Genomic DNA, 71,339 nt, shown 5'->3' on the forward strand with positions numbered 1-71,339 from the left:
ACCTACATGTTTATTGATCACTAATAAAAAGTCACGTGGAGAAGAGAGTAAAAAAAAATATAAAATAGATGATTTATTGGGCATAATAAACATTTTCCTTTTAAATTTCTGTCCATTTAATTGTTAGAAATGAACAAAAAAAAATCGAACAATTCATACCGAAAAAAATAAAAATAAAGATCCAGTATCCGGGTGTTTCCAAATTTTTCTATGCAGATACTGACCTGAATTTTTTCCAGACAGGAACTCAGATAGGACCGGGTCAGGAAGAAACCTAGCCCGGATGAAGAGGCCTTCGTGCTCGATAGACGGGGCCTACATCCCTCAACTACATTCCTACCCGTACCTACAATCTGCATAGAGAATTGCAGGAGACCGGATCTGATCCATTGATCACTGATTCACTACATGTGGCAATGCAACAAACATGTAATCTATATTTTGTTTTCTAAAATTATTTCTCATTTAATATATTATTATAAAATGTATTGTGAAAAATATTGTGTATAATATTTTCCTATTTCATGTCCCTTTGAGGAAGAGAGTTTATCCTGAATCACCGCAAATAATTTCTTAAAAATCACTGTTCCCCCGAACATGTTTCTGTTGGCATGGTTATCGGCTGCCGAGAAATTTTTTCTTTTGAAAGGAAAGGCATCGCTGTCGGCTTGCACAAGTTGTCCAGTTTGAAGGAAGCCTGTCGGATATAAGAGGTGGCATGTTCCGGATATTCACGTCAAGAGGCAGCATGCGGTATTCAATGTCGACCTCCCTGAACACTTTGACCATCTCTTCAATCAGAAGGGCTCTCCTACTCCATCTCTCCCTCATTTCCTGGAAGTTCATCTGGTGTGTAGCCCACACCGTCATCATCAGTTTGTTCATATCTATAACCTCCCTCACTATCACCATTGGAGCTGGGTGCCAGTGCTCATTCTTGCTCTCAATATACCTGCAATTTTCAGCACCCACAATGCCCATTCAACAACATACTCGGAAAATGTTTCCCTTTTTAAAACAAACGATTCAACAACACAACATATCTATGGCAGTGTATGTAATAAGCCGGTTTGGGGAAAGAAACTTGTTGAAATTCACAAAATTTTCTTCAAAAAGAAAAAAGCAGCATCTCTGTGTTCAGCCATTCTCACCGCAAGAGCAGAGTGGAGGACTGGCTGACTCAAGAGTGGTTATGTTTCCACCGATTATAACATAAATGAGTTCATTCCGTATATTTTTAATATTCTAAATCTCTGGAATTAAGGTGTACTACAGAAGAATGCAAATCAATACTATAAGAAAAAAAAAAAAGAATATTGATGCAGCTACACACCTTGTTATTCTTTCTTTCATGGTGGAAACTTTTTCCAATGGGGTGGAGATATGGATACAGAAATCAATAGTGTCTACCATGTGGGGACTGCGTTGGTAGTTACCAATGGGCTTGGTAGCTAGAATACTGTTCGGGTATACGATCTTTTGGTGATCCTTTCTCAGAAAAACTGTTGTTAGTATGTTCATTTCATCAACTATCATCTGAGACCCAAAAGAAACATATATAGTTGAGAATTTAATGAAAGATGAATGCTTATCTGCGTATAACAAAATGTTATTAATATTCACTTCTTACCTGGATCCCATCCACTTCACAACGATCTCCAACATCGAATGGGTGCATTATAAATAAGAAGACTATTGCTTCAAATACTGTTTTGCAGGTGTTCCCAAAAATAAACACCACCAAAAGAAGCTGTGAGCTCATGAAGACGAGGAAGTGAGTAATTGGCACTCCGAGTATTATAAACCATATTATCAGTATGATGATAGCTACAAGAACATTCAACATATTACGGAGTTCGTCCACAGCTGTTTTTGTATCATCGAGAGACAATGCAAGTGCTCTTCTTTCTCTAAATGCAATTACCTAATACAAAAATGAAGTATTCTTTACTTCAAGGTTGTTCATGAAACAATAATAAATCAGCACACGAGTTGGTTTCTTTCCTCACTAGGAGATGAGGTAGCTTATAGTTGAGAATCCATAGCCAGAGGCCAAGATATGTAAGGGGAAAATAGTCATACCATCCAGCTTTTAAGGGATGACTTGCTGATTCCTTTTTTCCCAGCAGCTACTCCAAACAAACGCATTGTTTCCAAAGCTTTATCTTGGCTCATGAAGCGCATCAAGTCGTCGAGGTAAATGTACCTTTGGAGAAGTTTACATTACATAATAATATAATAATATATTAGGGATATGTGTGGAATATGATGACTGCTTCCAACCTCATTCAAAGAAAGAAAGGGAAGGTTAATTTCCCTCTTGCTACCTGGCACCTCCCATATTCTAGAACCTATTATTGTTATTCAATCAAAGGAAAAGAAAGGATAAGAGAGAGAGAAAATAAGAACTTACTGAGATCCTGGCTTTACCACATTCTGAAATATCCTCTTGGCTGCCTCTTTTGCCTTACATTCACTTGTAATCTGCAACAATGCTTCATCCTCAATATTTGAACTCTGTATTTGCTCATCAAGAGTTGATAGAGCCCCATGCCTAATAATATTAATCATTTTCCCCATATTCCAAGCTGAGATGGTCTTCTGATTCAGCTTGTGCAGGTGGTCAACTGCAATCTCCTCATCTCGCCTTTTAGAACTAAAGCTTGAAAATGGATACTTCTTCCCAACTGTGGGACCATTTTGCAGTTCACCACTTCTTACACTCCTGTGAAGCAAAGTTGCCCAAAGCTCACCAGGCATGGTAACCCTATCTTTCTTCAACTCTTGAACCTCAGCCATAGCTTCCTCTAGTGTGTTATGTCCCCTAAATGATGGGGGAGCAGAAAGCGTTTCGATCACAAACTGCTTGAACAAAGCCTCACGTATTCGTTCAAAGAATGTGTTTACATGAAAGGTTGAAGCCAGGACCTTGACTAGCAGAGTTTTCAGAAGCCATACAAGGGTACCAACAAGAAAACAAACAAGAACATTATCTACTTGAGGGAGAATCTTGCTCTTGGTCTCCTCCTGAACTTTGTCATCGAAAATACTGTGCCATACTAGCAAAACCATACTCAACCAGAGGCTATTCTGAACAGATCCCCTTAGCCCATAAACAAAGTACAAAACCCGTTTTCGCAAAAGAAAACTGTTTTCTATAAGAAACACAACCACCCGAATTCCCCAACCCGAAACTAAACGCCCGGATATTAATGCTAAAACTAGTATTTCCCACTTCCATAATGGAAGATCCCACAATTTTAGCCTCTTCAGAAAAGGAATCCAAAGGCTACATGCCAAGGCAGCAATGATTAAAATAAGACTCACCAATTGAAGCAATGTCAGTGAGCTGAATTTCAGACTCTTATATTCTTGTGGGATGTCTTCAATATCATCATCCTCATAATCCTCATCTTTTCCGGGCACTCGGTCAGAGTTGACACCTCTTTCTGAATCCTGGCATGGGTCCTCTGGCAGGTCTATCAGCCTAGACTTCCTGCTTAGCACGTACCTCCACGGATCTCGCCGAAATGCAGCATTTGAACTACACCTCAGAACTTCTTCCTCAACCGACAAATCTTTATTTCTTCCTCGTACCGATTCACTTCTTGGAGATACAAGCGTCTCCGGGGAACCTTGAGAGTTTTTGCTTAGACTTCCCCTACCATTCTTGCTTACATCAATGGGTTCATTGCTACAACCAATACCATCATCAAACGTGACTACTACTTCTTCTCTTTGGGCCATTCGACAGTGGTTTTGGTAATGATGCAACAGAGGTTGCCGTTCCTCCCGGTAGTAGTGCTGCATGCAGCTGTTCTTTAGTAGATGAAGAGCTCGGTTTCAAGCACCCTCTGAGAAGCCCCATGTAGAGAATTCGATGCAGTTCTCAAAAGCATTAAGAGCAACTTCACGCGGGGTATTATTCCCGTATAAAGTAAAGTTAAAAAAAGAAGAAGAAGAAGAATATATGCTCGCTAAGACGCACTTATAGCGTAGAATCTCAACCGTGGAAGGGCTGCATGCATGTGTACAGAGACGAGATGCTGATAACGGGGGCCACTACATGCCTACTAGTGATAGTACCAGTAATCCTCTGCAGTAATCCACTTTAATTTGCTGCCATCAGGTGCTTTGTATTTAGTAAGTAAATTATAAACGTTGTGGTTTAATTGTATTTTCTAGAAATTCTTCCAGAAACTGTTGTCAAACACACGTCATGAATAACCAAGTATGGATTTCCCAGATATTTGAGCTGTTCTAGTATTTACATTTTCTGTTTCTTGGAAGAGAACGTCTGAGAAACATTTCCCTCATGGCTTATCACTAAATTTATCTAATTGATCACAGGTTATCTATTGATTAATCAGATTTACAGAACAAGAGTACAAAAGAAAACAAGTACAAAATGAAAAAATCCCCGCGAAACGAGATCATTAATGTCTTTCAAACGGCCTTCTCACTTGCCACTTTGATGGCTACTCTTCCCATAATCAGATACTCTTCTAGATGATTTCCCCTTCTGCCAGTGCACTCTCGTCCTTGCTCACCTGTTCCAATACCATAAAAGTTTGAAAAAAACTAGAGTTGAAGGAGGACAAAAGAAGGTTTCATACCCTCTTGGCCATTTGCTGCAAAATTTCTACAATTTCTGAGAATTCTGGTCTTAAGAATGGATCTTGCTGCCAGCATCTCTCAAGCAATTCCACAAGCTTTGGGTTAGTTTGACTCGGAATTGTAGGCCTCAGACCCTGAATTTCATGTCACCAAATCTCTATTAATATTAGTCATTCCATGCTTAGAGCTTAAATTGTTCATAATAATTACAATTATTTAGCAATGCCCAGCTACCTTCATTTGTCACTTGCACAGTTAGTCAAGTAATACACTAATTTATACAGACAATTTACACCAACAGGTTAAGCCTTGGTCCAAATGATTTTCCAGGCGCACACATTCTTGAGAATGAAATATGAACCGGAAACCTTCTTTTCAGCCATGGAGATTAGGTAATTGTGTACCCTTATAATGGTCAAAGGCCTAGGGGCTAGTAGCTATATTATTTGTGGTCAGTGAAAAGGGGGTAAACTAAAATTTTCTCAAGAGCAGAAAAGCAAACAAACAAACAAACAAAAGCTGCGATGAGCAAACAAAGAAGATTCACAAAGTTTTATATACAATGTCGACGTTTACTAAAGCAATACCTTCTGGACTACACCAAGTGCTGCTTGTACGGGGGTTAGGTGCTCATATGGAAGCTGGCATTTCAGTCAGAAAACATAAATGCATAGAAGTAAAGATATAGTGAACAATTATCATATGAAAGCTATTGTTACTTTGCCCCCTCAAAAAGGAAGCTGATTACCTTTCCTGTAAGCAGCTCCCATAGTAAAACTCCAAAGCTGAATACATCAACTTTGTGATCATATGGTTTGTGTTCAATAAGCTTCCATGTATCAACACCAAAAACACATGTCAGACAGCTGGAGGAGCAGCCAAAGGAACATAATCATTGACTAAGCCGTGCAAAATAAAAACGAAAGCACTGAACAAATTCATGTATTGGCTTTCAGGAGTCAAAAAAGCTATCACTGATCTAACACTGAACGAAACTACATCCCATTTTATATTCTATTCTATCAATCCGTCTCTTGTTAACAGGCTCTCATCTCTCATATGTTCACGTTTTTACATAATTGATAGGACTGATACTTATACTAGTCTGGTCTATACCTTAAATGCACCAAACAGAAAGTTGGCCAAAACCATCAACCCAAAAGTCCACCTCTTCAACTCGGTGGACTGTAAATTTATTGTCTATGCTTTGTTGTTTTCTTATATAGGTTATCAAATTTTAGTAAAAAATTGTTTATTCCTTTCAAATATTTCTTCCTAAACTTTTTCAAGAAGTACAAATTAATTTTTTAGTGAATTATTAGCTAAGTTACTTCGGAGGTCACACTCCAATGCCAGTCTTATTAACCTTGAACCTCTCACTTCTCAGGTTTTCCCAATGGTCCAGTTTCTAAAACCATGCCCATGCCCACCTTGGCGCATCCTTATTTCTATGCCATTTTCACACACTATATTTTCTTTCTTTTCTTTTTTCTGTTTCACAATCTTTGCACATTTTTATGAACTCAAAAGGTGATATTATCCAGCATACCAGATCCTTACTTGTATTACTGAAATTGCACAGGGAAGAAAGGGTGATTTATGTATTGAAAATTTGAAAGTCAATTCCACGGTATAAGAACTAGAAGTTTATGTTAGGATAGAAATTTAAATTTAATAATCTTTTCTCAACTTGCTATGAAGTAAAAAGGTTAAACAGCCATCAAAACATATCTACAGAAACTTCCCAAAATGGTCTTAGTACATTGTTTGGAACATTTTCACAGACTATATCCTGCATACCATGTTCCTACTTGTCTTACAAAAACTGCAGAAGGAGAAGAGTAATTTACGCGTTGAAACTCAATTCTAGGGTACAAAAGCTAGACATTTATGCCAGGTTAGAAATATCGTATGCTTTTCAAAACTTGCAATCAGGTAAAAAGGTTAAAAAGCCATTAGTACATATCTACAGAAACAGACCTCTGGAGCCATCCAACGATATGTTCCAGTTTCTGCAGTCATGACACCAGATTGAGCTTGCATTCTGGCTACACCAAAATCAGAAACCTTGACAACCTGATAGTGATAGAGGAGTTTTTGAAAATTTAGTAGATGGAAATTTGGACCAGTCTTAGAGCTACGTACACAGCCATAAAATAAATGTGGGCTGTAAAAAAGTTTTATGGTAATCAGTATTTCTTTCTATTTATCAGTTTTTTATTGAGACCTAATAACTTTCATACTTGTAAAACATCGTTCAAAAACTGTAAGCAGAACTCTGCCTTATTAAAGTCACGCATAAAAATGAAAATAATTCTATGGACATCCAAATGTTATACCTGCAATTAAGTGCCACAATAGGGGCCACTAATCAAGATTTTTAGACAAGGAGCAATAATTCCCAATCACAGGTAACTAGCCATCAATCAACAAGCAACTCATAATTAAATCTGTAGCTTTCAGTTCAAAAGTGGATATAGTTGTCACTTATAGAAAACAAAAAAGTGGATGTAGTTGTCTTTTAATTTAACAAAAAAGTCAATCATTCTTAGAGCATCCATTTTACACAATTTTTAACTACGACATCACCAACCCATCATCAGCTATGATGGTTATGAAGCAGAAGGCCACTATTCAACAATGTCTCGAGACCAAAACAGTGATCAAGAAGTAAGCCATGGTCATATAGAACTCTGGGGAAGACAAGGGTACCCCTAAATATGCAATAGCCACACACAAAAAGCCTATAGATTTAAAAAGCTAATAACACAAAAAATATAAGTCTCTTACTCCATTTCCATCCATCAAAAGATTGGCAGCTTTCAAGTCCCGATGTATTATATTATTTTGATGCAAGAATTTCATTCCCTCGGAAGCACCAATTGCTACATCGAATAAGTATTGAAGTGTCAAAACACCCTTTTGTTTATGCAGAAAGTCATGCATGCTTCCACCAGACATGTACTCTGAGAAAGAAAGAAAGAAATAACGAAGGAAAATTCCAATAAAAAAAATTACCAATCATATACTCATAATCAAATAGCTAATGAATGTAAATTAGAGTATATCCCACAAAAAAAAATTACCCATGACAAGACAGGGGTTTGGGGTTCTCAGGCATGCCCCGATGAATTGAATAACATTATTGTGCCTAATATTCCTGCAAGTTTCAAAAGAAGAGTCGGAAGAGAAAAAGAAAAGTACATAGGTTAGGGATAACGGCCTTTTATATTATAGAGATCCACCAAAATGCAGATTCATAAAATATAGAGGCATACCATAATCACCTGGTCAGTTTTCTAACAAGTTGGAATTATATTACCTATGAACAAAACTAAATACTAAAAATTACTGAGAAATTCAGTCTCATCATACATTTCTTTTTTTTCCCCTTGGTAAACATGTGTCTCATCATGCAGTTCTAGCAACACTAAATGATGATAAGGAGAAGATTTTGAATAACATCAATTGATGCATTACTGGCTAATGAACATATGAACCTCTCTCTCTCTCTCTCTGTGAAATGGGTTCATTTTTTTATAATTAAAATAAAATTTTATTGAAACAAGAAATGGGTTCATTATAGTAGCAAATGAATCCAATCCAAGAATTGCCTTGCTGATGTAAAGACAAAATATAAATTTTATGTGTTGTGTGTGTGTGTGTGTGTCTCTGAGAGAGAGAGAGAGAGAGAGAGAGAGAGAGAGAGAGAGAGAGAGAGAGGAAAAGAACAAATGGAAGATGATAGTGAAAGCAGTTTGCATGGAAGTTACGTGTTTTGACATGACAAACCTCATAATATGGACTTCTTGAGTGAATTCCCTCATGATATTAATATCTTTGTGCTCAGCCCTTAGAACTTTAATTGCTACATCTTGATTACAAAAAGTACCTTTATACCTGCATGTAACCAATCTTACTTACCAACAAACACTCATAAACAAACAGATCGTGGCTATAAAGGATGAAAATACTCACAAATCGCAAAATGATACAGATGCAATTTTCTTTTCATATTTCAACTGCCTTGTATCTATTTCCCAACCGTTAATTCCATCAGTGGACATATTCACATAATTAGGGATAAACTTGATTCCAGTTTGCTCTTGCTCCTCAGCAGCGGGAACACAGTGAAATTTCAACAAAGGGTGCTTCTGAGTGACTCCAAGATATCAGATCTAATTAGATGCGGTATGCGGAAAAGGCATGCAAGTTCATAACTTCTAGCATCACTTAGTTTGCATAAATTAGTAATTTAGTATAATATAAAAAGATAATAAAAGATTGGGACATATAAGGAATCCCCATATAATGAAGGCTTCTACTTTTAAGACATCACCAAAGAGAAGTTGAGTATGACAACAGAAAAACAGGACAGTACAGATTGGGAGCTTATAATCCTGCCAGATTTAAAACAAAGTGTTATTGTTTACCCTTTCACAATACAAATTGCTTTATTTTGTGGTCCTACCATAGATGAGTTTAATTAATAATTACTCAATACTAGTTTTAACCATTAATTGAAAAGAACATGTGAAATGCATAGAGGACTGTGCCCAGAAACCCTTCTTCAAGGATTCTACTGGCACATAGTAAAACCAAGCCCTATTGGATTGCATAGAATAACCAAATTATTATTTATCACTTTCACATGATTCATGGTTTATCAACCCTTCTCAGAAAATTTTCATTTATTTCATTGATTAGCCACTAACAATTGCTCCCACTCAATCTTTTACATCGCTCCATCTTCTCACTTGTAAATTTTATAACTTTTTCTGAAATATGGATCTATAAAATTTGTATTATTCTACTGATAAAAAACTAAATAACATTTGTATTATTTTGTATCGAAATATTAAGACCTCACAACTAAATATGCGTTTACCATTTTCAAATTTCCAAGAAAACTCAAGGTCCCATTGTCACCTATCCCAAACATCACTTAAGGACTGGCATCAGAACAACATAAACTATTTGCAGAAGCAGAATACTTAGAGATCGAAGCAGAATACTTAAGAGATCAAGAAGTTTACTCTATCATCATAGATCATAAATGTCACAGTTATTTAATTCGACAGAAAAAATGCTAGTTTTAAATTAATTGATTTTTTTGGCCTATGGTGTCATAACATGTAAAAGTTCATCCCGAATTAATAAAAGAACTTATTAAGGCAACTATAACCAGGTATCAGGAATTTCCCTCTTTGGATCATTGATCAAACTTAAGTTGATAGCAGCAATGCTGATACAAGCTTTTTATGAATAGCAGTGGTGGCCATGAGGGAGACTAATTTCATACCAGTTCTGTTTATTGTCGTTAAAGGACTCAACTTCTTCAGAAATTGAAATTCAGGCCTCAAGTAACCGAAAGTAATGAAACTAAGTGTTTAGGAAATGCAATTCTTTCCAGCTTTAATGTAAGGATCTCACAATCATCTGACAAAACATGAGAAAGGCTAAAAAAGGTCGGTACGTGGACAATTGATAATTTGGGACACCTACAAATTTGCAATGCATGCAGGATGATTTACCAATAAAAAAATCATTCCCTATAAACACTTCAATTAGAATACAGACAAAGTGATCACCTTCTGGCAAAATAATCTTATCCATGATTTTGTTTTAACAAATAAAACTGAATCAGACTCAAGTAAATTTGCTTTTAATTTGTTCAAAAATAACATAAATTGGTGGGAGGGGCAAGGGGAGGTAGAGGGACACATCCATATTGAACATAAATATGACCTCTAGCCAATAATATAGTCAATAATATAGATTGACCAAAAAGTAGTCGGAAGAGGGGATACCTCAATTCTTGGTATTTTCTTGACAAGTGTATTTCTAAGCTGCTCGGTCTCCTATAAATTATAGAATATGCACATCAGTTGATCCATTCACAAAAACGTACAGAAGAGGCAAAGTAATACACAACGCAAATATAGTTTATTCAATAATTTAAGAAAGCCAAGATGTGACTTGAAAGCTCAATAAAAATACATTGAGACTGAAAAATGACAATACATGATGTTTATGTTCAATCAAAAGAAATGAATATCCAAATTGATTGCACGATAATCATAATCCATTAAGACTGGCCAATGACAGCCATTGAAATTTAGCAGTATAAAGCAATGAATATTAGCATTGATTGCATCATTATCACAATCCAACAAGACTGAAAAATGACAGTAAATGAAACATACATTTAATCAACTGTATAAAGCAATGAATATTTAAATTGATCGAATGATAAAATAAATATTCTTCCTAGGGACTAGTAATCAATTGATGAATCATATACTATTTTGAAAAAATAGAGAAAAAATACAAAGATACCTCGAGTGCCCAACCATCAACAAGAAAATAGTCCAATGAGTATCCATCCACAGTGGAAAAAGCATGTGCTTCTTGAATGTTCAGCCCAATCTCAGACAGTAAAGAAGTCAACTGAATGCAGCATTAAAAGTTCAAATAGCAACTAAAAACACGTTTGCTTAATACAGATAATATAGTCACAGATAGAATATCTTACTAGTAAGTAACTTTTGGAAGTTCCATACATAGTATCAAATCAACTATTTTATCCACCATCACATCTTGAGCCTGATCTGTTGCAGTCTATCTTTAGGCATGTGAAGTACAAAGAACTTGCTTTGGTGGTGACAAAGATATGTATAAAATAAGGGAAAGGTAACAGAGAAGTAGACATATCTCATATCTGTTACTTATGAATAACAGATTAAAGTGAGATCCCTATAATATGTATAACTTGACTTTAAAAGTTCAATTGTTGCAAATAGAATCAGGACTAATGCCATATACAGACAGAAGTCCAACAATAATAGGAGTGGCTAGTGGTAACTAATCCCCAGAATTGTTGACTGGAGACTAAAGAGAAAATGAAGGATCGTGAAACAAGAACACGATAGATGAAGCACAGAGATGCCTCTATAGTGTTCTGAATTTTGATAGAGAGCTAGAAAGAACTATCCAATCAGACCTTGGAAGGAGGAGTGAATGGTTGAGAGAACAGAGTAATCACAAAATGAAAGAAACACAGACAGTCAACTGCAGTGACATTGATGAAACCCATTGCTTCTCTTTCTTTTCAAGTAGCGACTAGCTCTTTTATTCCTTGGTCATTAACCTTAATGTTTCCAGAGCACCCATGATGAATGGGCAAACTGGTGTCCCCTCATGGATGGGAAGATGATAGCCAAGTTCCCTCACAGTTCTAGGAGGCACCAGCATGTGATTCAGATCAGGTCCAGCAAGGGATATGGATCTAATGTTTCATTATTATTAATGGTTGTAGGACTCGGGCCCTTAAAAAATAATGTTCATTAGCAGCATCAATATAATTCTCTTTCCATAATTTTATCTCCTTGCCTGAAAATTTAAGTCGAGTCAGATGCCTTGTAAATGTCAAGAGTATTCATCCACCGCATATTATGAAAACACATATAACCAAAGGATGCAAAAAATAAAGAATCATAACAATCCTGGAAATGATTCCAAGAATGGTTTGGGCCATGTGAAATCAACATGCTCACTATTAGAGAGGGGATCAGCTACCTGACTGAAAAGTTTGGGCTTGTCGTTTGTTGAAATTGTAATCTCAAGCCTCGCCCTACAATATATTGGAAAGCATTACAATATTTATTGACTAAGAACCTATAATGCTTCCAGAAATCAAATAAAAATATAAAAATATTTGGAAACTCTCATAATCCACAAGAAAGCAACATGAAACTGACTACAGAATGGAGTAAAATTGTAGAATATATTTATATAAATATAATCAAAAGGAAACATATGGTCCAAGGATATATAACAGTTAAAAGCAAAGTCACAAATCAGTACAAGATTATGCATAATTTTTACAGACTAGGATAGAATAAATATTCTGATGAAGCCACGGCTCAACTTGATTGTGACAGTTGCAGGGATGCATCAAGTTTGATAGGATCTTCTTAGGTTTTATAATAGGAGATATTTCAAGAAACAAAATAATTTCTAATCAGATGCAATACACTTGAAGTCTCTTCTGGAAAAAAGTAAAAGAGAAGAGCTGGGAAAATTCCCAATCATACCATTGAAATTTACAGGATTTTGATGGTAACATCCAAGGAGGAATAAAGTACGCACGTCAATCGAATTTCAACAACTGGCCATAAAATATAATGCCAAGGAAAAGCAGCGACAAATCTCACAACCAGGATTAAACCTATTAGAATTATTTGCTGCGAACTAAGAGGATTATCATTCGCATAGTCATGCCTATCTTGATCACACAAGTAGTTGACTTTTAGATTCCGTTTGGATGCTTAGAATATCTCAATATATCTGTAAATAATAATGAAATGATTTGAGCTCGAGAATTATTAGGGATTTCTCTATATGCAAATGCAAAATCACATGTTGTGGATATTGTCTTTGCCATAAAAACTCTCACATTAGATTATGCATTTTTGAGTCAATATAATAATAAAATATTATTTATTATTATTATTATTATTATTATTAATTTTTTATATATATTTTGCAATTAGCACCCACTACATATATTTGGCATTAATAATACAAATATAATAATAAAAAAGATAATTTTTTTAATATATTATATTAAAAATATAATAAAATGATAAAAAAAAATAATATTTTTTATAATAAAATGAAGGTGAAGGTGAAGGTTCTGTTGTGCTTTTGAGGGAGGGAGAAGAGGAATGGGTTGTGAGAGAGTAGGAGGAGAGAGAAAAAATTAATAAAATAGCATTTGAGGAATGAATGGTGCATTTCCAAATATGTATTGACACTGTTTATAACTATGGAAATATTTCCATATGTATAACCCAATGTAGTCAATTTAATGGTCTAATTATTCGAATATGTGTTTGCATTTGCATATATATAAACCAATGCTAATGCTCTTAAGATTTTTTATTGGGTTTTGAGAAATGAGAGAGAAAAAGTTGAATAAAATATTATAAAATTAAAAAATTGTTTGAATATTATTTTTATTTTGAAATTTGAAAAAGTTGTATAGGATTTTTGTATTTTGTTTGAGTTTGGGAAAGTTATACTGGTTAGTTAATGATTAGATAAAAATCTTAAAATTTTGGAATTAAAAAGTATTTGTATTTGAGTGATGTGTGAAAATAAAATTTATGAGAATAGTTGTATTGACAAACGGGCCCTGAAAATTAGCTGAACATCAGGTGACGAGCATACAATACACGAGAAAGAATACACGAGCTGTCAAGAATTAATAATCCTAATTAAAGAAATGGAAGGACATTTTTACCATACCCATTTTCCCTGCTATTATCAGCACACTGAGTATCCACTTTTCTTTGAGAGTTTGAATAAAATGAATAACTGCAATTTCCAGTAGTAGCAAAATGAGCCTGCATGTTTTCGAGAAGAATTTGGTCAATCAAAACGAGTTTACGCGCCGCGTGGTGTGGGGTGGGGGAGCAACAAAAAAGCTCGAGAAGCCAGAATTGTGACAAAATCAGCTCCAGTATTCGAACAGTAAATACGTCAATTACCACTAGACACGAGAGACAAAAGATCCAATTCCAGAAATATGCTCAATTATAAGTCAAACTAGCATTTAAATTTCATTTTTGTGATGGATGGAAATGATGATATATGTAACAGCCAACAGGAAAAGGGAAACTCAAAAGAAAAATACATTTTTTTTTATAAGTAAAAAATTATATATATATATATATATATCTGAATGTATAAAGAAAACATCTTATCCAAAATACCCAAAAAGCCCGTAGAAAAACAATCCAAAATGCATCAGACCCGACCCCAGATCCGACCCCAACCCCTTGTTTCCCGTAGAGCTAAAACTCTACCCCAACACCCAACCCCAACACTCAAAAGAAAAATACATAAAGCCAGGAATCCTTACTCTGCAAATGATACAAGGATATATGGTCTCTCTTATAAGTTACCTGCACGACACGAACTTCGATTGCATGTCTGGTAGCAGGATCGCGTGCCATATGCAGTAATCTTTTGTGCATAAGAACATCTTGTGCTTTCTCGACATTCACATCCAAGGCATACCTGCAATTAGAAAATGGTTCCATAAACTTTAGCATTGATGATAAGCCCTCCACAAACTTCAGCAGCATCGGCTCCATAAAGGGCCATTAAGCCAAAGTTGAAAGCCATAATTACGTCATACTTTTGTGACAAACAAGAAAGATTATTAAACGCAAGCAAATAACAAGAAGACATAAATAAATAAAAATTAACCTAAGGCTAGGGTTTTGGGGGTACCTTGGGGGGAGCCGATGAAAATGCATCCAGAGCTCATCTTCAAAACCAGGAAGATTGGCCTCTGCGAAGTTCGAGTCCTTGAGTAGATGAAGAACTTGATCGTACGCAATAACTTTCAATCTCCGGCTCCGACTGTGAGTCGGTGCGAAATCCACGGCTCTACTACTACAGCTCTCCGTATCAATATCCATGATCACACCGCCAAAACGAAAACACAAAATGAAAAACTCAAGAACCACAGTTCAGAATCTTGAATAACGGTCGTCGAGGAATAAGCACAGTCCACGTGAAGCCGAAACTATACCAAAGGAGAAGGAAAAAATTGAGAAGATTTTCTAGAGAGAAGTTATAAACGGCTTTTGGAAGAGCGCCATGGCTTCTGCTCTACACTTCTCTGTGCCCCTTCCCTGTTTCTGAGAAATTAAATAAAGAACGTTAACGACAAGTGGCGGGCGCACTTCTCATTTCTCGCCTCTCCAACTCCCAATCAATCTCGTCCGTCGGTTCTTACAATGCATCTCAGTTGGCGTAAACACACAAACAAAAATTGTCTCAATCATTGACGATTTATTATGCGATCAGAGGAAACAATATAAGCCAACTTTTGACGGAAAATGACAAATAATAAATCGAACGAGATAAACAATAAAGACAACTTTTCTGAGGATCAAAAGAAATTAGGTTTTATTTTTATTTTTTTCAGATACGTTATACAAGATCATTTGATCGCCATTTTGACTTGTCTGAGTTGAGAAGATTTATAAATAGTAAAATAAAAATTAAATTTTTAATATATTTTATATATGAATTTAAAAAAATTATTTTAAAAAAAGTTAAATTATTTATTATATTTTATACGAGAATTTAAAAAAATTATAATAATAAGATAAGATGAGATAAAATGAATTGAGATAGATTTTAAATTTAAATAAGTCCGGTTAAAAAAACAAACATCATTCTTGTAACGCCCGTTGGTTGCATCATCTTTTTTTATCAAAAATTACAGGCTACAAAATTTGATGGGATGGGAGCTTCTACAATCTTCTCAAAGTCAACAAATATAACATAAGAGAAATAAAAAAAGAGATCTGGAAATAAAAATTTGGCCTACTCATTTTCTATAAGGGGAAGTCGTTTGAAACTATTTTTACATAATCTGACAAATAAACTATAAAACTATAGCTAGAAGTCGCAGTAGAGAGTTATGTGTTGCATTTTGTTAGCCTGGACTAGCTGAATGAGACTTTTCACAATCACTTTTAACTTGATGTTTGGTTAAACTTGATCCTTAGAAAAAGTAGAAATATAGAATAGTAGCAACTGGAAATTATGTTGAATCGCCTGTAAAAGACCAACACTGGTTGTGATAGCACGTGCAGCTCACACGTCACACTAGGAATGAAAGCATAGGTCAGGTCTCGAAGATCCGAAACCATTAATCCCAAAGGAGCTGCATGTGGCAGTATGAGGCTCTTCAAGGCACAACGGTGCATGAGACATTCATGCCGAACTTTTGAACTATTTTCTCTTACCTTTCGGTAGGAAAACTAAAAACAAAAAATTAAAAAATTAAAATTAAAATTAAAAAATTAACCGCAGAACAGATTCCCTTTGGCTTGGAAGAATGGGCGAGTCCTGATTGACCATCTCCTTGCGTCTGCATATTATTCCACGATGTTTTATTATTCACCAGAGACTGACAAATTTCACTACTGGGCTACTGTTTCGTCTTAATTTTTTTTTTTTTTTAAGAAAACATATACCTTAATCTTTTTCTCATTTTTTACTCAATTCTATTTTAAGTGAATAATATTTTTATAAAATAATTTATAAAAATAATAATTTTTTATAAAAAATATCTTTAATTTAAAATATGATTATTATTTTTTTCCAAAGTTCAAATACTCCACAGTAGTAAGCCAGCCTGATCTCAGAAGAAGGCAGAGGTTTTGCATCATTGCAATATCTTTGAAGCATGCCAAAAATCTTTTATGTATTTACAATTTAGCAACGTGGGAAGTTCAGCCTTCTTCCCTTCAGACCCACCAAAAGAATAATTTTTTGTTTAAAAAAAAACTCTTGCTATGAATTAGCCTTTAATATTCAGTACTTTTTGATGAATTCGAGTATCGATGAATACATATAGGACTAGCTTGCTCCTGTATTTTCTATGTAGAGAGATACAATAGATGATTCCTTATATTGAGACAAAATCTAACTTGTGTAGATTACAAGAAATATATACTAATTAATTATTATTAAATGCAGAAGGAGCAGCTGTATGCCAGGCGGTATATATCTATTTGAGATTCCCATGGATGTTCAAGAACAGAAAAGACGGTGAGTCAGACAACAAAGAGATACCTATCGATAACTGTTCACAATGAGTCACACACTTGTATATAATATAATATACATTGTCCAACTAAAAAAGAACAATCTCTTTGATCGGCAGAATCACGGCAGGATGTTTGAGCATGCTACCAAGATTCATCACAAGCATGTAGCCATGAATCGGGGAATCCAGCTAATCGGGTTTTCATTTTGCAATTTACTTTGAGTAATAATAAATACATTAAAATGTGTGCGAGTCATATAATCACTTTAAAAAAAAACATAACTTATTCTTAAAAAATAGATTTTATTATATGTATTCTAATGTTAGATTTGGTTTGAATAGAGAGATGCTTCTATCTTATATCAGTGCATTTCATCTTATCAATATCTAAATACTATAAACACAAATACTTTTTAATTTTAATTTTTCAATTTTTTCATCTAATTATTATATAATTATCACAACTTTTTAAAATTTTCAAAAAAAAAAAAATCAACTTTTTCAAATTTCAAAATAAAAATAATATTTTTTTTATAAACAAAACAAAAATTATATTTTAGCAATATTTTAATTTTATAATATTTTTATTCAACTTTTTTTTCATTTCCCAAAATTTTATAAAATATTTTAACTCAAATCATCTATTCTCAACTCACTATCCAAATTAAGTCTCGTATGTTTTTTGAGTCAAGATAAGATGAGTTGAAATAAAAGTTGAAAGTTGAATAAAATATTATTAGAATATATTTTTTTAATATTATTTTTGTTTTAGAATTTGAAAAAGTTGAATTGTTTATTATTATATTTTGTGTGAAAATTTGATAAAATTGTAATGATTAGATGAGATGAGATTAGATGAGTTGAGATAAATTATAAAAACAAACGAGGCTTGTCTTTTTTTTTTTTTTTTTAAAGAGAGTCAAGAAAACTTGCGTACTCTAAATTTATATAAATAAATTTTTTTCTATGATATATATAAAGAGTTCTTCTATATAATTTTTTTTTCATATATAAAACAAACCTTGGTGAGAGAATCGTAAAGGCGGGGATTTTCACAAGGGAAAAGCTTATTTGTCTACTTGATTTGCCTATTTTTTTTTACCGTTGGTCATTTTTTATTTTTTATTATTTTTTTACTTAGTGATTAAAGAAGTGATTTTAAGTATATTGGTGTATTTTAGTGGATTCTTAAGTTTAACTTTCGAAAGTTAATTGGAAATTAATACGATGATATATGCTTCATTTGAATTCCCCTTCAACAAAATTTTGAAACTGAAAACAAGTACGTACGTACTCAGACGGGGGATGAGACAACCAAAACGCACGCATGCATGCCGATGATACCACCCAAGTCCTTCCAAAAATGCTTTGAGGCTTCCCATTTTGGTCACAGTAATTGCATGAATAGACAATTTCATTTAAGAGTGGTGGACCATAATATATAATAGCCTAGGATTCAGATATATATATATATATATATATATTCTTCTGGACTCCAGCAGGCTGCAAAGGGAAGTTATTACTTTATGCCCACGTTGTGGTGCTGTTTTCACAACCAAACTACTGACCAAGACACAAAGGTGCTTAATCTGAAGAAGAGTTGCAGGGTACCAAGAGCAGAAGCATAGAATATTTGATTAATTGGGCTATAGCAAGGAGACAAATATACAAAATAATACGATTGGACCCAAAACCACGCAACTATATATATATATATATATATATATATATATATATATATATATATTTACGTCTTGGGCTCAAACTGGGCCTGAAAGTGAAATCGTCTAGCTTAGCCAACTCAACCTGTCGGACCATTAATTTGCTTTACTTGGGTTGAGCCTGAATTGGACCTTTTACTCAAATGGCAGTCCTTTCGTTTTTGCTTGAGAACAAATTTTGAAGAAAATGTTAATTTTGAACCCTGTAATAAAGAATTCTGTTACGTACATTTATTTTTACGTATTTTTTTATACATTCTATCAATTTGATTGGTCAAAATAATTATTTATATTTAAAAAAATAATACAACCAATTACATTAATAAAATGACTATAAAATGTCTAATAAATAGCCATTTTATATTTTGCATTTCAAATGATTAATATTGACGCATCACGCCCTTAAACTATTAAAAATTCATAAAGTGCACTATTTGTTAAGATCTGATGATAAACATTAAGTTACACGACTTTTTATTTTTATTTATTTTTAAATAATTGAAGGTGCAAGAGTCAATATTGGACATTGGAGTACAAAAAATGTGAAATTCATATTAGCATATGTTTAGAAAGAGAGAGCTCACCAAACGGTGTGACTAAATTATTGTTCAAAGCCACAAACGATATATTCGAAACAAAAACACATATTAGCCATTGACATCGAAACAGCTTGCTGCAATTTTAGAAGAGTGTATTCGAGGCAGAGAAGAATCCATGAATCATGCAGCAATTGTGAAGACAGAAAATTATTTGCTATGAGAAATGCCATCCATCGCAGCTTGGTTTAGCCCTGCTTGAACCTGAGAACAGTGGTCCGAAGAGGCGATACCTCAATTATAGGTATTTTCTTGACAAGTGTATTTCTAAGCTGCTCGGTCTCCTATAAATTATAGAATATGAAAATAAATACTCTACACAAGGACTTGTATCAATTGATAAATCATATACTATAATGAAAAAACTGAGAAAAAATATATAGATACCTCGAGTGCCCAACCATGAACAAGGAAAAAGACCAAAGAATATCCATCCACGGTGGAAAAAACATGTGCTTCTTGAATGTTCAGCCCAATCTCAAACAGTAAAGTAGTCAACTGAATGCAGCATTAAAGTTCAAATAGCAACTAAAATACACATTTGCTTAATACAAATAATATAGTCACAAATAGAACATCTTACTAGTAAGTGAATTTTGGAAGTTCCATACATGGTATCAAATCAACTATTTTATCCACCATCACATCTTGAGCCTGATCTGTTGCAATCTATCTTTCGGCATGTGAATTACAAAGAACTTGCTTTGTTGGTGACAAAGATATGTATAAAACTAAGGGTAAGGGAACAGAGAACTAGACATATCTAGTACTTATGGATAACAGATTAAAGTGAGATCCCTATAATATGTATAAGTTGACTTAAGTTCAATTGTTGCGAATAAAATCAGGACTAATGCCACATACGGACATAAGTCCAACAATACTACGAGTGGCTAGTGGTAACTAATCAACAGGATTGTTGACGGAAGATTAAAGAGAAAATGAAGGATTGTGAAACAAGAACATGATGGATGAAGCAGAGAGATGCCTCTATAGTGCTCTGAAATTTGATAGAAAGCCAGAACAAAGAACTATGCTATGTCAATAAACCAACCAGGCGTTGGAAGGAGGGGGATGGTTGAGAGAACAGAGTAAGCACAAGATGAAAGAAACGCAGAGAGTCAACTGCAGTGACATTGATGAAACCCATTGCTTCCATTTCTTTTCAAGTAGAGACTAGCTCTTTTATTCCTTGGTCATTAACCTTAATGTTGTCAGTGGCTCAGAGCACCCATGATGAATGGGCAAACAGGTGTCATCTCATGGATGGGGAGATGAGGGCCAAGTTCCCTCACAGTTCTTGGAGTCACCGGCAAGTGATTCAGATCAGGTCCAACAAGGGATATGGATCTAATGTTTCATTATTATGAATGGTTGTACGGCTCGGGCCATTGAAATAATGTTCATTAGCAGCATCAAATATAATTCTCTTTCCATATTTTTATCTCCTTGCTTGAGAATTTAAGTCGAGTCAGATGTCTTGTAAATGTCAAGAGTATTCATCCACCACATACCATCGGAACACATCTAAACAAAGGATGCAAAAAATAAAGAATTATAACAATCCTGGAGATGATTCCAAGAATGGTTAATTTGGGACATGTGAAATCAACATGCTCACCATGAGAGAGGGGCAGAGAGAGAGAGAGAGGGGATCAGCTACCTGACTCAAAAGTTTGGGCTTGTCGTTTGTTGAAATTGTAATTTCATGCATTGCCCTACAACATATTGGAATAGCATTACAATATTTATTGACTAAGCACCTATAAAGCTTCCAGCAATCAAATATATTTTATTTCTCAAAAAATATTTGGAAACTCTCATAATCCACAAGAAAGCAACATGAAACTGAATATAGATTGGAGAAAAATTGTAGAATACATTTATATAAATATAATTAAAACGAAACATAAGGTCCAAGGATATATCACTGTTCAAAGTAAAGTCACAAAACAGTATGAGATTATGCATAATTTTCCCAGACTACGAGAGAAATAACTATTCTGGTGAAGCCACGGCTCAACTTGATTGTGACACTAACACGGATGCATTAAGTTTGGTAGGATCTTTCTAGGTTTTATCATAGGGGACATTTCAAGAAACAAAATAATTTCAAAGTAAAGTAAGCACGTCGATCGAATTTCAACAACTGGCCATCAAGTATCATGCTAAGGAAAAGTAGAGACTAATCTCACAATCAGGATTAAACCTATTGGAATTATTTACCGGGAACAAAGAGGATTATCATTCGTATCAGGTGATGACCCAAAAGCAGTAGGGGGATGAGCACTGAAAAAATAAGAGAAAGAATACATTAGTTGTCAAGAGTTAATAATCCTACTTAAAAAGAAATACAAGGACAATTTTACCACACCCGTTTTCCCTGTAATAATCAGAACGCAGACGATCCACTTTTCTTTGAGAGTTTGAATAAAATGAATAACTGCAGTTTCCACTAGTAGGAAAATGAGCCTGCGTGTTTTTTAGAAGAATTTGGTCAATCAAAATGAGTTTAAACTAGCATTTAAATTTCATTTTTTGTGATAGATGGAAATGATGATATATGTAACAGGAGAAGGAAAACTCAAAGAAAAATGCATAAAGCCAAGAATCCTTACTCTGCAAATGATTCAAGGATATACGATCTCTCTTATAAGTTACCTGCACGACACGGACTTCAATTGCATGTCTGGTAGCAGGATCGCGTGCCATATGCAGTAATCTTTTGTGCATAAGAACATCTTGTGCTCTCTCGGCATTCACATTCAAGGCATAACTGCAATAACTGCAATTAGAAAATGGTTCCATAAACTTTAGCATTGATGATAAGCCCTCCACAAACTTCAGCATCGGCTCCATAAAGGGCCATTAAGCCAAAGTTAAAAGCCACAATTACGTCATATATACATTTGTGACAAACAAGATTATTAAATGCGAGCAAATAACAAGAAGAAATAAATAAATACAAATTAACGTAACGCTAAGATTTTGGGTGTACCTTGGGGGAGCCGATGAAAATGCATCCAGAGCTCATCTTCAAAACCAGGAAGATTGGCCTCTGCCAAGTTCGAGTCCTTGAGTAGATGAAGAACTTGATCATATGCAATGACTTCCAGCCTCTTGTTCCGACTGTGAGTTGGTGCAAAATCCATGGCTCTACTACTTTCAGCCTTTGCCATGCCATCCATCGCAGCTTGGTTTAGCTCTGCTTGTCCTGCTTGAACCTGAGAACAAGGGTAGCAGTTCTTCCACGCATCAAACTCTTATATTTCCCAAGACCAAAAAGTGGTCGGAAGAGGCGATACCTCAATTCTCGGTATTTTCTTGACAAGTGTATGTCTAAGCTGCTCAGTCTCCTATAAATTATAGAATATGCACATCAGTTGATCCATTCACAAAAACTTACAGAAGAGACAAAGAAATACACAACGCAAATATAGTTTATTCAATAATTTAAGAAAGCCAAGTTCTGACTTGAAAGCTCATTAAAAATCCATTGAGACTGATAGATGGACAACACATGAAGTTTATGTTCAATCAAAAGCAATGAATCCAAATTGATTGCACGATAATCATAATCCATTAAGACCGACAAATGACAACTTTTGAAATTTAGCTGTATAAAGCAATGAATATTAGGATTGATGCCATGATAATCACAATCCAACAAGACTGAAAAATGACAGTAAATGAAATATACATTTAATCAACTATACAAAGCAATGAATATTTATATTTGATCGAATGATAAAATAAATATTCTTCCCGGGGACTACTAACCAATTGATGAATCATATACTATAATGAAAAAACTGAGAAAAAATATATAGATACCTCGAGTGCCCAACCATCAACAAGAAAATAGGCCAGAGAGTATCCATCCACAGTGGAAAAAACATGTGCTTCTTGAATGTTCAGCCCAATCTCAAACAGTAAAGTAGTCAACTGAATGCAGCATTAAAAGTTCAAATAGCAACTAAAATACAAATTTGCTTAATACAGATAATATAGTCACAGATAGAACATCTTAAGTAAGTGAATTTTGGAAGTTCCATACATAGTATCAAATCAACTATTTTATCCACCATCACATCTTGAGCCTGATCTATTACAATCTATCTTTAGGCATGTGAATTACAAAGAACTTGCTTTGGTGGTGACAAAAATATGTATAAAACAAGGGTAAGGAACAGAGAAGTAGACATATTTGTTACTTCTGAATAACCGATTAAAGTGAGATCCCTATAATATGTATAAGTTGACTTTAAAAGTTCAATTGATGCGAATAGAATCAGGACTAATGCCATATACAGACAGAAGTCCAACAATACTAGGAGTGGCTAGTGGTATCTAATCCCCAGGATTGTTGACTGGAGACTAAAGATAAAATGAAGGATCATGAAACAAGAACACGATAGATGAAGCACAAAGATGCCTCTATAGTGTTCTGAATTTTGATAGAGAGCTTGAAGGAACTATGCAAAGTCAATAAATCAATCAGAGCTTGGAAGACAGACGGGGATGGTTGAGAGAACAGAGTAATCACAGGATGAAAGAAACGCAGACAGTCAACTGCAGTGAAATTGGTGAAACCCATTGCTTCTCTTTCTTTTCAGGTAGCGACTAGCTCTTTTATTCCTTGGTTATTAACCTTAATGTTGCTAGAGCACCCATGATGAATGGGCATACAGGTGTCCTCTCATGGATGGGGAGATGAGAGCCAAGTTCCCTCACAGTTCTAGGAGTTACCAGCAAGGGATATGGATCTAAATGTTTCATTATTATTAATGGTTGTAGGACTCGGGCCCTTAAAAAATAATGTTCATTAGCAGCATCAAATATAATTATCTTTCCATAATTTTAAGTCAAGTCAGTATTCATCCACCACAAATTATGAAAACACATCTAACCAAGGGATGCAAGAAATAAAGAATTATAACAATCCTGGAGATGATTCCAAGAATGGTTTGGGCCATGTGAAATCAACATGCTACTATGAGAGCTGCAGAAAGAGAGCAGCTACCTGACTGGAAAGTTTGGGCTTGTCACTCGTTGAAATTGTAATTTCATGCCTTGCCCTACAACATATTGGACAACATTGCAATATTTATTGACTGAGCACCTATAACGCTTCCAGGAATCAAATATATTTTTATTTATTTCTTATAAAAATATTTGGAAACTCTCATAACCCACAAGAAAGCAACATGAAACTGAATACAGATTGGAGCAAAATTGTAGAATGTATTTATATTAATATAATCAAAAGGAAACATATGGTCCAAGAATTTATAACTGTTCAAAGCAAAGTCACAAATCAGTATGAGATTAAGCATAATTTTTATAGACTAGGAGAGAATAATCTCGTTTGGTTACACAGATGAGATGAGATGCGATGAGCTGATGAATCCATGAATAGTAGTGAGATGATTTGAATTAATATTTTTATAGGATTTTGAAAAATAAGAGAAAAAGTTGAATAAAAAAATTATAAAAATTAACAGAGGGTTATAATATAATTTTTTAATATAATTTTTATTTTGAGATTTAAAAAAGTTGAATTGTCTTTTGTGTTTTGTTTGAAAGTTTGGAAAGTTGTAATGATTAGGTAATGATTAGATGAAAAATTTGAAAATTTGAAATAACAAAATATTTATGTTTGAATGGTGTTTGGATGTTGAGATGAGATAAGATATTTTCAAAAGTTTGTGAAATCAAACCAAGTCTAAATATTCTGATGAAGTCGTGGCTCAACTTGATTGTGACAATGACACGGATGCATTATGTGCAAGGTGGCACATCCCTAACATTGATCAACTCAGAGTAGGGTTGTAAGGTGGTCGGTCTGGACTGAAAAAAATTGACTGGACCAAAGCTGAGACCGGTCAGTCTCTGTCCATGGAATTACAAAATTTCAGTTTTCGGTCCGGTCCCGGAGTGGGGTTTTCTCACCCCGGACCGGACCGACTGAATAGGAAAATAAAAGTTAATGATTTATTTTAAAAATCTTTTTAATAATTTAATATATTATTTTTATATAATAATTATATAAGTTAATGATGTAATTTTTAACTAATTTATTATCATTGACTATATAAATTATTTTTTTAATGAGTTAGTTAATTCACATTAATAATTCAATTAATTTTAATTTAGTAATTTAAATAATTTTTTTATTAATTTATTTGAAAAAAATAATAAGAAAAAATAAAATTAATTGGGTCCGGGAGAAATGATGGGACCGATTTACACCCTTGGTTCAGAGAGAGAGAGTGTTATAGGCGGAGAGAAATTCAGAATTCACAAAACATTTTAAGGAAATACAGCCTTTGTGGCTCAATGATACTCCAACGTGCATGGTAGGTATCTAATTGTTACCAAATATGGTGGAGGAGGCCAACGGAGTGATGTAGTATTCCAGAAGGGTACAAAGGTCACAAGGAGTACAACTCCTCTGAAAGAGAGGAGTATGGCTGAAAAAGAGATGCACAGTACATTAAAGAGATGGAAACCCAGCTTGTCAAGTTGAAGGCAACAATCACTTTCTTGTCTAAGAAAATAGACTTGCTTCCAGCTGAAGGCAACAGGGCTTGTAAGAACGAGCCCAAAATAGGCCCAAATCCTTTAAAATCAGATAAAGGAAAACAGAAAATCGATTTTGGCCCAGTCCCTATAACTAGATCCAGGAGAGTGTGGTGGGTCAAAAAGAAAATCAGGTCATTCGAAGTAGGTTTAACGTCAAGTATCGGCGTAGAGGCATCCATAATGGAATGCCCTCTGCCACAGGTAACACAGGAAAGGCCGATAGTTGGTGTTACACCCTTGGTCAATGTTCTTGCCGAAGAAACTATGGCACCCACGCTGGAGTTGAAAGAAAATGGTGTAATGTTGTGGTTTGAGAGAGATGTAGGCTCCGTTGAAGTTGCACAGAAAGGGTCACCGAAGGTGAAGGAACTTGATGTGCTGCTGAGACTTGCCACCAACCCAGAACCTCTAATGGTGACCATAATCTCACCACTCATGACGGAGAGAGAGCCAATGGAGATGTTGAAGAGGTACGAGATTTGAATGCAAGAGATGGTATTTGGGGGGGGGGGGGGGGAATATGAGTTTGTTGTTGGTGCCTTGCGAGGATGAATTTTTAGGGCTTGATGTATAGTTGGGAACTATGTCTGGGGAAGATGTCCCCTTGTTATCTCTTCCTTCAATAAAGATGTCCCCTTGTTATCTCTTCCTTCAATAAATAATATAGTTGGATCATTATTAAATTGAGTTTTGCAAAAGGTTAATGAGATACAACAATGTGTTGGGATTACATGAGGAGGATTTGATGACCACTTCACAGAACTACTCACTGCAATTGAGGTGGGTCACTCGCTTGAAACAAAATAAAGATTTAAAAAGAGCAAGCAGTACTAGGTTATGGCTATTGATATTAATACATTCTTACTTATATATATAAAAAAAAAAGTTTGATAGGATCTTTTTAGGTTTTATCATAGGAGATATTTCAAGAAGCTAAATAAGAGGATTCAAGTCTAAGATTCAAATTCTCTTAGCAGTCTCTAGAAGTCATCGGACTAGGAGATTTTTCCCTTGAATTACCCAAGGTGCACTTGCAGGAAACTCCTTGCCGAAAGCTTGTGCACCTTTGAGATTAGTCAGGACGTTATTCCTGGACACCCGATGCCAATGAAAAGAAAAAAGAAACTAAATAAGAGGATTATCATTCGCATAGTCATGCCTATCTTGAATATGTAAGTAGTTGACTTTTAGGCTATGTCGTTGAATCAAACTCAACTCATATCAAACCAATAATTAATGAGACACATTACTTTTTCAATTTTCCATAAAAAATTTAAACCTGTCTCAACCTTAAAAGGTTAAACTCGTATCAATGGGACTTACAAAATACTGCTATTAACAATTTAATTTAACTCATCTCAATATTCATATGCAATCTTAGAGTTAGCCAAACATCATGGACAAGCCAAAAGCAGTTGAGGGATGAGCAATGAAAAAGAGAAAGAATACACGAGTTGTCAAGAATTAATACTCCTAATTAAAGAAATAGAAGGACATTTTTACCATACCCATTTTCCCTGCAAAAATCAGTATACCGAGGATTCACTTTTCTTTGAGAGTTTGAATAAAATGAATAGCTGCAATTTCCACTAGTAGCAAAATGAGCCTGCATGTTTTCGAGAAGAATTTGGTCAATCAAAATGCGTTTAAAAATCCCCACGGGGGAAGCTCGAGAAGCCGGAATTGTGACAAATCAGCTTCCGTATTTGAACAGTAAATACGTCAATTACCACTAGACACTAAGGACAAAAGATCCAATTCTCGAAATACGCCCAATTCTTAGGCTATGTTTTGGTTAGCGAAGTAGATCATGTAAAATTATTTTATTATTATTTATTATTTTATTATTATTACTCATTATCTATAGCACATCCAATCTTGTTATAGTCACAGCTCCCAGCAACTACCGAGCTACCGTTAGTTATAAGATTTTATTTTATTTATTTTATTTTTTTATATATGTATTTTTTTATTATTCTTAAATATTTAAAAAAATAAAAAAATAATAATATTATTAAAAAATATTTTCCTAATCACTAAGTTAAAAACAAATTAAAAAATCAAAACGCCAGAGTTGAGCGATAAAATAAAGAGAAAAAAGTAGTATTATACTTTCACTAATATTCATAGCTCACACTGTACTATTTCACTATTATTCACTATTATTTATTATCTTTTTATTACTTTTCATCACTATTTATAAATCATATCAATATCCAAATTAACCTAACCTTTTTTGTAATAGATGGAAATGATGATATGTTTTACAGGAAAAGGGAAATTCAAAGAAAAATGCATAAAGCCAGGAATCCTTACGCTGCAAATGATACAAGGATAAATGGTCTCTCTTACAAGTTACCTGCACGACACGGACATCGATTGCATGTCTGATAGCAGGATCGCATGCCATATGCAGTAATCTTTTGTGCATAAGAACATCTTGTGCTCTCTCGACATTCACATCCAAGGCATACCTGCAATTAGAAAATGGTTCCATAAACTTTAGCATTGATGATAAGCCCTCCACAAACTTCAGCATCGGCTCCATAAAGGGCCATTAAGCCAAAGTTGAAAGCCACATTACGTCATATATACCTTTGTGACAAACAAGAAAGATTATTAAACGCGAGCAAATAACAATAAAAATTAAATAAATAAAAATTAACGTAACGCCAGGATTTTGGGGGCACCTTGGGGGGAGCCGATGAAAATGCATCCAGAGCTCGTCTTCAAAACCAGGAAGATTGGCCTCTGCGAAGTTCGAGTCCTTGAGTAGATGAAGAACTTGATCGTACGCAATGGCTTTCAGGCGCCTCTGGTTCCGGCTGTGAGTCGGTGCAAAATCCACGGCTCTACTACCACAGCTCTCCGTATCAATATCCATGATCACGCCGCCAAAACGAAAACACAAAATGAAAAAAGTACTGATCAAGAACCACCGTTCAGAATCTTGAATCACGGTCGTCGAGGAATAAGCACAAGTCCACGTGAAGCCGAGACTATACCAAACGAGAACGAAAAAAATGGAGAAGATTTTCTAGAGAGAAGCTATAAACGGCTTTTGAAAGAGCGCCATGGCTTCTGCTCTACTACACCTCTCTGTGCCTCTTCCCTACTTCTAAAAGGCGTGATTAATCTGGAAATTAAATAAAGAATGTTAACAAGAAGTGGCGGGAGCACTTCTCATTTCTCGCCTCTACAAACAATAAATGTATTATCATTGACGATTTATTATACGATCGGAGGACACAATGAAGCCTAGTTTTGACGGAAAACGACAAATAAAAAACTCGAATATCGATGAATACATGTAGGACTAGCTTGCTCCTGTGTTTTCTATGCAGAGAGATGTACAAGAAATGATTCCTTATATTGAGACAAAAATTTTGTAGATTACAAGAAAGAGTCTTGTTACGGCTGGAGTGATCTCGAAGATTTTTATGGAGAAGTAAAAAATGTATTTTATTTTATTTTACATTATTTTTGAAGTATTTTTTGAATTTTTTTAATACTTTAAAAAAAATCATAAACTCATTTAAAAATATTTTCTTAATAATTAAATTTAAAAAAATAAAAATAAATGAGAATCAGTAATTTTTGTTGGGATTCATCGATCTTTCCCTACCAGAAATATATACTAATTATTAAAGGAAAATGCTTCTTCCAAGGTGGTCACCATGGTGGCAACTGGCAACCGATTGCATTTTTTTATTTAATTGTTAAGTAATTATTTTAAAATAATTCTATATCTTTTATTTTTTTAATAAATTTTTAAAAATAAAAGACAAAAAAAAAAAACCCTTACCTATTCGGTGGTTTCTGTGGATTCCCTTCGTGGGAATAAAGGTGGATTTTTAGGTTCTGTTACCTTGTCTCTTTATAGTATCTTTTCCTTTTTGGGTTCTCACTTGTCGATTGCTAATAGAAATTAGGGACGTATTCATTTAGCAGCAAACTACTCAGCCGGAATCGGACAGCCCACACCGCTGACTTTTCGGCCTGTTTTCAGCGAGAATAATATTAGATAGAAATTTTAAATAGATAAATTTTATATAAATTTTTTATAAAATAATAGATATTATTAATAAATAATAATTTTTTTATATATTTTTAAAGTAAGATGTATTTTTTTACAAAGACTTAAATAAAATTTATCTATTTAGAATTTGTATAAATTATTTCTCTTTCAACGATCAGCCGGGATTCGAGCTGGACTACTTGCTTCTCGTGAAGTGGACGAACTGGGTGAAGAATTACTGGAAGGAGCTGAGGGAACCTAGCGCACCGTCCATTATTAAATGCAGAATGGGAAGTTGTAGCTGGCCGATGTTAACTATTTGAGATTCAAGTTGAAGAACAGAAAAGACAGTGAGACAGTGAGTGGATGTTTTGTAAATTATTTTCACCACATATGATCGCATTTCATCCTATCACGTTTTCTTTCTTGACACAATTTAAATATAAATATTTTTAAATAAATTATTATAATTTTTTCAAACTAATTATTATATATTCTCCAAAATTTCATACAAAAATTAAAAATAATTTAACTTTTTTAAATTCTAAAACAAAAATAATATTAAAAAATAATATTCTAATAATATTTTAATTTTATAATTTTATAATTTTTTTTATTCAATTTTTTTCTCATTTTTCAAAACTTATAATAAATATTTAATTCAAATTATCTCACTTCTATTCATAAATCATTTTACTACTGTTCACAAAATCTTTATTTCATCTCATTTCTCAAACATCCCGAATAAGACAACAAAGAGACACCAACCGGTAAATGTTCACGATCAGACACATGCATACATAATATAACTAGCAGTAGGGCCAACGTGCGAGGCATGTTTGCCCGATTGAAAGAAATATATATATATATATATATAGATGGATTAATTATAATGCATAATTTTGTGGATTAATTATAAAATGATGGAAAAATCTAAAAAGCACGAAACGGGAAAGGCATGAAAAGCACGAACCTGCCAGCAGTCTGAAAAATCTCTTTTATCCTTGCATAAAATAACAATATTTTATTTTACCATTTTGCCCATGTCAGCAGTCTCATTATTTGTAGTTGTGGTCGACTAGCAGTCCCTTAGAAAAAGACTTTTAACAGTTTTTCACTACAATTCTGTTACGAGTAGTCATTCTTGTGCACCCCTGCTAACTTGGAGGGTAATTTCATCAATTTGAGTTCCTTTAAGGATTCCAGACTCTAGAGGCCTTCGTCTTTCTCGCTCAACACGAATCAAGAAGGCAGAGAATATATCATTTCTTGCTACGGAGCCCGCAAAGGAGTTGTAGATACTGCTGTACGAACATCAGACACACGATACCTAGCCCCCTCTCATCTTCTCCATTGGCACGGCTCTGCATTGGCACATCTCCACCACTATTACGTCTGGGCATGACTCTCTTGCCACCAGCACGTCTAGGCACCTCGAATTCGGGTTTTGCAGTCATCAAACGAGACAAACAGATGATGATCCCTTAAAAGATGAAATAATTTTATTTTTTAAGATATTAGTTTTAAAAGATGAAAAAAGATAATGTAATGTATACTAATATTTGGTGGATGTTGAATTCATGACTTATCTCTCCCCTACATTCTTAGGGGTAGAGAAAATGCCATTTGAGAATTCTGTGACTCTCTTTCTCATTTCATCATACATTTTATGTGCATTCTATTTACCCATCACAGAAACAACCATCCATTTCCATGCCATTTCCTTGTTGCAACACAGGAGGGAGGAGAGCAGATCTGTAACCATCCTTATACACAAACATCCTAATCAACCTAAATTACATAATAAAATCACACACAAAGCAGAGAGATTGATATATATATATATATATATATATATATACACACCGCAGGGAAAAAAACTCTGGAAACTTCAGTTTTTATCGCCGGCTGGAGGAGGGCAGATGGAGTGGGTTCGCCTTACGTCGTGTGATAGAGTGGATTCAGTGAGAACTGCTTTCTAGTAGGGGTGCTACCCGCCCCCTAAGGGGTGGGGCACCTCTCCCCCGCCCCCCACCCCTGCCCCCGCATGGGCGGGGGTTTGTTTTTTTCCCTGTACCCTGCCCCCTCATGGGCGGGGGTGGGTTACCCCGTCCGTTCAACGGGGGGCGGGGTGGCACCCCAATCCGTCCGCCCCCCACCCCTAATGGGCCTTCGGCCCAGAAAAATGCCCAGTACATTTTTCTGGGCCCTTTTTGGGCCCAAAATCTATTTTTGGAAGAATTTAACTAAAAAAAATTAAATATATGTAAAAATTGAAAAAATATATAGCATATACATATATATATATATAGAACTATATATTAAATTTTAACTATTAACTACTAAGTTATTACAAACTACAATTTACAATTATACAAATTAAGACTCTAAGAGAACTAATAAACTTAAACTATTACAAACTCCTCTAAAAATATTAAATATTACAAATTGTAGCAACATTACACTTAATTGTAAATTAACAATTATAACTCATAACTTGAAAATTTGATCAATTTGGGATGGCGGCGTAGCGCTGTGTAGGGGTGAATTCACTGAGTGGTGAGTTGTGTCCACTGCTATGACACTGAAAATTAAGATCATAAACGTTAATTAGTTATAAAACCTTAAAGACTGAAATATTAATAAGTTAAAAATAAAACAAATTAGAATTATAAAGTTATAAAATGAAACAAAAATTAAAAAAGTTAAAATACAAAATATTAAAAGTACCTTTTGAGATGAGATTGGGATTGGGCATTGGCAAATTGGCAATTGGAATTTGAGATGAAGTCATGAAGATGAGACAGATGAGCATAGATCGGTCATTAGCCATTAGGATTGGGCATATGTATAATTGTATATTGAGAATATGAAAGCTAAAATAAAAATAAGTAAAATAATTAGATACTAAGATATGATATAAAATTATAAATAAAAAAAACAAATAAAGGACAATCTGTGCAAACATGGCAATGGTGGGTTCAATACAAAGTCATACTGCATCGGAAGTAGTCGTAGACATCGTCTCATGTATTACTATAATAATAAAATTTGAAATTAAATTAATGAATACCAATTAAATGAAAATAAATAAATTAATAAGAAATTAGAAAATGAAATTAAAATAACTACCAGATCCAGGCTGATCACCACCTTCCTCCTCGACGTCGGCCTCCTCATATTCAAGAACATCCGAAACATGAATTGGAGTTCCCTTGATCCAATTCTGCGTGCAAATCAAAGCCTTCACAGTGGTAGGAGCTAATGAACTCCAAAATGAATCCAATACACGCCCTCCGGTGCTAAAGGTCGACTTCGAGGCTACGGTGCTAATAAGGATGGCAAAAAGACTGCGGGCTATCTCTCCAAGGATGGGATACTTCACGGCATTCACCTTCCACCAACTTAATATATCGAACTCTAGTGAAAATGGTATTACCTCCGCTGCTAAGTATCTGTCTATCTCTGACTGAGCCTCTAATAGCATCCATAGATTTTTCCACAATGGTTATACTTAGTTTGGGGTTATTGGGGTCACCACCCTCTAGTTTGGTGAAATGAGTCCAAACTATAGAAGCAGGTTTCTTGTTGGGCTTAGGGCGGGGCAAGGTACCGTAGGGGTAGGTGTTGGGCCAAGAGTAGGGGTAGGAGTAGATGTAGGTGTAGGTGTAGGGGTAGGGGTAGGGGTACCCTGGGCATCGAAAGGAGAGCTCACACTAGAATCTGCTGGCATATCCATTAACTCAACCAAACAAGAAATATGAAATTAAAGTAAACATATCAACATGCCAAACAATTACATCCAAGCATTAACATATATATTGGAAATTTAGAAGTTGGAAGATGAAACATTAATGATCAAACATCAAAGATAAAAAAAAAAAAATGAAATACCCAATTAAAATAGGTTATACATATAGTCGGATTGGAACCCAAATATAAAAATAAAATTTCAGCCTAGATTTTGTCTATTATTAAAAATAATAATGCTGCCAAAGAAGAGCAAATGAGCTAATGAATTTTACTAAACTCACTAGGCTGAATATCAATATCTCACACATCTAAGTCTAATAAATTACTAATGAATTCCTATATTCCTAAATTTTTCATGTGAATGATTGAATCCTATATTTACTCAATTTTTTTTTAAAAAAAAAAAGTGTGCAGCACTTGCGTACTATATTTGTAAGCTATATTATTACAAATGTTTCTCATCAATTTACCCAATTAAATTATATTTTGGGTTCCAATCCGAAATCTTAAATTAATTTAGGGCTTTCAAAATTGGGTTCCAATCCGAAACCCTCAATTATTTTAGGGTATTTACAAAAAATTGAAAAAAAAAACCAATCATAGATTCACAAGTCCACGACAGATTCGCACAAGAACCACATGCACAATCAAGTCTCCACAGCACACAATTCACAAAATCTCATCCTCCATCTCCGATTACACTCCATCCTTCCTCCAATCTCCATTTCATAAAATAAATTACAAAATAAATTGTAGGAGATGCCGAGATGGGTTTCTTACGGTCTTACCTTCGGGCCTTGGCGACGGAGATGAATTGTGACTGACGGAAGGTAGCGGCGACGGCGAGCGACGGACCACAAAGAGCGCGACTAGTGAGCGACGGTCACGGAGCTGCGAGACGTCGAGAGAGAGAGAGAGAGAGAGAGAGAATCGAGTGACTGGGATGGAGGGAGAGTGATCGCTGGGGGGGGATTCTAAACAAAAAGGAAACGACGCCGTTTCACTATTGAGGAAACGACATCGTTTCCTAATGGGTATATAAAAAAAAAAATAACCCAGGCATGAAACGATGCCTGAGTTATATATATATATATATATATATATATATATATATATAAAGGGAAACAGGGCGGGGGTTGGCCCTATCCCGCCCCCGCCATCGGGGTCAGATGCGGGCGGGGCCACCCGCCCCCTGCATCTGACGGACGGGGGGCTCCGCCCCATTGACCGGGGTGGAGCTGCAGCGGGGCGGGGCAGCGGGGCCCTGACCCCACTGCCCACCCCTACTTTCTAGCGTCTCCATTCACGAATGAACTGAGGGTGAGGAGAGAACTACGAGCTTCAACTTCAACAAGAGGGGAATTTCAGGAATGAGGCTTCAACACACCGTTTCAAGAAGTTTTTAGTTTCGTCTTTCAACTTTCACTAATTTGCATCTTTTCATTTAATATCCTTACATGTCATCAGAAGTGCGCAAGGGGTGCACCAACTTGATTACATTTAGATTTTTCCTTTTCCCTAATCATATCTTAAAAAAAATTGGAGCGTACCCTTCCCTGTAGAATAGTAAATGTAATCACGTCCTTGTGCAAAGGTATGTTGTCCAGTAGTCCCATTATATTTCTTTTCATTTATTTTTTTAATCATCATAAATATTTAAAAAAAATATTTAAAAAAAAAAAAACACAACATCATTAAAAAATACTTACTTAATCATTAAGTTAAAAAAAAAAACACTTCCTTTATTCAATAGTGCAAATCTTTAAGAAAAATTTGAGGATGTACATAAAAATGATTTCTTTAAGAAAAAAAAAACTACAAACTTGACCATGGCTGCTGCTTTACATTTTTTTTTCAAATTTTTTTAAGTTGTAGAAAGAATAAAGTATACACAAATAAATGAATATAAAATGGATGCTATCAATTTAGTTAACAATCACTAAGTATATATACAAATGAAGATGAAATATAAAGAGGATAATCTCGGATTTTTCAAAAAAATAATGTTTACAACTCACTTACATACATATTTTACTCGAGAGAAGAAAAATGCTGCAATACTGTGGATAGACAAATCGACGTTAGTGCAGGAGAGGAGAAGTTTTATGTGCGGGAGATGAACGAGCGATACAATGAGGGAGAAAAGCAAACGCATGAAGACAATTAAAAAGTATAGAAGCTTGCCTTCTTGACTTTTTAATTGTTTTATTTTATTTTTTCATTTACTTATCCACCTTGGCACATTTGTGCATTTTGTGCTATACAGGGAGCTTTCCTATAGCAACTCCCTAAAAGGATTCATAATGCAAGCCTACCGTTCTAGTACCACCAGCCTAGCCCAACCCATCTTTTTTTTCTTTTTTCTTTTTTCTTCCCCATTTCCGTCCCTTCCTAAACCTTCTTCTCTTCGTCTGATTCTCTCACTCTCATCTTGAAATTTCACAAACCGGCCCCTCACTTTCTGCTCTCTCTCTTTCTATCCTCCCCCCTCAAACCCACTCTCTCACATGTTTATCGTTCATAATGTTTCCTCTCTCTGCATTCATTGGAACCAGACCTCTCTCTCTCTCACGGTTCCTTGTCTTCTCTCTCTGTCTCTTTCTCCATCATGCATCGGTAGCGAAATCAAAGTATTTTTCTATTGCTTTGGCAACCAATCATCAAAATAAGTGGTATTTGTTTGTTGAGAGATTCGACGACCAGGCCAGATCAACTTCTCCATCTATTCCGTAAAGTTCTATTCACACAGGGGTATAAACGGAATGAAAGGTGTTAAACAAAACTTACTGTTCATTCCTGTTTACTTACCGATAGTTTTTTTTAAGTATAAGGAGATACATGCATTGTCCAACTAAAAAAAACAATCTCTTTGGTCGGACAGACCAAACGACAAGATGTTTGAGCATGCTGCCAAGATTCAGGAGTCGGAGCTCAGCCTTATTGATAATTCTCAACCATATATCTTGGACTTTCTGTGAAATTTAAAGGTAATACAATTCTCTTTCCAGTAGATACATGGGTTGTATCTCCTCTCAAAATTGCATCTTACAATCCACTATATAACTCAACTCTTAATTTACGTTGGTTTTTTCACACCCACATTAGTCGAGTCTCTTCAATATATGTATATGCATCAACAACAACTTGTTGAAACAAATGATTGTCATATATTAATGTGTGTCCTTCTTGTTTACGTTCTTGCAATCTGTATGCATAATATTCTCTCATAATAATAAATTCTTTATTTCTTGATGTACTTCTATGATTAATCCTAAGTAAAATACCAAGTCTAAATCTATCTTCCTCGTATAGAAAAAGAAGAGGATATTGTAGTGCCATATATGATGGATACAACTCATTAATCCTTTTCAATCCACATTCTTTATATTCGACAACAATATCCCGATGAGCATCCTCAATACCAATATCATCAATAATAATTGCAACAATCTCATAACAGTTGAGCAAATTATGTTCTTTTCCATCTATTGTTCTTGAACTAATAAGGTGTAGTCTCATTTGATGAATATCATCCTCTAAGAAACAGTCTCTTACCATACGAAAGCTTTCACCAATTCATTCGTTTCATTAAGCATCTGGACTAATGCAGTAAGAATTAATGACTCAATATTTTTATTAGAGTTGTTGTGATTTAGTACACTCATTCGATTTTATACTTCATTCTCAGTGTCATAGAAGTATAATTGTGCAAATCGAGGATTAGAACCACTTATTGGATTTAGGGTTTCAATTTTATGATGATTCTGACTAGTAGTTTGAAAGATGTATGGATCGCCTCCATCATTGATATTCTTGTCTACATTCTCAACCATTGAATTCATAGAAAGAATGTCATCATAACTTTATATTTATGTCTTAAATCTTTTACAATGTTGTCCACCCGTAGGACTTAAACCATTCTTCTAAGAGAGAATGTGGCTTCTGAAGTAAATGTAGCACAACTTGACCCTCTATACAACAAAGAGAAAATCTCGGTTGGGTGGACATCCTTGATTTTTTAGTTCTCTCTTCATACCATAATATTGCACTACAATCATCACATTCATAAGATGGAGGACCAAAATTTCAAGACTCTGTGTCTTTTCCTAGAATGTAGAAAACAAAACAAAAAATCATCATTACTATTAATCCTATTATAAAAAAATGTGTTATTATACATGAAGTATGTAATTGAGTCATTTACTTGGTGGTTTGGCAATTATATTATTTTTGCTTCGTTCACCATCAATTCATAATTGCTCCACTTCCTATATCATCCATTATCATTTGTCTTTTATGTCGCACAATTATGCCATCATTTATATTGTCACTACTTTGTTCATCATCGCAATGCATTCTTGCAATACTCATTTTATCATTAATAATCGTTTGTCTTCTACTATGTACTAGTCTAGCATTTTTCATTTTTCATTTTTCTGAAGAATGAAAATGGTCACATAGTAAAAAATGAACATAAATGCATCAGATAAAGATCAATAGTTTAACTTAACATAAGCAAATTAATTATATCACGAATAAATGCATGAGAATGGTTACCATGAAACAAATGACTTGAGATAAACAACAAAGTAACTAAAGATCAGAACTGAACATAAATGCATCAGATAAAACTAAAAAATGAACATAAATACATCATATAAAGATTAATCGTTTAACTTAATATAAGGAAATTAATTAAGTCACGAATGAATGCATCAGAACAATCACCATGAAATAAATGATCTGAGATAAAGAACAAATTAACTAAATATTAGAAGTGAACATAAATGCATTAGATAAAGATCATTAGTTTAACTTAATATAAGCAAATTAATCAAATCACAAATAAACTGAATAGAAAAAATTGAGCTCATCTCCTGGCAGTAAATAAAACCATCACAGCCATTATTATTAATTACTTCATTATCATTTAATATATTATTTCATTAGCCATGTCTCTTCCACTTGCAGCAGCCCACTTCTTCTTTATTCCCTTCCGGCTCACTTAAGCCCATACCTTCATTGCCTAGGCTTCTTTTCGATCCCCAACTTCCCCGAATCACTTCATCAGCTTCCCCTTTCTCTCTCTTTCTCACACAGCACACTTCACGCCCCTTCCTTCTCTTCCTCGTGCCAACACCACCTCACAACCCCTCTCTCTCTCTCTTATCACCTCTCCCTTCTCTGCCTTGTGTAGCAGCAAATCTCACAACCACCATAGATCGACTGAAGATAATGCCTACATAAACACTCTCTCTTCCGAAACTTAAGGTGGGAAAACCAGACCCTGCGATCAAGCTCCTCGGGAAGACGATCCTGGTGGTTGGGACTCCGACCAACAGCTCCATAAACTATTATGAAGCTTAAGGTGGGAAAAATTAATGGGTCGGTCTTAGCTAGGGCTTGGTTCGGAGAATTTATTGACTTCGAATGCTAGGTTAGTTTTGTTTGTAGATGATGGTTAGGGGTTTTTCTTTGGATCTGCATTGGTTTCATGCATATGCATACTGAAACACCCTCTCTTCTCTTTTCTATGTTTGTGGGTTTTTTAGGTTTTCTTGGCTCGAGTGGTTCGTGACTTTGTTTATTTCTGGTTTGGTTTCTAATAGGTTTCAAGTGTTTAGATCTGATGTTCCTAAGGTCATTCTCGACCCTTAAATCATCAACATTTTCTACCCAAAGATCTGGGTTTCTCAGTGACCACTAGGGGTGAGTCGATCCGATCTCGGGAGGTTTTGTGGACCGGACCAGACCTATTTGGTCTAGGATTTTCCCACCCTAGACCGGACTAAACAGCCTAAGGACAGTCCGTTCGGTTCGACCTTTTTTTTTTTAAATCGATTAATAAAAAAATTATTTAAAATACTAAATTAAAATTAAGTGACTTATTAGATGAAAATTACATAATAAATTTTACAATTATTAATATATACTAGAATTTTATGTTATAGTTATACATTAAAGAATATAATACATTGATCTAAATATAAATAGTTATAGACTTAGTACCAGTACTATAGCTAATAACTATACTAGTAGTATTACTAATATACTATATGTTAGTGATAAATTGGTAATACACTACTAATATTATATTAAATAATACTCTACGTAGTTATAGTGATTTAATACTAACATATTAAGTTAACTATACTAATACTATTATAAATTTATACATATATTATAATTTATACTGTAACTGTTATAATATGTTAATATCTTAATATTTACTAGTACTATATATTATAATTATACATTAAAGAATATAATACTTATGTAATATTGTGATATATTAATAAGTAATTATATACAATTATTTAAATAAATAATAAAATAATTTATATTTTTTTTAATTTTCATTTGGTCCGGTCTGGTTCCCGGTGAAAAATCCTTAGACTGGGGACCATTCATTCGGTCCTATATAATTTGGACCGGACCAATTCGGTCGGTTTCTCCGGTTTTGGACCGGCCGAATCTCACCTCTAGTGACCACTTTTGGTTTTGCTTTTGCATCAACTATCATTCTTAAAATATAATCTTCAGTAGCCTTTGCTTTTTCACTTTTATTTTTCTCTCTTATCACTCTGGTGTGGTTTTGCTTTGAATATTTCAGTTTTTCTTTTGCCCTTCAAATGGTAATTTTGGTTATTGTCGTATTTTTTAGTTTTCCAAATGTTTAGGTAACTTGGTTTGGTAACGGCTACTTGACTCTGTTTCAAACAATGAAAACATCATCTAAACTTGTTTCCCAAATACTCTTAATAGCCACACATCATCTATATTTTAGTTTCTCTGAAACTTGCATGGTCATTTTATATTTTAGTTTCTTATTGAGCTTGTTATATGTTCTGTTGATTATGAGCCGGCATGTCATGCATTTGAGACTTTTTTTCAAACAACGAAAATATCATCTATACTTGTTTCCTAGATACTCTTAATAGCCACACATCATCTATATTTTAGTTTCCTAGAAGCTTGCATGATCATTTTATATTTTAGTTTCTTATTTGGCATGTTATATGTTATGTTGATTATGAGGCATGTAATGCATTTGAGACTTTTTTTCAAACAACCAAAACATCATCTATTCTTGTGAATACTCTACTGATATATTTTGTGTGGGACCTATGACTGCGTGGAAAGCAATCTAAAGGAAGAACAAATGAACCTAAAAAAGAAAAATTTATTCGAGTCTGCACATCATATATCTACAATAATCTATGAATCTTTAAGTTTTATGTCTTTAAGTTTTATGATTCATTTATGGTATCAGTTACTTCATTTCTTAGGATTATAAACAAACGTGTAATGCATAGATAGACTATATATACCATAAACATACAAAAGGTAGTTAGACTCACCTGTTTAATTTTTCTTTAAACTTCAGCACCTCCACACCCGGTAAACAGTTGAATGTAGAAAATACAGTGGCCTAGCCTCACTTTATTTGAGAGATAAAGTGAGCAAAAAAGAAAGTGAAAGAAAGAAAACTGCATGCATGTCTTCAGTTTCTTTTTTAATGTAAAAAACTGCTTGCCAGTTTATTCGGTTGCTTTCGCGTTTTAAGTTAACTATTGCACCACTTGCCATTCGGTTAACTACTATTAGGTTGCCATTCGAGAATTGCATGCACCGCTTGACACTTTGTAAAGAAAGTGTGTCCAAATGACATAATAGGATTAAAATATAAATAATTAGTGTACCTATTGAAGAGAATGCAAGTGTAAAATTAAGATAGAAATAATCTGTAAAATAATATCGGCATTTTTAATATTGTCAACACCATTACATGTATGAGAATTTAAGTAATCAACACACATAACCACTGCTTGACTTCGCATTTAATGGTTTGCTGCTTTGTATGGTGTAGAAATGAAACTTGGCTTTGCAATTAAGCCGAATAGTGCGGGCTGAATGCAAGTCATCAATTAAAAACTTTTTTATATAATTAAATAGATTCATAATGTTCACTCTTTGTTAAGATCTGATGATTAACATTAAGTCATACCACTTATTTTTTATATGAGTTATTTTATTTTCAAACTGATATGTAGAGCACATCATCCTAATCAATTAAATAATAATATTTTATTTATAAGATTAATATTTTAAAATTTATCTTTTAAATAAAATTATGTTACGTAAACAATGTGTAGCATAGAAGTATTTTTATTTATCTTATTATTCAAATTTGTATGAAACGCCATTTGAAAGTTTTAAATAATTGAAGGTGTAAGAGTCAATATTGGACATTGAAGTACAAAAATTGTGAAATGTGTATGAGCACTAGCATTGGACTCATCAAATGAGTCCAATCTTCAAAATTTGATGATTTTGGCTTTAAAATTCTGGCATTGGATTCACTATATGCTCAAATGTTAAGCTTTTAGTTACAGTATATTCATCTTCATCTTCAAATTTGAAGACTCACTATTCACACTCTATAACTATTATTTTATTTATTTAAATTATTGTTTCCTAATTTTGAGCCACAATATATTTAAGTTAGGAAATAATAATTTAAATATCAAATTAAATTATTAATTAAAATATAGTTAGTGTAATTGTAAAATATGAAAAAAATAAATTAAAAATATTATTATTAATAAAATAATATTATATTATTATTTTGATGAATCCAATAGCTAATCCAATGTGAGGTTATGGATAGAGATGTTTTTTATTTATGAAAAATATATATTTTTCATCAAATTTTGAATATGAAAATGATGAATTCAATACTAATGTTCTTAGGTAGTAGGTGGAAACATATTTACCGATCTTGAATGGAAAACGCTGCTCTTCCTGCTATGGGCTACCGCTAGGTTAAGTATTTTTTTTAATAATATTGTGAATTTTTTTAAAAAATATAAATATAAAAAAATACATGTAAAAAAAAAACCAAAATAAAAACAAGAAAAATGAACAAACGGGAGCCCTAGCGTGCGGTCTCTGTATAGCCACCCATCTTGAATATTAAAGCACTTGTTTAGAAAGAAAGAGCTCACCAAACGGTGACTAATTTAACTGATGTTTTTCACGATTCTATTGATGGGTAGGCTTTTTTAGGGAAACAAAAAAAAAAATGGAACTTGGGAAAGTGTTGCATGCCCATTTTATTTTCAAGGGGTAGACAATGACATTGACTGAAAATTTAAGAGTACGCACATGACACAAGTGATCTAGATGGGAGGCTTCGCTAACATTCAATTAACACCGTTGTTTACTTTACAGGAAAAGGAGATCTCAGCGGCTAGCTACCTATATATCTAGCTCTATATGGAAAGAATTACAAACGAATATGTTCAAAAACACGACTAGCATGATGTCATGAAAACTATATATGTCTGAAAAATGAAAGAAAAATACTTTTTGGACGAAGAAGTTTGAAAAGAATAAAAACCCAACCCATGCATGATCCATCTGGTTTTAGAATCGTATTGGTATCTTACGCATCGTCAAAGGAATACGAGATAGAGAATGAGGGATTTTCACTTGTTACATGTATATGGACTCGTCCCCATTCGCCGCTAACGCGTAATTTCCGCGCTAGAATCAATTCGAACATACCATGCATGTAGGCCCACCATATATAGTCCCACGCGAATAACTCTTCGTAATCAAACATTTCACGTTCCTCCCACTGAAATCAACCTTGACATATGTTTATTATATGATCTTCTCCGAGTCCTAGTCTAGTTCGTACCAAACTTCCCAATCTGTTTATTTCTTTTCACGTTGGTCCACTTAATGACCTATAAACAAATCCCAGTCTTAATACGAACTTTTGCAGATTCTGTTGCGCTCAAAAGGCGACTCAGTTATAGAATTCTTGTTCCTCCCTTTCTCCACCAAATGGCTAGCTAGTGGTGGCGGACCATTCTTCACCAGCTTTATATGCCTTTCAAGTCTCCATTCTTCTTTATCTACCTATATATGCCATTCAGCTCTCAAATACATTTTGTCATCTTCGATCCAAACCCTTTGTATTCTGAATTAAAGCCATTCCTAGCCATGGGGTCGAGCCCAAAGAGCCTACAGGCTATACTAGCTGCTCCAGGGGTCAGGGGTAAGAGGATTACAACCATATCAAAAGGTGGGCTGAGCGATTTCATGCAGTCCATTGCTTTTAGCAAGCAAGAGTCAAGAGAACCCTTTTACGTGCTTGATTTAGGTGCAGTCATGAGTCTCATGGACAAGTGGACACGGGCCCTCCCAGTGGTTCGACCTTACTATGCCGTCAAGTGCAACCCAGACCCGGCTTTCCTCGGCGCCATGGCGGCACTAGGGTCGAGTTTTGACTGCGCAAGTCGAGCCGAGATGGAGGCTGTATTGTTACTTGGGGTTTCTCCCGATCGCATTATTTTTGCCAACCCTTGTAAAGCGGAGTCCCACATCAAGTATGCTGCAAGTGTTGGTGTTAACCTAACAACTTTCGATTCGAGAGACGAGATCGAGAAGATTCGAAAATGGCACCCGAAATGTGCTTTGCTTATTCGGATCAAGGCTCCGGATGACGGTGGAGCACGCTGTCCATTGGGCCCAAAGTACGGTGCACTTCCGGAAGAAGTCGCTCCACTCCTCCAAGCCGCTCTCTCTGCACGACTCACCGTCACCGGTGTCTCTTTCCACATCGGAAGTGGGGCCAAAGATTCGCGTGCTTACCATCGAGCCATAGCGGCGGCTAAAACAACTTTTGAGACAGCTACTCGGCTTGGCATGCCTCGAATGCGGGTGCTGAATATTGGCGGTGGTTTCACAGCCAACCCGCAATTTAACGAAGCGGCTTCAGCTGTGAATGGCGCACTGCAATCATATTTCGTCAGTGATCCAGGCTTATCCATCATGGCAGAACCGGGGAGATTCTTCGCAGAGTCAGCTTTCACGCTAGCCACAAACATCATCGGAAAGCGCGTCAGAGGCGAGCTGAGAGAGTACTGGATCAACGATGGGATTTACGGATCCATGAACTGCATCCTATACGACCATGCAACCGTGACATGCACGCCTCTAGCATGCACGTCCAACCGTGCAAACCCCACGTGGAAGGGAGACAGGACCTACAGCTCAACCGTTTTTGGGCCCACGTGCGATGCGCTTGACACGGTTTTGAAGGCTCACCAGCTACCGGAACTTCAGGTCAACGACTGGCTTGTGTTTCCCAATATGGGTGCTTATACGGCGGCTGCTGGGTCCAACTTCAATGGGTTCAGTACATCCGCCATTTTGACGTACTTGGCCTACTCCAATCCAAGCTAGAGTAAAGGCTTTCGGCTTTCCCCGTTGGCTTTTTGTCCACCTTAAATGTATTAATACTAATTAAATTATCTCTTTCTATGAAAAATCTAATAAATTATTTGGCATCTGTTTCATTCTCTCTGTACTAGAGGCATGCATGCCGATTTTTACGAGATACGGTGAGTTAAAATTAAAGATAAAAATAAAATAAATTATTATTAAAAAATATATTTTTTAATATTATTTTTATTTCTAAATTAAAAAAAATTAAATTATTTATTTTATTTCGTATAAAAATTTAAAAAAATTATAATAATTAGATGAGATGAGATGAATTGAAAAAAGTTATAAAAACAAATTGAGTCGAAACTATTTCATTGATAATATAAAATGAGAAATGATTTGTACAAATTCCAAATAGACAAGTCTCATACAAGCCTTTGTAAAAAATTAGACCTCACTTTAAAAAAGTGTAAAAAAAATTATCATTTATTAGTGAGATCTGTTATTTTATAAAAAACTTGTATGAGATTTGTCTATTTGAAATTTATATTTAGCATTATTCATATAAAATAAGAATGTGTTCTTTAAATTTTTTTGAAGGAGATTATATTCCGTACAACCCTCGATATTGGATATAAAGTATTTAAAAAACGAAAAATAAATCTTGTGCTACTGGCTATCCTTGTACGGTAATAAAATCCAACACAAAAGATAGTATATATAATTAGAATATGAATAATGATATGCTTATTAATTCTTACTATGAGTTTATTATTTTTTATTTTCTTTTTAATGGTTAAGTAACTATTAGTGAAATTTTATAGTTTTTAATTTTTTCTTAATGATTAAGAATGTTAAAAAAATACTTAAAAAAAATTTGAATATACTATAAATAAATAAATTGATGGTAAAAAGTAATAAGCCTATCATTATTCTTAAGATATTTTCGAAACCATTGAAAGTATAAATAAATTATTTAAAAAAAGAAAAATAAATCTTGTGGTACTAGCTATACGAATCTTGTTCACAGTTAAAAGTCCATACATTTATTTTTGTTAAAAATTTATATTGAAGGCATGCATGGAGGGGATCTAATTAGCTAGCTCCACCAATTTGTTCATGGAACTAGATTGAGGTTTCGTTTGGAATATGAACTACTCTCAACTTATCTCAACTCATCATTATAACTTTTTTAAATTTCAACACAAAATATAATAAACAATTCAACTTTTTCAAATTCTAAAATAATAATAATATTAAAAAATAATATTCTAACAATATTTTATCATCTCAACTCAACTCAACTCAACTCATTTCAACATCTAAACTCACCCTGAATCTTCAGATAAAATTTGAACACAAAAACTCATCGATCTAAAGAACCCCCATTATTAGAGTGCAAACAATTAAGACCCTGTTTGGATTCAGAATCGATCTCAATTCATTTTATCTATTTATTATAACATTTCTAAATTTTCATATAAAATATAATAATCAATTCAACATTTTTAAATTTCAAAACAATAATAATATTAAAAAATAATATTTTAAAAATATTTTATTCAATTTTCATCTCAACTTATATCTTCTTAACTCACTATTCAAACCTCACATAAGACTCTGAAAATATCAAATAATTAACTATTTATATATTTAATGTACCATATATATAGTTGTCAGATTTTGGGACACGAACATGATTTGAATATTCTGCTGCGAAGCAATTAAGCACAAAGGCAACAATTAACTGTGAACTTTCCAACACGACGATTACAGGCTCCGATCCTTTGTGTTTTTGTGGGTTATATAAAATAGGAAAATGATGTATGCAGGAGATTTCGGGCAGGGAATGCGCATGAACGATCTACGTGGCAAAGGAAACGGTGTGTTTTGCACAAACCTTAGTTTTGTTCCAGCAAGCTTTTCCTCCATCTCAATCTCAGTTCCTCTCTGAAAGCTTCCCCAGGTCTCGCACAAATCTACTTCATGTTTTCAGTTCCATCTCCCTCAAAGTTTCTCTTCCATCTAACTCGCTCCAAAGATTCTCTAGGTCGATATGGCCAATTTTCTGAACATTGTCCAGTTTTATGAAATAAACCCACCATTCTCCTCTCCGAAGATTCCCCATGAGTTTCTGAACATTGCTCAGTTTTCATCGTTAAGGTTACGGCATAAAAAAATAGAAAAATCATGAAAAAATCGTTGAAGAATGAGATTTAAATTTGATTTGTTGGGATTTCATGGATGGAATGGATTTTTCCTATTAATGTTATCAAATGAGCTGATAGTTCACCTTTTACAGAAATTAAACTTAAGAATTACGTCTCAAAAAACGTACAATGTTATAAAATTGAGATTCATGAACGTCCTTCCCTCCCTTATTACAAAAATCTGCAACACATCAAATCAAATCCATGGTTAGCTTCTGATCTGTCTTCATCGGCTTTCAGAATGTTTCACTTTCTTAGGGTGGTTTGTATTCGGAAGTCATTTCAAATCATCTCAACTCATCGCACTACTATTTATTACTATTTATCAACTTTAACTCACAAATTTTACTATTATTTACAACCCATCTCACTACTATTCACAACTCATCTCAACTTATCTTCAAATCCAAACGACACCTTACTCTTTCCACTCAAAAAGTACAAAAATAAAAAATAAAAATAAACAATCCGCACTTTTCTTAAATCAACCAGAAAAAAAAAAATCAAAAGAAAAAATACCACCAGGAAATACTACCAGATATGCTGACTACATGAATGAGGGAGACAAACGGGCAGGGAACGACAAAGCACTCTCAGTTCCATTTGTGTTTTGTGCGTTTCACTCTCAGTTTTGTTTTTTGTTTCAACCTCAGTTCCGTTTCAGCTTCGATTTTTTATTTTTTATTTTTATTTCTTTAATTATAATTGACATAGAATAAAATATTCTTTTCTGCGCAAGTACTTCTGCCCAAACTTTCCTGCCAATAGAAGAACTGTATAAAGCATGGGGTGCCATGTGGTTAATTTGAATAATTTATAATCCAGGTCATCTTCTATTTTTCTTCACCTCGTCCCAAATAATTAATATATATTTAATTTACGTCAAAAGAATTGCTTCATTATTATTATAAGAGGCCATAAAATCAGAGTTTGGATCTTCTCAGTTCATAAGTAAACCCAAAAAAAGAACATTCAATTGGTTACTGAGCATGAATAATTAATTATTAGTTAACCCAAGAAGAGGAATTTTGCAAGCTCGCAATTTTTGAAAGCTAGTGACCCAAAAACATCCGTATATACGTCACCAATGATCGCATTGGTGAATATTCCTGTCAACAAAACAATTAATTAGAAGATGTGGTAATTCATGCCGTGCAATTAAAACATTTTTGACATTTTTTTATTATATAATAAGAGAAAATTTTATTTACCGTCTCTACTTGACCGCTATAGTATATCGTTTTGACAATTTTTTTTTATATAGTAATTAAGAAAGTGATTTTAAATGTATTGATATATTTTTTTTTTAAATATTAAAATATATTAAAAAAATAAAAAAATAAAAATAAAAAATAAAATAAAAACACAAAAACTAACTAACGGTATAAACAAGCGGTGCTACTCAGGAGGCAGAGTAGCACCACTCATATAATAATCATGATTCATGGCACATATTTGCACGAGATCATCATGCATGATCTAACATCTACGACGGAGATGGAGAAAAAAAACCTAACGTAAATGCGTGTCAAAAAGGATCAAAAGATTTGTTGAAAAAATTAACATTTTAACGTAATTAATGCATGCTGCTAAAATTAAAAAATGACAAATAAAGTAACTCATTATAAACAAAAAGCAAAATAACTAAAAATATTCATAAGTCTTTTAATTAACAGCCCTCCCTTTATCCCCACCATTAATATAGTTACATGATATTTAACATGTAAAAAAATTAATATAAATAATTAATTTCTCAATCCTGTGATCAATAGTACTACTCAAGAATACAGCTGAAGTGGTGATTCAATCCATCACATGAGTTCATGGGATGGCATTATATCATATATATGAGATGTTTTGAGTAAAATATTTTTGTTTACGCTACAAAATTATTTATTTTTTATTTCTAAAAAGTCATTGCTTGTTGTCGTATGATTAATACGATCGAAAAATGATTTGTGCAACGTTCAAATCTTGTACAATTTCTGTTAGAAAATAACTCTTGTAAAAACGCCTAGTTTTTAGTGATTGATCTCACTTGTTTTTATACTACGTTTAGAGTTACAAGTCAAATCCCTTTTAAGATTTTATAGAGCATCTTACAGGGGCCTCAAATTGATATAGAAACGCCGGAAAGAGACAATTTGTACACAAATTCTCGGAGAAGTGTGAACTTTTATCGGCTGTTCATGTTTTTCTTTCATGGCTTGTAGATTTGTAATTATTTTGTTAAGACACATGAGAGCTAGCTGCTGCGTTCGACACTAGCTTGACACATATCATCACTCCTTGTTTGTTTGTATTGATTAAAGCTATATGCGAGTACTCAAGAAAAAAGAATATTGTCCGATTGGTGAATATATATATGATTTTCTTGGAAACATGGCCACAACTTGCCCTTGAATAATTCACATTTGCAGAAGAAAAATGCATGGCTGCCGTTCGTGGCTGGTTTATCACCTCAACATGCATATGCATGGGGGAAATACCTGTCATGAAATGCTAGCTCCCAAGTAAACACGTACGATCATATAAATGAAAAACCTCCCATGAATTCAAGGCCAAATTAAGAATAACTTCACAAAAACTAAACGGGTGTTTCAACTTTGTTCTCCCATTTTCTCATGCACAACTTTATCCTTCACTAACTTGGCATACTTCTTAGTTCTCGCATTTCCACCTCACATCAGAAAATTCAAGCCACGTCATGGGATAACATCCAGCCTAGCCAGTAGCAACAACCCCTTCACCCATAAATCATTCCCATTCGTTATATATCCGACCACAGATCCATCCACCAATTCGTACCACACAAAATCAACTTTACTTCTGCTCACTCTATTTAAAATCCAGCGGCCTCTTCTCTGCCCCTTTTGATATCCTCCAACTTCCGACACAAACAAAAACATAGAGAAAAACCATAAAACTACATATCCATGGCCTCTGCAGCTGTGCCATCCCATCATTCACCGGCCTAAAAGTGGCCGGTGCAGCCAAAGTCGGTGGCACTGCTAAAGTATCAGCCTCTCCAGTCCCAAGGCTCAGCGTTAAGGCCTCACTCAAGGATGTGGGTGTTACTGTTGCAGCCACGGCAGCAATGCAATGGCTTTAGAGGTCTTGCTTGGTGGTGATGACGGGTTATTTGGCTTTCGTTCCTAACAGTTTCAGCATGAGCGCAGGGGAGAAGATAGTGTTCAAGAACAATGCCGGTTTCCCCCACAACATTATATTCGACGAGGATGAGGTTCCCAGCGGTGTTGACGCGGGGAAGATCTCCATGTCTGAGGAGGACCTCCTCAATGCCCCTGGAGGTATACGCAGTGACCTTGATTGACAAGGGTAGCTAGCTACTCGTTCTATTGTTCCCCTCGCCAGGGAGCTGCTTTGGTGGGATAATTGACCGTACTCAATTAAAGTACAAGAAAGGCATATCTCTCTTGTACTTTTTTTTTTTTTTGGAAAGGTATTAAAGCTTAGTAATCGATGTTGAGAAGTGACGGAATACATGTGGTGAAACTTGTTTTTGCAATTTCTTCACGTGAGATATTGTTAGATTTGTGGTGCATGTCCATAAGGAGCCCTGCTTTTGACTTTTTTTTTCAGACAAGTTAGAATGTAAGAAATATGGAAGCTATAAGAATGCAGATCAGTAGATGAAATTATGTGAAGAAATAGATAGGCAGATCAGTGGATAATGCAATGTAAATTTGACTCTAACCAATTGATTTTGAGTTAAAATTGGAAGATAAATTTGTACAATCATCTGAAGTTCATCAACATTTTTATAAAAAAATTTAATACCTAGGAACATGCAACATTATCAAGGATTGGATATATGCATGTGGCCAGAAGCCATTATATGGAAGTGGATGAAAAAGTCGCCAACAAACTGCTTTATATAGGTGTATATATATATTATTTCATTAGATTAAAGAATTTCGATCTCCAAAATTGAAGAACAGGATCACAGCAAAGAATTGAATAGTATACATGTAGGATTACAATGCAAAACGGATTGTGCTGTGCAAAATGTTGGTAACAAGCTACAATCTTGCCTACAATTGGAGAAGGCTCCTGTACTGTAGTCTGTCCCTCAAGCCGGTTTTAAACCATATTTGACCCCTCATTCATGCCGAAAATAATGCACGTCAGATTAGGAACAAGAAAATTGGTGAACCTTATGTAGTTAAAGCATCAGGAAGGGTAGTGCGGGATCCAAGCACCTTACCACCAACATCTGGAAAACTCTCTTGTCCGGGCAAAGGACCTACCTTTCCATTGGCATCTACCTGAACAGGGTATCTAAGAAGATGCCCCTGCAATGGTGTAAAACTCTCTGCCGTGTACTTCTTCCAGTTATCTTCAGCAATCTTATTCACACTATTCACGCAAGCTAAATCTTGAGGCTCCTTGAAGCAATCATCCAACTTCCCCAAATGTTCTGCCCACAGAGACATTCTATATCCATATACCTGCAATCGTATCGAGCGATTCTGTCAATTTAAGAACAGCAGCTGTTTTCCATATAAAAAACAACAATGATAAAAAAGCAAAGACTCATCTGCATGCTTATTAAGGATTTTATACAACAGTGAATATAAAAAAACTATTCACACAGAATCACACTATGAGCATACCATTATATGAGCCATAGTTTTTTAGCAGTTAGCCTATGTTGATTAGTCAATGAGGCAGTCTTTTTTTTCATTTATTCCCTAAACATGCTATACCCAAATTTTCAATGGTCAACTAAAGCAAGGCAGTAAATTTTTCACCTCTGGGATATCTACCAAAACTTGCCACGATGCAACAAAGAATACAATGTAATCCGTCCAAGGTGAAGATACGCACCTGGCCATGGGGATGACCCTTCTTCTTACCCCAGGTGTAATGGGGCTGAAATGCACCCATGGCTATCTCAGTGTCTCTAGAACCAGCCAACGATCTTTGATTGATATTGGCAGACCCTAATATCACGTACTCATCATCTACAATCATACCTTTGGCATGTACATAGACCATAAACCTTTGAAACTTTTGTGAATTGGAAACCTGAAAATTAGTAAAAAAATTAATAACTCATTTTCACACCTTTTTGCATAGTATGTAAAACTCCTCTTTTAAATTCACTCAGAAAAAACCACTAGTGAATTAAACTAATGCTCATAAAACCAATCTCTTTTTAAATCACTCATAGAATTCCATTGGTGAATTGAACCAATGCTCATTTACAATTATGAATTTATGAACCAAGCTGGCTGACTGTAAATGTATTTACATGCATATAACGGAACTGTTTACTTGTGCTAGTTCAAAATAAAACTAATACATTTCCCCTCTCTCTCTCTCTCTCTCTCACATATACATATACATAAATTTGCACTGTTTACTTTGACTTCGCTAGTCCTGGATTGGGAGTCTAGTTGACCACCTTGTAGCACCCTTAGACATATTTGGGCTCCAAAAATTTTCAAGTTTACAAACTGACTATTCAAATTAAAACAATGGAAAATAAGTATAATAGAGCAAGATTACCATATCCCCATTCTTAGAAGATAGATTAGGTGGAACTGACACTTCTTTGGGAAGTTCTTCTCGATTACCAAGACAATAGAAATTAAGGTAGCTCTGGGGATGTGCACTCTCAAGATGCATCGATTTCAATTCTCGTGTTATGATTTCATACATCATTTGCATAGTTTGCGTCTGAGAAAAGCAAAAGACCAAAACCTCCACAGATAAGCAATGCTAAACTAGCATGTATTAACTGAGAAAAAAAAAAAAAAGGCAACCTAATCTCATCGTTGGCATCTCCCTTACCAAGTTTTCAACGTCCTTAACTGTCATAATCATCTCTAATTGTTTTTCTTTGTAATTAAATTATGGAAGCATTACATGCATTACCTGCCAAAAGAGAATTTCTTGCACAGAGGCAGATGAAGGGAGGCCTTCAGGCCACATTGGCATGACAACATACACTGCAAATCTCTCCCTGGCTCTTATCTTACTAGCAATCTTTAATGCCAGTTCCATTGGAATTAAATTGTCGGCACCTGACCAAGCCAAAAAGGGAGTCACTATGAGGGAATCTTCAATGAAGAAAATACAAAGTAACCCAGCAGAATGTCATGATGAGAACTATTTGTGCAAATAGGATCATTAAGTACATGATTATGACAACCACAACCAATAAGGAAAATATCAATCCAAAATGTTTCCACAATTTTTGAAGTAGTTATTGAAATTCAAATTTGTAAATGGAATACAAGCTATGCAACAGACTTTGTATAAGTTCTGTAAAGCAAGACTGCAAGAGATTTTTATAAGATGTCATAAGTTCAAAAAAACGTGTAATCTTTTATATGTGTACAAAATGATATGCTTTGGAAGCACGGACCTCTCTCTCTCTCTCTCTCTCTCACACACACACACACACGTGTTTACAATAGAGTAAGTTGAATTTGAGTAATGTAAATGTGTAAAAAAATGTATTCAATGTACTAATTGTGGAGATGGATCTAAAACCTGCATCTTTGTAAGATGGCCATGCGTAGGATGAGCCAAGAAAGTATTGATTCTCAATATATATAAAATGTTGGGCAGTTCTGATCGCCTGGATGTATGCCGTTTGAATGCTCTTGTCTATAACCAAGTTTTTTGCACAAACAAGATTCTGCAGCAAAGAAAAACCAGAGAATTTCCCAATTATCAAAATATAAGTTTAAAATTCAGTGATGTATGCCACTACAATAAATTTTCGCCAACAGCAATGTATCTAGAGTCAACACAATTATGAACAGTAGTTTTAATTAAGAAATAGTTAACCTGCGCCTCAGCGTCATAAACATTTTTAGGAAATCCTTTCAAAGACCCTGAATCAATTGAGCGGAAAACCTGTCAATTTCAGAATAAAAGACTGAGATTAAGTAGAACTCGACAATGAGGATCAAATTGTTTAAGCTTCACTCGAGGACAGGCAGACTAGTTAACCTGAACATGCCAGTTCTCGGGATTATCTTCCGTGGAAACCCATAATGCAGGGTCGTCATTTGGCATTGATGGGGAAGGACTAAGTATCCATGAGATGCGTTCCAACTTTATCAAAGCATCGTCGTGCCAATGAGATACCCTTTTGAGACGCAGGCCTAACTCTGACCATTTTGTGGCTTTTCTCCAACGCTGCTCAAAATTAGTGAGCACATCATACGCAGCTGGCCCTTCTATTTTGCAATGTAAATCATGCCATGGTTGCCTTGGACCTTTACTTCCCGCCTGTGTTTAAAAAGAAAGCAATGAGAAAGATCACTCATATGTGAGTTGCAAAAAGTAGTTACACTGCTCCAGGATGTGGAATCACGCTACTTATGAGGTGACATGTTTTAGCTGAATTTTTATTTAAATCAAATACCCATCAGTGGCACTGACAAGTACAACAAGCGTATGCTAATGACCGGTACAGGTCACGAATGAGCCCACAGATATAACTGATTGCACGAAATTTGTTCTTATTCTACTGAGAAATTTGCTGACAATTACCAATGATGATCGATTTACCTAATGTAGGAAGAATGCAAAAAGTAGCTCACTATTCTTAAAACATGACAAAAGTTCAAAGATATCAATACTCACGGAAATTGTTGGATTATGATAATCATCCTGATAAATAGTGTCAAGATCACGGAATAGTCGATGCTCAGGAGTATCATACCGGCCATCACAAAGGTCCAGACCTCCGATAAAAGAAGTAATCTTCCTGTTATTTCCAGACGCCTGCGTATCCACAATCACACATTTTTGATGATGTGTAAACAGAGTTCCAACAACCTAAAGACAGATGCCATGAGATAACAGTCAGCAGTCTGTTCAATCATCAAGATCAAAATTAAAATTCAGGCTTCACGCTATATCCAATACACGATTTTTGTCTTTTCTAGTTTTTCCTTCTACGTTTAAGAACTAATATAATAAACTAACAAAGACTAAGTATTATTTTCCCTTGTAGATGGCTAAATTGAAAATAATATAACATGCGTAGAATAAATTCCATGGATTTAAGATGTTCTCCTCGTCCTATGTCAAATTAAATGGTTTAACTATCTTCAATATCAGAGTAAGCAGTTTTCTATGAAAAAACATCACAAACCATTGAAAGAATTACATATAAGTGCTAAATTTACTTAAGCCATGGTATAAAGCATGCCTGTTGTTTGAAAATGCTAAGTTTACTGCTGGCATATCGGGGTGAAAGCACACACGTAACGGAAGAGTGCTTGAAAAACTTCCGCGTTTCTTCATCATGAGTTTGCATCACTCCAGTCTGCATAAGAGGACCTATCAGTAGAGTTTGAGAAACTGTAACGGAAAGGACACCGAGCAGAACGCACAACATCATATGATCTTGGCGATAGGTGATTATAGCTTGCATCAGGTAAATTACACAATGTAAATCCGTACACTACAGACCAGCATATTTGCACATGTAAAGTGCAATTTCATATAGACTATGTCTCCGTTTCGATACAAAACGGTTTCATTTCATCTTATCTCATCATTATAATTTTTCTAAATTTTCACATAAAATATAATAAATAAGTCAACTTTTTCAAATCTCAAAATAATAATAATATTAAAAAATAATATTCTAATAATATTTTATTCAACTTTCATCTAAAATCATTTCATCTAATCTCACTTTCCCAACGTGCATACGTCTTTTTCCTTGGTGACAAGTTAGAGAAATTTCCAACTATAGCAAAGGGCCCAATTAAATGATTAAAGATGTTATAACTTTATTCCTATACTTGATTACAAATAGCAAGCGGTAATATTAACAACAATGTGTCGGAAAAAAGAATGGCAACTTTTACCAAACCGAAACATAGTTGAAAAAAGAAAAGATAAGTGATCGAATAGTGATCGAGATACCAAGAAAACGTACTAGACAAGTTCAAACGTACAGTATTAATAAAGAATTTGCTGTGGGAAGTCTTGTCATCCCAAACCAAGAGCAGAACTCGCACACCTTCCTGGGACTTGTACTTGAGCAAATCCCCCAAATTCAAATTCCCACCATTAGGCAACGGCCTCGAGGGCTCTCTAACCAGCTTCACCTTATGAAATATGGACCACCCCACAATGTACACCAAGTGGTGTGCCTCCAGTATTGCGTGGCATATGTCCTCCCAACAAGTGGCGTGCTCAAACTTTTTTCCATCATCCAGTTCTATCTCTGGCACCATTGACTCCGGCACGTGCGCGTCCTGATACAGCGTCACCGAACCTCCTTGCCGAACCGGAAAGTAACAATTTCGGACACCGAAATTGTCCGGATCGGCCGCGATTCCGTACCGGTACAATGGATTGTCCTCGCATTTCGTGAACCTCATCTCGATACGGACGGCGGCGTCGGGCTTCGGTGGCTTCCCGAACGAGCCAATTATCGGGAACCAGTCGTTGATAGCCTCGCCCGCTAGGATTCGCTGAGCCGATACGGAGGCAACTCCGATCAGATCGGCGCCAAACACGTCGTTGTCCTTCACGTAGAACTCCACGTGAGAGACCGGGTGGGCAAGGGGGATCTTGAAGTGCTCGTTCCATACGGGATTCTGACAGTTGGAAATGACCCGAGTGCGAGCCACGGTAGCTCCGGCGAGGCAGACCGTGACGTAAGGATCGCTGGTGATGATTTTCCCGTGTTTTTGGTGCTGGTGCTTCTTCTTATTAAAGAAAGGTGATCGGCACGTGCTGAATGCCACGAAGCATCGACGGAAGTGCTCCGAGACCAAATCCATGTTTGGCAAGCATCGGGCCTCTATGATTTTCAGATCGAGATCGCCGTGAAGGTACACCAGGGCGTCCAATTTATCGTCGGCCATGGAAGCTGAGTGAAAATCTAAGACCCACCTGGTAATGCGAAGCGATAGGGGATAGAGGGACGATAGGCGCGGGCGATCACCGTAGTAACCGGGCGTCGGGCTATTGTATATTTTACATGTAGAGCACGATGCTATCTCTCTCTCTCCCCTATCCGTTTCCTCTTTTTTTTCTTTTCTTTTTTTTTTTCCTTCCGTTACTCCGGCGACGCCAACGGTGAAACTGAAGGCGGTAAGGAAAGAGGTGGGAGGGAGGGAGGGAGGGAGGGAGAGAGAGACGTGGGGGTTTGGTGGGAGGGTGGGGGTAACGGGAAAATGGTTGTGATTGGTGTCCCGAGCTATATTTACAAATAAAAATGGACACGTGGAGAGCAGTTAACCTACTTACGGAAGCCTACTTTATTATAAAAAACGATAAATACATTATAAAATATCATATAAAAATAATATTATTTTATAAAAATATCTATTTTTACATACATTCTAAAAAATATGATATATATCATTACTTATTTATTATAAGAGAATGTTGTTACCTTTTTTATCCAATAAAAAAAAATTATGTATATCATATTATCATATCCTTTTCATCTTATTAATATGATGTGATATATTTATTATTATTTAATAATTATTTATTACATATATTTTTATTATTTAATAATAATAAATATGTTACATAATATTTAATATAATTAAAATAAAATAAAAGTATTATTATTATCATTACTCAATAAAAAATGTTCCTTTTAGCGGAAAATCCAATGAACGGGAATTATACGGCAGTGGCAACCGCCTACTGCTCTTGATACGACTTCAAGATGTCTTTTTCCTTCCAATTCATTAAAATTTGTATTAATTGCAAAATTAATATTTGAGTTTTCGATGATGCATAGGTTTTTAATTTTTATAAATCTCCTTTAAAAATTAATGAAAGACTATCATATCTTAGTATTTAATTGACTCGTTCATGGAATTAATATGTTTTTGATAAGTACATGGAATTAATATGTTATATCATCAAATCAAAAATTGACTTGTGGAATACTAACATCAAATAACAATTTCATGACAGTTATAAATTGTAAATTCTTTAAAATTTAAATATCAATTTAATAAAAATCGAATCCCAAACCTTAATTTTTAAAAGAGTAATACTACATACAGTCGTATAGTTTACAAACATTACACAATCATTTTAAAAAAGAGGTATACTATTAAAAAATTAATTTTTTTTATGTGGATTCCATATTTACTCATTTTTTCAAAGAGATTGAGCGGCGCTTACGCATTCCACGATTGTAAATATCATTTATCTTTTTAAAAACGTAGCAACTCATACTAAATTTATAATTGGCCCTTAAGATTTTATTACAAATATTCTTGTTGAAACTTCTCTAAATTTGTGAGGATGTGGCAAGTGATATGTATAAATGTCTTATGTAACAACCATACATATATCTTTTATTGGAGCATGAAAAAATCCCTAAATTTATAAAAGTTAATAAAAAAAAATAACATATTACCTCTTGTATTTTTAGTATGTTTTTTTAGGGGAATATTTGGGATATTAGTCCTAAATACCCTGAATAATTAGCACACACTAAGGCTTCGTTTGGAATATGAACTACTCTCAACTCATCTCAACTCATCATTATAATTTTTTTAAATTCCAACACAAAATATAATAAACAATTCAACTTTTTCAAATTCTAAAATAATAATATATTAAAAAATAATATTCTAACAATATTTTATTATCTCAACTCAACTCACTTCAACATTCAAACTCACCCTAAGACTTAGCTGAGTTCAATTGAACTCAATCTAATTTTAAGTTGAATTTAACATTTAAACACTCAATTCTCAAGTTATTGAATTCATCTCAACTCAAAATCTCTTTACACTTGGACTCACAACATTTTTTAACTTCTCATAAAAAATACTACACTCATCTTAACATCTAAAAATATTTCAAACTCAATTTAAATGGGTTCCACATAACTCTTTTCACTATTTAACTCACTATTATTTATAAAAAATTGAGTTCAACTCAACATCTAAACGTAACCCAAATCTTTAGATATTCTAAGAATTATTAGCTAGGAATGTGGGGTTATTTTAGGACTAATTTTTTCATAACATAAATATGTCCATTTTATTCAGCCCACAAAATAGTCTAGCTAAAAAAATTTAATGAAATTAAAATGTTGACCAATTACAGGTAGAAGACAGGGTGGAATCAAAATCTTAAAACGGCTACAACCGAGGCAAATGTGGGCCTGTGGCGCGCATTTACGAAAAATATGGGCGTTGGTTTGTTAGGTTGCCGACAACGGAAGATGGATCATGGAGGCACACAACACAATTTTTTCGGATTTATTTTATCTAATTATTATAATTTTATTAAATTTTTATAAAAAAATAAAATAAATAATCTAATTTTTTAAAATTTTAAAATAAAAAATAATATTAAAAAAATATATTATAACAATATTTTATTAAATTTTTAATTTTAATCTTAATCTCAACTCTGTTATTAACAAGGGCAAACTAGACCTGCTCTGGACTGATGATTATTTTCTAGAGGAATTGGATGTTGAAAGTAGCACCGTAGATGACTAATCTAGCCTATTCAAGTCAGGTGAAACAGAGACTCGCTCGCTGCATTAGACTACAAAAGTCACCGATTGATATTTTATTTTTGTTTATTATATTTTTTTACTTAATTGTTAAGTAAATATTTTTAAATGAATTTGTGAATTTTTTCTTTTTTTCTTTTTTAAATATTTAAGAATATAAAAAATATGTATGAAAAAAGAATAATGAAAGAATAAAAATGTCATTTAGTCTTATCGGTGACCACTCTTGTACTACACGACTCAAAGCCTATATAATTCGATTTGACGTGTTTTTGAAAAATTATATCTATAAGTTTATTTAATGATATATTAATTATATTAATAATGGTACTTTGCTACTCATTATCTTCTACAACACACATTATACTTATTTTATTTTTTATTTTTTTAAATTAATTTAATTCTTCTACTCATCATTAATACATCACACATTTGATAAGAAAAAAAATAAAAAAATATATATAGTGTGTGGTGTAGAGATGATATGTAGAATTTATTTATTTTTTGTAAAATCTATTTAGCACACCTTTTTTTAATACACCCAACATATTAGATATCAGGCTAGATCTTTTTATTTTTTTTAAGTTATAATGAGTTACAAAAGTGTTGTGTTGCACACTAGCTTCTTTATACCCAACCTCATTTGATTTTATCTTTGTGACATGAGAAGTGATATTTGTATTCTTAAAATTTTTTTATTGTATTTTATGGTTTAGAACGAAAGACAGAATAAGAGATGAGCACATAAAATAAATCTAACTGGATTTATAATTATTTTAGTGAATTTATCAAGTAATATTATATAATATAAGATCCACTTTATTTAAATATCTCTCTCATTCTATCATGCTCTAAGCTCTAAAATTCTCTTAAGAATTATTGGAAATATGTATCACCCATTGTGTTTGTGGTAAATATCTTTTGGCTCGCATATAATAAACAACAATATAGAGAGAGAGATTTACATGACTCAACAATACTACTATTTTCCTGCAATTTTGTTGTGAAATATACTATAAAAAAATAGAGTATTGTCACTATGAACAAGTGCACCATCCCACTTTCAATATGCCCCGGTTCGGATTAAAAATTCATATCAATTCATTATTATAATTTTTTTAAAATTTATATATAAAATATAATAAATAATTAAATTTGTAACGTGTGCTGGCCAATGCAGCGGTGTTACTGCTATTAGTGCCTGATTGGGCTTCCCACTTCACTAGGCTTTTCACTTGACTTTCAGAAGTTAAATTGATGAGGGTTGGCTTTGACGATGACGATGACACGACTTTCCTTGTCAAAAAAAAAAAAAAAAAGGATTCAAGAGAACGGCCAATTACTTTCATTTTGTCAAAAAAAGGATAAATCAGATGATTCAGGTTTATTTATTTATTTTCGTTCTCTTGGCAAATTGAGATGTGACCAGCTACATCATAAAGATGGGCAAACTAGTCCTCTTTTCAAGTGTTTGAACGAGTTGCCAAGGGCAATTGGATATTGAGAAATAATAGTCAAAATCATGAATATGTAAACATCGCATAATTATTTTAAAAAATTTGAATAAATACAATATTTATATTAAAAAAAATTAATTTTTTAATAATAAATCTCATTTTTTTTTCAAAATAAATATACAACACTTGCACATTCTATGACAGTATATAACATTACTCTTGAATATTTATGGGCCTCAATATTTTTGTCTAACCCAAAGGGGAGAAAACGTTCGCTACAATATAGCCGTAAGCCATCCATTACACAAGGAGTATGCCCTTTTCTCTTCTACACTATTTATTCATGTCCAAACTGTGGCAAAAAGTGTTCAAAGGCATGCATCATGTCCTGAAAATGTAAACATACAAAGATTTTTACCATTGACGTGCTTTTGAAAAATAAACTGAAGCCTGCCATTTCTTCACCGTATCAACTTTGAAGGCAGCCATGATCTCGAACGTATTCCCCATGCGATTGATGCAAGCAAATGGTTTCAAGTGATTTACAGATGCTCATGTTACCGGGGCAAGATGATTGTTGCAGCTTGAGAGCTCTACGTTTTTTACCCGATACTTGTTATATGTAATAATGAAAGGTTTTAGAATACAAAGGAGAATACTTCCAGTTTGGAGCATTTGCAATGTTGAAAACTAGACCTCTGCATGGTTGCAACCGCTGCCTCCATTACTTATCAAGGGAGGAACCGCCTTTATCATCATACTCTGAACGAAAGCTATCATCTATACATATAAAAATTGTCTTGAGAATTGACACCGCAACTGGAAAAGTATATACGGTAAAGCTATAAAAATACATATTACATATTGAGATACTTAAATAAAGAAGCAAAATACAAACCTTAAGACCTCAAAATTAACAAGAAAACATTGTTAAAATAAAAGGCATTAAAATGGTATAGACTGGTAGATTAGATAGCCACATCCAACTAACATATGGCAGTCTACATGTTGGTGTTAATCACGTATGGATTTCTGTATTGGTGTAAAATCACAAATCTTAATTGATAGACCATCTAAATGCAGAAAGAGTGAATTGCAGGTTTGTGCTGTAAAAAAGAGGAGTGTTCTCAGATAATGACCACAACTAAATTTAATCCACATCTTTGTCATAATGTAAAATCTCTTACCATAGCAAATCCAATGCACATAATGCTAAATCCAGGGAAATTGAAAGGCGCTCGATCAGACAGGAATAAAGCTGAAAGAACAATTTAATGTTGTTAGTTTAATTGGCTCTTGGGCCTGATAAAAGACTCCATTAAATTTCCAATCACCTGTTAGAGGAGAGAAAGCTAAGGGAGAAACAACGCTGGCAAAGGAACATATGCCTGAAATGCACCCTTGAGCCATTCCCTGTAACAGATAGGGAATGAAAAGAAAAGAAAAAAGACTAGTCAGATGTAAAACCCAGAACCCATGTAAAAAAGAAATCATCTGCACTAAACAGGACACATGTTCAAGTCTACACAGACTGCAGAAATATTTTTGCAACTCACTACAAGAAAAAGCAATCCATTGCATTCTTTAATGAGATCAAAATAGTTTTTAACAGAATGATGCCAGCACACTCTAAAAACAATGCCAATCAGCAAAAAAGTTGAGCAGACACTTCAAGAAAACTTGCCTGTTCACAGGGCCCAACTTGTTTGGAAACAATGCTCCTCATCTGCACATTCAAAAGTAATTTTTTCAACAGACTACATCCCAGTAAATGTCATAGACTGAAACTAGAAAATTGAAGAAAACTCACACATGGATGTGCTAGAGAAAAAAATACGGAGAACATAGCAGCGACATAAGGAACCTATCATTCAAAATGTTAGCCATATTAGAGCAAGGTCAGAGTAAGCTGGAGCATATACCAGATATGCTTTAAAGGAATACAATTAGTATTCAGAAATATGATGGAGAAAGCAAATTGAACATAAGTAAAAGGAAGACACTTGTATCTGAAAGTAAAGTTGCAAAGAAGTACCCAGAAGGACCACGCAATGCTGTAAAGAAACATCTGCAGTCAAGGTCATAAATTTCTTAAATGAGAACATACCAACGTGTTACAATGAACTTTTGCTATGAGTAGGTGACAATCAACTTTGACAGAAGTTCTTATGCTCAAGTCGTTGTAGCATGCAAGGAAATTATTACAGAGAGACAAGGAGCTTACATGTGCACAGCTAAATAAGAGCCCTACTGAAAGCAGCTTTGCCTCTCCTAGAGCAGGAACCAATGTAGGCATGAGAAATAGCTGCATGATTTCTTCAAGATTTAGAATTTTTTAGGCATACCTCAATTTTCAGTTATATTGAAAACGAAAATGCAAGAGGAATGCAAGCGGCACCAATACAAACAATCTGTGACATACCTGTGATATGGTCCCTGCAATCCCAGAAATGACCATTAAGTCAGCAAACTGGTCCTTGTTAAAATGAAACCTGGCCTTTAAGTAATACTGCATAGAAAATAAAAAATCTGAACTCCACAACTCCTGTAGAATTAGAGGGTCCACGACCCCACTTGCACAAAACTATGTCTGATTATATGTACCAGCTGCAAAGGTCTAAGCAATTCTAATTCATGAATTTTTATTTACCCAGCCATAAAAACTTTTTCAAAAAGATAATATTTGTTAAAAAGACCAGGAATCAGTTCAGATCAATTAAGCATGAACAAAATCATTCTCCCTTGATCAGCATAAGTGGCATAGACAACTCTGCACTGACTGGCACCTATTTGAAATCAGATACTATTCATTCCAGAAGAATAAATAAAATAACAATGAGTACCAGCAAAGCTTGAGTACAAACCCAGATTACTCAACTTCAGCTTCTAACAGCCCCTTGAGAAGTTGCAATAGACAATAGCATATTAAACTCTCAGACTAAATTTGTATGCTCTCTTTAATTCAATATGCACGGCAGACTCAAGATGTTACGCATTGAACATAACCAAAATACTAGAATATTTTTTTTTTTTTTTGATACGTAACCAAAATACTGGAATATTAAGATCACAAAATCATAAAATGTAATAATTCAATCAAGCTTATATGTCTGAAGTCTTGAAAAGAAGAGAAAAATGCCGAACGAACGCATCCAAATGAGTAAAGTATCCATATTATTATCCAGCATGCCCCGGATTTTGATAAAGAGTTCACGATTCCACTTTCATATATGAAAATAATTGATCAACAGTAAAGACTCCATTGTACCATGTGTGCTTTTTCAGTGGATAAACATTATTTTCTTTGATTCCTCAAGATTTTTAATGACCCTCGGTGCACACACTAGTGGGAGCATAGCTTAATTATAGAATATGGGAGGCATGAAGATTTCATCAGTATCCTCCTCACATGCAAGACAAGTTGACTAACATAGCTAACATCTACGTGCTTGCAAATTTCAAGTACACGCTTAAGAAATTAGTAACACACTGGATACATGAAATGTAAACAAGACCATAAAGCTTGAATCGTCTAATATTAATATAACAAGCCACCACCAAAAATAAACCCACCAGTTTAGAGCCACTATAAACAAGTGCAGGAATCGAAAATGTGTGTCTAATTTATGGGAATAGAAAAGTACCATCATGGAACCATGAAGGCCAAAATCTGCAAGATTGCTAAAAAAGGAAACGACTGCAGCTTGGGAAAACGTCGAACTGCAAATTTAGTCCAAACAAGAATCGTTAAAAGCATTTCTGTTCATGGACTACAAATTTCTTTTCAAGAACCAGAGGAGGGGGGGTGGGATAACAAAGGGAAATTAAATTTCACGGACCTAGTGTTGAGCAAGGAGACCATATCCTCCAAGGAAGGCATTCTTTTGAGTACCAGCGTACCATTCCTGTTCGATTCTCCATCCGATTGAGTAATGTGCAGTTTATCCTTTGAGAGAATTGGAGCGGAAAGACCGTCGTCTACGACCGAATCCGGGAGGAATACCCTCATGTACACCGCTGCAATCACAGCCACCGAAGCCGAAACCTAACGACAAGTCGTTTAAATATATATGTGCACTATATAAGGACCATCTGGGAAATTACATGAGGCCCGAGGGATCTGTTTATGTTATTTAGAGGAAGAAAGAGGACCTGGAAAGTAGAAGACGTGGAGAGAAAACGGGTGGATAGGGTTCCGCAGACGAATGCAGAGGATCCAATCCCCGATAGAACGCCGAAAGCTGAAGCTCTTCGCCCCTCCGAAACATTATCCGCCTACCAAAAAACAACAGATTCTCTAAATTTTCTATGTTTTGGATGCTAACTACTGTGAAATTCAGTTTCTACGTTTATCTTTTTCCTACTCTAGACAATATTCCGAGAAATCTGAATTCATTTTTCTAGTTTCGACTGAGTTTAACCTCACCCCAATCCACATTTTTTTAAATTTTTAAAAAAATATTTGATTGGGCCCTTGCTGTTTGTGGTTCTAAGATGCAATCAACGATATGGGTTGATTCAGCTGAAGCCCAACCACATATTTTGTCTTTTCCTTTTTTTGGCCCACGAAAGATTTAATTTAGCTTCGTTTGCATTTAAAATTCACATCAATTCATCTCGTCTCATCATTACAACTTTCTCAAATTCTCACACAAAATATAATAAACAATTTAATATTTTTAAATCTTAAAACAACTTTCCCAAATTTTCATATAAAATATAATAAATAATTCAACTTTTATTTTACTATTCACAAAATAATTCAACACATGTCAACTTATCTATAAATCTAATCCACTTTTAAACTTGTGTAACTTTTCAAGCTGGAAATTAGGAGCAGCATGAGGGGAGAGAGAGAGAGAGAGAGAGAGAGGGATAAGGTTGTTTTACCACATAAGCAAGGGCAAGGCAGTGAACGCTTCCTTCACAGACCATTGCAGTAAGGGTCCTGACGACATAGTAGGCGTAGAAGAAATTCCTATCCCTGCTATACGCCAATATGCCTGTCACCACATATTATCCATCCATCATCAATTCATTCAATATCCTACAAACCACCTGCTTTTCGTTGCCTTAAAATAATGAATTGTCGCTATTTCTGGCTGTAGTAGCTAGATGGTGACCTTGGAGTCATGATTTCGGGAATATATTAATTCAACTAAGTTATTTAATAAGCATTAATTATATATTAAGAATATCCGGCCTTCTATAATATTGTCAATAAAAAAAATATTTTATTTCAGAGTTTTTCTTTTCTTTAGATCTCTTAAAGTTTTTTTTTGAACGAATAATAGAATTTATAATACGAGAGAGATAGATACATAAAGACGTATGTTCCATAATATTTATTGAACATTTAATAATGTTCGAGAAATTCACTTAGACAACAATAAATATCCTGGATCAACTTTATGTATTTATCCTTCTTTCACTCTAGATTCTAGAATTCTGTAAAAAAATTCTGAAAATCCAAATAGAAATTTATAAGTTGTATGATACGAGATGAAAAATCATCTTACGATAGGTATATACTAACTATATATTGGTTGGAGCCGGCCCCACCAATAAAAAGATATTGACTTCGTCCCTCTCAAGCTTGAGAATTATTATCATTAACGTCATTAATTTGATGGCGTGGGTTATAGTGACTAAATTGTCATTAAGATTTGCAGGGTCTATCGTCGTGACTTTTGTGTTGGAAGTTCATCTATCTATCACGACTTCAATAGATAAACGTAGCGAAAGCAACTAACTGTTTAAAAAAAGAAAAAAATAGCAGTTAAGGGTCTCAGTCTAACTTCAACTCAAAATGACAGACGTAGAAAACAAGGAATTTGATATCTTATTTTCCCCGAAAAATGAAGAGAAAAATACTATGATTGGAGTATAATTTTAGGTTAACTCAGCCAGAGAGAAAATTGCATATATATATAATATTTATATACCTAGGGGAATGATGGTGAGACTCATTGGAACTGTGAGCAAAGCTTTCCGCCCGTACTTGTCGGAGAGATTTCCCACAAGAGGCATCATTACGAGTGTTCCCAGACCTATAATCTGCACCATCAATATTTAAACACAAAACTTTGAATACAACATGTAATCAGACAAATCATACAGGTACGTAAACGGCTTATAAAAGGAAGGCTATTCGATCGGGTTCTAGTGGAAAGATGAAATATGGCAGTTTGTCTAAAAATTACTTGAAACTTAAAAAGGATGCCCATTAATGGACTATATGCTAAGGAAATAACACTATCGAAAGTTGTTAAATTTATTACAAAAATATTAAAAATCGAGTTAACAGTACTACTTCACGTGATTGATGGCACATGATCACAAAGCGAGACATAAATAATGTTAGAAAAATGGTTAACTCTATATAATAAGTCATTTCGATGTTAGCTATTATCTCCTTAATTATAACTTGTAGGCATAATATTTTCTACCAATCTTTAAATAAACTAGTCTTTGTTTTAATTAATTCAAAGCTTAATAAACGATGACAAGTCAAGGTAGTAGGAATTCGTTAGGTGAGAAATAGATATGAATATATAATTGGATCGATCAATCACCAGTGATTGGAACCGTGGGCGTTACCTGAGCCAATGGCCCAAATTAAAGTGTGGGTTGCCATGTTGATGTTGTTACTTTGATCAGACAAGTGTACGTTAGATAAAAAAAAATAGATCAAGGGCATTATGTACAGAAAGCGCATTTTATTGTAAGAAGACATTTTATAAGAATTAGAGGACATTTTATCCAGAAAACTGTTTGGATAGAGGACATACCAGATTCTATTGTAAGAAGTCTGGATAGTGACAAAGGTGTTTCACATGACAGTTAGTAATGAAATACAGAGGTATTTTTCAAAAAAAAAAAAAGAAAGCGCATTTTATATTGTTACTATATACAGTAGATGGTAAATTAAAAAGAGGTTGTGGGCCAGGCGATCTAGTTGGAAGTTTCTGCAAATTCTTTGGAAACGAAGGAGCAGAGAGACTAGAAGGAAACCTCGTGCAGCTGATGGGAAATTTCGTTTGATGAGAGAGACTCAGATCAGAGGGAGAGCGGGGGAGATCAGAGATTTCAATTGCAGGAGTCATGCTGCATGCTTAGCTACAGTTCCGAAACATTGTTTTCTCAATCATTAAACGATCGAATGAAAATTATTGTTTTCTCAATCATTAAACGATCGAATGAAAATTTATAAGCATCCGTTCAGTGAAAATGTCTTGACATTCATGTTAGAGTAATAAAAATAGGGCGTTTTATATTCAATGCAGGAAGAAAAGAATCAAGATTGCATGCATGGAAAACTAACCTTAAAAGTTGTATATGCCGGTATGTAATTATAAGGTAAAAGAAACGTTTGCTTGCAGCTACTGAGAATGGAAAAATGATAGTAAATTAATAAGGCATAAGTAAATAAAGAGATCAATTAATACCGCTTGTTGAAACCCAGAAAGGTAGATGGCCAGAGAGCATTCGTCTCTTCCGGGACAAAGTGCAGACATAGTAACATCAGTGATGGCTGGGATCACCATAAAAGTGGAGAAATTATGGAGAAAGATCGTCATGAAGAGGTGGCTCAGCCCCGACAACTTTTCCATATTCTCTCTCGCTAAACCGCTGCTAAAGAGTAGTACGACCGAAGGCGATAAAGCAAAAGCCACCCCTTCACAATTTAGCCACTAGAAACACTTGAAAGCAGCAAATGTTGCTTGACTTCAAAGAATAGTGCAGTATGTGTATATATACTCTGCTGATTGCTGCACATTCTGCATGTCAACCTCGCTCATGTTAGAGCGGTACGGTGACACCGTAAGTTGATTTAGGGAATGACTGACCAACCACGACCCAGGGTGCCTGGCAATGGGTTCAGCCTCTGGCCCACTGAGAATTGATTAGAAATTTTCTTTCATAATATACTAGTTTTGTAATATCGTGGACTTGTCACTCTAGCCACTCTTAAAGATTTTGGCAGCCGAAACCCGAAAAGTGAAGCGAGTGCTAAGTGAAGGCCCTGAAGGATGCGTAGCTTGCAGTTCATGCAAAGGCAAAACATCAAAGTTTAATTCAGGACCCATTTTTAAGTCGTGAGCGACGTAATTACGCTTTTGAGGCGTGCAAGCTTGATCTACGCTCACTTTGGTGGGTAATCACTTGAAGGAATAGTTTTCGTGGGCCCAATAACTTTAAATTGGGTTTGGCCCGATTATTTAGGACCTTTGAACCAATAAGCTTTTGACCTCTTTTCCTTTGGATCGCATTAGGCTCTTTGTATCTTTGACCTCATCCTCGTCACATTCAGATCTTTTTGTCTGAAGTCACTAGTATGAAAAGCAATTGTTCGGAAAAATGATTTGATTCAGACCGACTCAAATTGAGTCAATCGAAACCGAAACAGTTTTAATGTATCTTTTGAATCGTTAACCGAACCATTTCAATTGACCAATTCTAAACGAGTTTAAACTGATTTAAGCCAATCCTAATTGATGCAAAATTATGTTTATTTTCTTAAATTGTGTCTAATAAATGAAGTTTTTTTATTTATTATACTGAAAATTAAGAGATTAATACGTTTTTTTTTAATGAAATTTATGGTTGTGCACCACATATTATCATTGTGATGTATTTATAACTTAATGGATTTATCTTCTTCTTACATGAGAATACTTGGGGCAAGAAAATGTAGATAGTTGAGATAAAAATGCATAAATTACCTAATTATTGAAACTATTTAAATTCATATCGTATCGTTACTGAAACTAGTTAATGAGTTCGTATTTTAAACTTTTTTATAAGTAATATTAAATGTTTGAAATGTATTATATGTGAGTCTAATATTTCTATCGACACTAAATTAGTTGTTTGGATAGGTTTGGAGTTTGGGATGAGACATAAAATTTTCATATAATTTCATTTTATATAATCTTATCTTATCCCCAAACATAATTCAAATACAAAATTTTTAAACTAATTATTACAACTTTTTCAAATTTTTTTAAAAAAATAATAACAATTCCAACATTTTCAAATCTCAAACAAAAATTATATTGTTATAATATTTTAATTTTATAATATTTTTTATTCAAATTTTTATCTCTTTTATTCCAAAATTTAAAAAATATTCAATTCAAACTATTTTATTACTATTTATAAATTATTTTATTATTATTTATAAAATTCTCACCGATTTTGATTTTTCTTGTTGGGATAAAAAGACAGAGAAATGGGGCTACCCATTAGGCCGCGTCATGGCTCGACCGAAGGTATACTTTTCGAAGGCCCAGACATACGGGCCGTGGCCGGTGCATTAGACTGCAGACATGCGTATAACAACAAACAGTGATGCATAAACACAGTTTTTCTCCTGCCTGAGCGCAAGAACCGAGAGAGCGTTACAGGAAATAAAACGAGAGAGCCGATGTGATTATGGACCAATCAGATGCTGCCGATGCCCGATTAATATATATATGTATATATATATATATATATATATAATAATGGACCAGAGGCTCAGATAATACCAATAACAATTAGTTGGACTGAGGCGTCGAACCCATTTCTACGAGAACAACGAGATGTTGTCCGCGATGCTGATTGCGGATGTGATACATTGTACATTTTGACGTCTTCTCAGTTAGTTGGCCCATCCACATGGCTTGTACATCAAATATTCCAATTAATAATAATAATAATAATAATTTGCTGGCATTGCCAATAAAATATCCCAGTTTAAACTTTAAACCCATGAATACGGTGAAGTTAATCTTATTATTATTATTATTTGTTATTTCAAATTAAGATACCTTATGCCTGCCTTAACGCAGAATATCGTTCATTGTGAATTAGGATGTTCTTTTCGATTCAAGCTAGCTAGGACCCAACAAGTAACTGTAGAAAGTGACAACGACAATTTTCTTTCTCAACTGGCAAGATTAATATCAAAGGTATCTGATGCAGACATTTTGTAAGCACTCG

At 34.5% G+C, this 71,339-nt stretch overlaps 7 protein-coding genes across 9 annotated transcripts; 1 reads left to right on the top strand and 6 right to left on the bottom strand.

The window, feature by feature from the left end:
• Positions 1-404: 404 nt before the first annotated feature.
• Positions 405-4,078, bottom strand: LOC121260892 (mechanosensitive ion channel protein 8-like). 2 transcript variants are annotated; one of them, XM_041162964.1, is made up of 5 exons: positions 2,414-4,078; positions 2,083-2,206; positions 1,631-1,750; positions 1,334-1,536; positions 405-952 (listed from the first exon to the last, which is right to left on the bottom strand). In XM_041162964.1, exons 1-5 carry the CDS (start codon positions 3,808-3,810, stop codon positions 616-618), a joined length of 2,181 nt encoding a protein of 726 aa, XP_041018898.1. In that variant the 5' UTR covers positions 3,811-4,078; the 3' UTR covers positions 405-615. The 2 variants fall into 2 exon arrangements, with proteins under 2 accessions (XP_041018898.1, XP_041018897.1); XM_041162963.1 differs by having other exon boundaries at positions 1,631-1,924.
• Positions 4,079-4,222: 144 nt separating this feature from the next.
• On the bottom strand, positions 4,223-15,359 carry LOC121260893 (serine/threonine-protein kinase STY17-like). Of its 2 annotated transcripts, none has more exons than XM_041162966.1 (15): positions 14,920-15,359; positions 14,589-14,703; positions 13,930-14,027; positions 12,196-12,250; positions 10,957-11,067; positions 10,428-10,478; positions 8,596-8,771; positions 8,410-8,517; positions 7,704-7,777; positions 7,408-7,502; positions 6,598-6,693; positions 5,366-5,446; positions 5,205-5,258; positions 4,617-4,751; positions 4,223-4,550 (listed from the first exon to the last, which is right to left on the bottom strand). In XM_041162966.1, the coding sequence occupies exons 1-15, from the start codon at positions 15,108-15,110 to the stop codon at positions 4,506-4,508; spliced, it is 1,485 nt and encodes a 494-aa protein (XP_041018900.1). In that variant the 5' UTR covers positions 15,111-15,359; the 3' UTR covers positions 4,223-4,505. The 2 variants fall into 2 exon arrangements, with proteins under 2 accessions (XP_041018900.1, XP_041018899.1); XM_041162965.1 differs by having other exon boundaries at positions 7,408-7,583; positions 14,920-15,357.
• Positions 15,360-19,741: 4,382 nt separating this feature from the next.
• LOC121260894 (serine/threonine-protein kinase STY46-like) lies at positions 19,742-23,524 on the bottom strand. The gene is made up of 9 exons (XM_041162967.1): positions 23,409-23,524; positions 22,880-22,930; positions 22,573-22,798; positions 22,236-22,350; positions 21,949-22,046; positions 21,801-21,863; positions 21,238-21,292; positions 19,962-20,072; positions 19,742-19,858 (listed from the first exon to the last, which is right to left on the bottom strand). The coding sequence occupies exons 4-9, from the start codon at positions 22,305-22,307 to the stop codon at positions 19,763-19,765; spliced, it is 495 nt and encodes a 164-aa protein (XP_041018901.1). The 5' UTR covers positions 22,308-22,350; positions 22,573-22,798; positions 22,880-22,930; positions 23,409-23,524; the 3' UTR covers positions 19,742-19,762.
• Positions 23,525-27,636: 4,112 nt separating this feature from the next.
• LOC121260256 (serine/threonine-protein kinase STY17-like) lies at positions 27,637-29,346 on the bottom strand. The gene is made up of 3 exons (XM_041162086.1): positions 28,850-29,346; positions 28,519-28,633; positions 27,637-27,765 (listed from the first exon to the last, which is right to left on the bottom strand). Exons 1-3 carry the CDS (start codon positions 29,041-29,043, stop codon positions 27,637-27,639), a joined length of 438 nt encoding a protein of 145 aa, XP_041018020.1. The 5' UTR covers positions 29,044-29,346.
• A 14,448-nt stretch (positions 29,347-43,794) lies between these two features.
• On the top strand, positions 43,795-45,269 carry LOC121260661 (ornithine decarboxylase-like). The gene has a single exon (XM_041162606.1). The coding sequence runs from the start codon at positions 43,828-43,830 to the stop codon at positions 45,187-45,189; it is 1,362 nt and encodes a 453-aa protein (XP_041018540.1). The 5' UTR covers positions 43,795-43,827; the 3' UTR covers positions 45,190-45,269.
• A 5,989-nt stretch (positions 45,270-51,258) lies between these two features.
• Positions 51,259-57,559, bottom strand: LOC121261373 (phospholipase D delta-like). Its single transcript, XM_041163713.1, has 10 exons — positions 56,339-57,559; positions 55,582-55,698; positions 55,011-55,205; positions 54,372-54,653; positions 54,207-54,275; positions 53,907-54,054; positions 53,286-53,434; positions 52,917-53,087; positions 52,233-52,433; positions 51,259-51,853 (listed from the first exon to the last, which is right to left on the bottom strand). The coding sequence occupies exons 1-10, from the start codon at positions 57,254-57,256 to the stop codon at positions 51,560-51,562; spliced, it is 2,544 nt and encodes an 847-aa protein (XP_041019647.1). The 5' UTR covers positions 57,257-57,559; the 3' UTR covers positions 51,259-51,559.
• A 4,112-nt stretch (positions 57,560-61,671) lies between these two features.
• On the bottom strand, positions 61,672-69,236 carry LOC121261374 (hippocampus abundant transcript-like protein 1). Its single transcript, XM_041163714.1, has 14 exons — positions 68,801-69,236; positions 67,298-67,409; positions 66,243-66,355; positions 65,505-65,627; positions 65,192-65,397; positions 64,997-65,072; positions 63,775-63,861; positions 63,577-63,657; positions 63,388-63,420; positions 63,163-63,216; positions 63,037-63,078; positions 62,687-62,765; positions 62,540-62,610; positions 61,672-62,132 (listed from the first exon to the last, which is right to left on the bottom strand). Exons 1-14 carry the CDS (start codon positions 68,963-68,965, stop codon positions 62,043-62,045), a joined length of 1,332 nt encoding a protein of 443 aa, XP_041019648.1. The 5' UTR covers positions 68,966-69,236; the 3' UTR covers positions 61,672-62,042.
• Between the last annotated feature and the right edge of the window lie 2,103 nt (positions 69,237-71,339).

This window comes from Juglans microcarpa x Juglans regia, chromosome 4D (assembly GCF_004785595.1).
Source record: "Juglans microcarpa x Juglans regia isolate MS1-56 chromosome 4D, Jm3101_v1.0, whole genome shotgun sequence".
Classification (NCBI taxonomy): domain Eukaryota; kingdom Viridiplantae; phylum Streptophyta; class Magnoliopsida; order Fagales; family Juglandaceae; genus Juglans; species Juglans microcarpa x Juglans regia.

Excerpts from the sequence above, each read along its gene's own strand:
- LOC121260894 (XM_041162967.1), bottom strand. The coding sequence starts at position 22,307 with ATGCACAAAAGATTACTGCATATGGCACGCGATCCTGCTACCAGACAT. Across the intron at positions 21,864-21,948 it reads GATTATTACAGGGAAAACGG|TGCTCATCCCCCTACTGCTT; the intron begins GTGTGGTAAAAT and ends TTATTTTTTCAG. Across the intron at positions 19,859-19,961 it reads TTCATGGTTGGGCACTCGAG|GAGACCGAGCAGCTTAGAAA; the intron begins GTATCTATATAT and ends TATAATTTATAG.
- LOC121261374 (XM_041163714.1), bottom strand. The coding sequence starts at position 68,965 with ATGGAAAAGTTGTCGGGGCTGAGCCACCTCTTCATGACGATCTTTCTC. Across the intron at positions 65,628-66,242 it reads GCCTTGCCCTTGCTTATGTG|GCGGATAATGTTTCGGAGGG; the intron begins GTAAAACAACCT and ends GTTTTTTGGTAG. Across the intron at positions 65,398-65,504 it reads CCACGTCTTCTACTTTCCAG|GTTTCGGCTTCGGTGGCTGT; the intron begins GTCCTCTTTCTT and ends ACTTGTCGTTAG.
- LOC121260893 (XM_041162965.1), bottom strand. The coding sequence starts at position 15,110 with ATGGATATTGATACGGAGAGCTGTAGTAGTAGAGCCGTGGATTTCGCA. Across the intron at positions 10,479-10,956 it reads TTGATGGTTGGGCACTCGAG|GAGACCGAGCAGCTTAGAAA; the intron begins GTATCTTTGTAT and ends TATAATTTATAG. Across the intron at positions 5,259-5,365 it reads GGGAGCTGCTTACAGGAAAG|CTTCCATATGAGCACCTAAC; the intron begins GTAATCAGCTTC and ends CTGAAATGCCAG.
- LOC121260892 (XM_041162963.1), bottom strand. The coding sequence starts at position 3,810 with ATGCAGCACTACTACCGGGAGGAACGGCAACCTCTGTTGCATCATTAC. Across the intron at positions 1,925-2,082 it reads CATCCCTTAAAAGCTGGATG|GTAATTGCATTTAGAGAAAG; the intron begins GTATGACTATTT and ends TTTTTGTATTAG. Across the intron at positions 953-1,333 it reads ATGAAAGAAAGAATAACAAG|GTATATTGAGAGCAAGAATG; the intron begins GTGTGTAGCTGC and ends TGAAAATTGCAG.
- LOC121260661 (XM_041162606.1), top strand. The coding sequence starts at position 43,828 with ATGCCTTTCAAGTCTCCATTCTTCTTTATCTACCTATATATGCCATTC.
- LOC121261373 (XM_041163713.1), bottom strand. The coding sequence starts at position 57,256 with ATGGCCGACGATAAATTGGACGCCCTGGTGTACCTTCACGGCGATCTC. Across the intron at positions 55,699-56,338 it reads GCAAATTCTTTATTAATACT|ACTGGAGTGATGCAAACTCA; the intron begins GTACGTTTGAAC and ends CCTCTTATGCAG. Across the intron at positions 55,206-55,581 it reads TTAGCATTTTCAAACAACAG|GTTGTTGGAACTCTGTTTAC; the intron begins GCATGCTTTATA and ends ATCTGTCTTTAG.
- LOC121260256 (XM_041162086.1), bottom strand. The coding sequence starts at position 29,043 with ATGGATATTGATACGGAGAGCTGTGGTAGTAGAGCCGTGGATTTTGCA. Across the intron at positions 28,634-28,849 it reads TTTCATCGGCTCCCCCCAAG|GTATGCCTTGGATGTGAATG; the intron begins GTGCCCCCAAAA and ends TTCTAATTGCAG. Across the intron at positions 27,766-28,518 it reads TCGATGTCCGTGTCGTGCAG|GCTCATTTTGCTACTAGTGG; the intron begins GTAACTTGTAAG and ends GAAAACATGCAG.